The sequence below is a fragment of the Haemaphysalis longicornis genome, unplaced genomic scaffold (genome assembly GCF_048455015.1).
Source record: "Haemaphysalis longicornis isolate Haplotype H1 unplaced genomic scaffold, Haemaphysalis longicornis Haplotype H1 scaffold_15, whole genome shotgun sequence".
In the NCBI taxonomy this organism is placed as follows: domain Eukaryota; kingdom Metazoa; phylum Arthropoda; class Arachnida; order Ixodida; family Ixodidae; genus Haemaphysalis; species Haemaphysalis longicornis.
Genome location: NW_027526257.1, coordinates 11,089,150 through 11,161,238, shown reverse-complemented (window position 1 = coordinate 11,161,238; position 72,089 = coordinate 11,089,150). Strand labels below are relative to the sequence as shown.

The following is a 72,089-nucleotide window of genomic DNA, read 5'->3' as shown; positions in this document are numbered from 1 at the left end:
TGAAGAGAGCGCCAGTTGTTGGCACGACATTGCAGCAAAATAAGAGGGTTGAGGAAGACAAGGACGAAAAGAGGGGATCACACATGGGACGCAATGTCGGGGGACGCACACAGGGCCCCGCGTATGACACCCTCTGTCCGTTTTTGTCTTCCTCAGCACTATTATTTTGCTGTAATGCGGCTGTTCAAGCAGTTTCTTTCTTTTCTGCTTTTTTTTTCTGCTTTATACTTTCCGTACTGTTTTCCTTGTCACGAGGCGGCGCCACCGATGTGCGAATACTTAGGTACGGCGTACAGGAGGCAACCCCAGATATATCCAGTGTGTGTGCATGCTGCATGTATGCATGTATATTTGCACCCTTACAATTAGATTAATCCTTTGCAGGTATTCTTAAAATGCGCGGTGAACCACGTGCAGTATATTTTAGGGATCCTCTTTTATATTCACACCAAAACTATACCCGCTGCGAATGCTCAGTGGAAGGCGCTCCTGAGCTTGCGTGGTTGCGTTCTATTTCCTGCCGCAGCGGTTCTATTTCCCATACAGTTTCATACTAATATACAGGGTGTTGCGACGATAATTGGAACACTTTAAAAATTTTTCCTGAGCGAACCGCCGCTTTGTTCGCGCTCAAACATGCCACGAAGGTCGCAATTTGTGGTCTATTTTGTTTGATACCGGGAGTAACGATGGTACTTACCTGTATATTCTGAAAATAAATAAAAACGATTTTCGCCTATGGGAAAATGGAGGCTGATTTGGACGTGCGAGCCAGCGCAAGTTGATGTTGGAACGACGGAACCACCTGCAGAGTGAAACGCATGTTTGGGATTCACGTACGGAGACAAATGGTGCAGCAGACGATCAGAAAATGCACCTAGAAATGAGCTAACAGACGATCAGAAAACCCGGTTTTCAAGCTCGAACGTCCAAATCGCCGCCATTTTCCCATAGGCGAAATCGTTTTTATTTATTTTCAGGATAAACAGGTAAGTACCGTCGTTCTTCCCGGTGTCAAACAAAATAGACCACAAAATGCGACCTTCGTGTGAAGTTTGAGCGCGAACAGAGCTGCGGCTCCCTCAGGAAAAATTTTTAGTGTTCCAATTACCGTCGCAACACACTGTACACTAGAGGGAAATCTGGCGCCACTGTCTAGGGGAGCCGCGCTTCAGCGAGCATTCCGTCATGTACCGGGCAGGCACGCTCCACTTGTCCGTGGCATGGCTCATGAAAAGGCTGAAAATTTGGCCCTGGCTGCAAAAAAGCAACAATATTACTGTAGGAGGTTCATGACATTTGTTTAGTTAATATAAAATTGAATCTCCAAAAAGATTAATTTGTTAGTGATTACTTAGAAGCTTCATGTACGATGAACAAGAAAAAAATGTAACCCTCTTTTGTTGATTTTGGCTGCGAGACAAAACATTAGTAGTGGCTTAGCTCTGCTATGCAAGGATATACGTAGCGTGAGCTAAGGTTCAGCAATCCAGTCCAATCCATTCCAGTCCAGTCCAATTCAGTCTAATCCAGTCCAGTCCAGTCACTGCTCCTCGCGCATGCTCAGCACTGCTCTTCACGAGCCACGCGAAGCGGCTATCAAGCGGCTCCGCTGCAGCGTCAGACTTGGCTACTGCGCAATTGAGGCGCGCACCTGGGCACACGCCGGCGCCAGTGCGTCTGCCGCGGCTATGGCGCAACACAATCCAACACAATTCACTTTAATCCGATCTAATCTAATCCAATCCAAGCCAAGCCAAACCAAGCCAATCCAATACAATTCAACCCAATGTTCCTCGCGCTTGCGCAGAACGGCCCTTCATAGCACACGCGAAACTGCTCAACCTCGGCCAGTGTAACTTATGCTACAAAAAGAAGCCGTATGGCTAGCTTAGCCAAGTAGGCGAGGAACGTCGCTAGCGGCAATGGCCCCGCCCATGGCGGCCCGCGACTGCAGCGACAGATTTCCCTCTATGATATATTGGTATAAAACTCCATGCTATTTCCTGCCGCAGCCCCAAGCTATCACGTTAGGATGACTATAATACGTTCCGCTGTATTCGCCTCGAGCGCGAACACAGTCGGCCCCTGGCGGCGGCGGCACGAACCGCTCCTAGTGTGGATGGCGCTCTCGCGTCGTCTGCTTTTTCACGTTACGTGCGGCGCAAGACGCGTGCTGCACACGACAAAACAACCAATATGTGTGCTCGTTTTGCAGTAAGCAATGACATAGTTACCTCTGCTTGCGCATTTCCTCTAGAAACGCAATAATCAGCGGCCGTTGCGGATTAATGCGCTGGTTTAATTCCACAAAACATCTTCGTCCTGGTCACCGCTTGAGTGTGAAACGTGTTATAAACATTGCTTCCAAACATTGCACTTTTCTCATTGTTGAGTGCAGTCGTCTGCCGTTTCGGGAACGTCGAAGGGTGCTTTTTGAAGGTGGCGTGGTGATTATTTAAAGGATAAAAGTTTAGTACGCGAAACGGGTAAAAAGCGACAAGACCTGTGCATACGCGTGCAAATTCCACACCCTTGTAAAACTGCACTGTGTCCTTATAAAAAGAAGAAACAAACGAAAACATTTACACTGCACACGACCCCTGAGCTATCGCCCATACCTTACCGGACACGTATTTTACACCCGCAAGCGCCTGTGTGATCGTGTCCTTCCCGTACCTTTTCTCAAATAAATACCATTTTTGGACAGTCGTTGTTTATAATGAGGAGGAATAGACATTTATTCAACTGTATCGAGTTGCTAACTTTACGTATTATTTATAATACGTTTCTATGGATGCGCAAGAGTATTTTATTTTTTTTTATTTAAAATTCCTTACAGGCCCCTTTACAGGGCATTGAGTAAGGGGGGTAATTGGTGAAGTGTTACAGATTATACAAAATTGATTAACGCGTTACAAAGCATAGCAGCACAATGAATTGCGACGAGGTTTGCAATAAGTTGAAGTTAGCAGACGATAACAAGAAGAAAAAGAAAAGACGTTTTCATAGTGCACACGCGACAAAGTGAATCGATACAATCATTATGGTATATGAAGGCGACATCAACCGACCCAATGCGCACCAATGAGAGTTTATAATTTGCAGAACACACAATAGAAAAATCACCAGAAAAAAGGCATAACCTATGCCCATACGCCGAAAACATTTCCAGTATGCAACAATCATATTCGGGCACGAAATGCGACACTGAAAAAAGAAAACTATAAGAAAGCACTAGCTGTGCAACAGAGACGACAGGTTCTGTGGTCTTCAGGTACATTTTTGGGGGGGTACACAGGGGGGGATACAGGGCATGACAGGAAAAAAAAGAAAAAAAGAATGAGCAGAACAGTGGTAAGACCTTATTGCGAAAAGAGAGTAAGCAGCAACTGACGGAAATAATTATTGTCTGATACAGATGCGATGTTATCTGGAAGACCATTCCACAAACGTATGGCGCGAGGAAGGGCAGATGAGTTGAACGCATCAGTTGCCCCGTATAATCGCGTGAAACTGAAGTGATTATGCAACCTACGTGAAGTAATGGAAGGAACATCGAGGTGAAGTGGAAAGGGTCTGTTGGTGTACACGTATTTGTGAAAGAGGCAGAGAAGGGAAATGTCGCGACGAGTGCTCCGGGGTTGAAGAGAAAGGTTGATTTTAATTTGCGTTATGCTGCTGTGATAATCATGATTGCGTGAAATGAAACGGGCCGCCCTATTCTGAATCGCTTCAAGCATGTTAATTAAGTAGTTGTGATAAGGGGACCAGATAGGAGCGGAAAATTTAAGCTGTGGGCGGACAAAGGTTTGATAGGCTAGTTGACGGACGTGAGTGGGACAGCTATGTAAATTACGGCGTAGATATCCTAAAGACTTGGATGCTTTCGCGCAAATGGTGGTGATGTGGTGAGACCAGGAGAGATTGGGTGTGAAATGGACACCAAGGTACTTATAGGAAGATGCCTGTGACAGTGCGGAATTATTGATAGTGTAGCAGAAGGTGTAAACGTTTTGCTTGCGCGTAAAGGAGATTATTTTACATTTTTCCGTGTTCAGGGACATTAACCATTTGTTACACCAGTCATTAATGCGGTGAAGGTCGCTTTGTAGAGTTAATTGGTCGTCGGGGGATGATATAGGACGATATATTATGCAATCATCTGCGAAAATTCGCATGCAGGATGATATGTTATTTGGCAAATCATTGATATAGATTTAGAACAATAGGGGACCGAGGACGCACCCTTGTGGTACGCCAGAGGTTACATGGGAAAGAGGGTAAGGCGAATTGTTAATTACAGTAAACTGCTGACGAAGTGAAAGAAAGTTACGAAGCCAAGATAGGGTTAGAGAGCCTAATCGGAGGGCAGATAATTTAGAAATCAGACGGCAATGGGCTACACGATCGAAAGCTTTAGAAAAATCGAGAAAGATACAGTAAGTCTGAAGGTTACTGTTCATATTGGAATGCAGCTCAGTTGTTAGTTCTAGCAGCTGTGTTTCGCAAGAAAAACCCTTTCGGAATCCGTGTTGGTTCTGAAAGAAGAAATTATTTGATTCTAAGTGTCGGAAAACATGTGAAGCGATTATGTGTTCAAGAAGTTTGCAGCATATACATGTAAGAGAAATTGGACGGTAACTTTCGGGTGAATGCTTATTGCCGGCTTTAAACACAGGCACTATTTTACCAATTTTCCAGTCTGAAGGGAGTTGACCTGTCGCTAAAGATTGCCTGAAAAGGTGATACAAAATTTTAACAGAAAAGGAGGCGGTGTTTTTAAGAATTTTAGAATTGATGTTGTCGATGCCGGCTGAAGTGGATAGCTTGAGGTTATTAACTAGAAGAGCAATACCCTCGGCAGTTATTTCTATCGGTTCCATGTATGCAATGACAAGTTCGGGAACGTATGGTACGTCGGAATGGTCTTCCAGGGCGAAAACGGATGAAAAAAATGCGTTAAATGCTGATGTGCAATGACTATCTGAAAGGGGGACATGGTCGTCATCTAGCAACGATATTTGTTGGCCATTTTGTTCAGGAGAAACAAGGGTCCAGAACTTCTTAGAATTTGATATCAAGAGGGAAGGTAGATCGACAGAGTAATATTTATGTTTAGCAGATTGTACTGCCGAACAGTAGTTTTTCATAAAGATTTTGTATTCCTGCCACGCAGAGGGCGTGTCATGGCGTTTAGCTGTGCGGTATAAACGCTTCTTTTTATTTCTAAGTTGCCTGAGAGATTTCGTAAACCACGGGTTTGATTTATCGTTTTTCACTTTTACGAGAGGGACATACTGATTTGTTAGTGCACATAGTTTATCTCTGTACAGCACCCAGTTATCATCTACTGAACGACGGTCGAAAAGTGGTAGGAATGTGTCAGAGTAAAAAGTATCGAGTTCGGAGTTAATTTGGCTGTAGTTGGCCTTACTATAGTCGCGAATGTTTTTGTGGTCGGTGCCGGAGAAAGGTAGCGGAATGTTAAGAGTTACTTGGAGGAGGCTGTGATCGCTAAAACCATCTATGTTAAGAACGGTACCTACTGTTTCAGGAACTGTCGTAAGAATTAGGTCAAGGATGTTAGAACCGCGCGTGGGTTGGTTCACTATTTGAAATAGGTTAAAATCTAACGCAAGGTTTATAAATTCCCTGGAATTGCGGCAAGAAAGAAGGCAAGTGGATCTAATCTATTTTGGGAAAGTTAAAGTAGCCGAAAATGTAGATGGCGTCGGTGCGACATAACTTGGTGGCCTGGGTTATGCTACTGCGCAAGTCATCTACAAATGAATGGTAACAATCAGGGGGCCGGTGACAATTGCCGATAAGTAGTGTGGTGAACTTCGTAACACAGGCTACCCAGATCATTTCTAAATCAGAGTGAACATTGATAGCGTATGATTGCACAGACTTTCTTACTGCAAGAAGTACACCTCCGCCACGCCTATTTTTACGGTCATTTCGGTATATGTGGAAGTTGTTACGATCGGGAAAAATTTCATTATCGGTGATATCTTGGTTAAGCCACGTTTCAGTAAGGGCGAGTATGTCGCAGTTGCTGTCATCTAGAAATGAACAGACCAAATCCCGTTTCGGCATTAGGCTACGAATATTAGTAGATGATAGCGATAATGTTGGAATGGTATGAAGTGAAGTCACATTGTGATCATGCAAGGACTTGTTCGACTTTAGCTATCTGCTTGATAGCACAACTGCGTCCGTGTTGATGTCATAGACGTATGTTTTTTTTGTCAATGTGCAACCTGTCAACTGAAACTTTGAAGGCCTTGTTTTGGGTTTTGGCAAAGCCCGCCAATTTGCGCCTGGCCTGTCGCGTCGCCGGCGAAAAATCTTCGCCGATTGAATACGTCGTACCTTTTAGTTTCCGTGCAGAGGACAAAATCTGCTGTTTATCTTTGAAGAAGGTTAGTTTGGCAATTATTGGTCGGTTTTTTCCCTCGGTGAACTTGCCAAGCCTGTGAACCCGTTCAAACTGTGAACTAGTTGTTGTTATTTCGAGTCGTTCGGAGCAAAAGTTAATTATTTTTTCCTCGGCCTCGGCCCATTCCTCTGTTTCGCTATCTTCAATTCCAAAGAAGAGAAGATTAGACCGCCGCTGCCTATTTTCAGCATCGTCACATCTAGACGTGATTTCCGTCAACCGATCTGAAACTTGCAGCAGAGCATTGCCAGTGGATCCTTCGGCGTTATTTTGCAAAGCAAGTGTTGCCTCGAGGGCAGCGATTTTAGCATGGAGTAATTTAATCTCATTTTTAGTCGTTTCGTGCTCGCCACTTAGTCGTTTCAGGTCAGCTGACATCACGGCGTGATCAGCTTCAAGTTTTTTTACTGTTTCTAATGCAGAAGCAAACGAATCAGCTTCAGCCTTACTCATTGGTGCCGGATTCGACTCGACGTCCCCGGAAAGCATAAGCAATGTTTTCAAGGCGTCAGAACACAACTTCTTCGGCAAACACAACACTCGCTTCAGTACATCGCAAAACTCTGGTGGGCACGACACCGCAATGAGACAGGGATGGCTACACTTGGTACAGGAAGCACCCTTCATATAACTAACCTGTAACATCAGTGGTCGTGAGTCACCCATCCCAGATGCGGCGCCGTACCTAAAGTAGGCGGCTGAAGGATGGCGCTTAAATGCTCCGCAGTTGACGTCATGAGCCGATACGGAAGTTCCGCGTTGCCAGATTGAGGCGCCGATTTCATCCAAGTTTGGCCTCGGAAGGGTTTCGGTAGGCCAAGGAAGAGGCAGGCGGTCGGTGCCAGTCAGCTCGCAGGATCCGGGGACCCAAGAGCAAACAGCCCAGATGACCGCAACCTGTTACATCAGTGGTCGTGAGTCACCCATCCCAGATGCGGCGGATTTTTCGGTAAAGTTAAGCAGTTGTGAGTTTGCATCTGTCGTGTGGCATTTCGTGTGTCATTTTCAAATGTATATCATTTTTAAATCCGACATGAATGAATCACCTTGTCCAGAAACGTGTCTCACTCAGCATAACCAAATGCCTAATATGGTCATGTCTTTACCTCTTAAGGTGGACCTAAGTTTAAAGAAAGAGGAGAAAACGCGTAATATAATGCCCGTTGTTGCCCACATGTGTGAGGAGTGTATGCCATGACTCGCTGTTTTTTTTTAATTTTTTTCCACATTGCTTGCTTTCAATACAATTTTGAAAAAGGCGAGCCACAATTCCTGGACAATCCCGGACCAAAGGGGGGTTAATCAGTCTTGAAAATGCGTACTGCTTTTGCACCGCTACAGAACACGAAGCCTAGTAGTTTCGATTTTAAGTAATACTGATAACCATAGTTTGGCTTTTCGCGTTACATGCGTTCTCTTCTCGCTGCTCTTGCAACGTTAGCAGGATCCCCCCCTAACCCCCCCCCTCCCGAAAAAAAAAACTAAACGCACAGAATTTCATTTTTTAACCAATTCTCAAGAATTAAATGCCAATACAAAGGCGATATTCAGTTTACAAAACAAAGTAGTTACCGGGAACCCGTTGCGCTGATTCGCAACGAGAAATAAAAAGGAAATATTTTACTACATCTGCAACAGCGCAACTTCATTTATTGCCATCTTTAGGGTTCGTAAGCGACCTTATACGCAAGAATGCAAACACATCTCGCTGTTGCAGGCACCTGTTACATTTTAAAAGGAACGCAAATGGTCAACAGAGCAGCCGTAACAGAAAATTTGTGCTCACTGTGAGGTCCCAGAAACTTGGTTTGCACACTGTAAACCTGCTTGTCACTTTGTGAAAACCTAGCTAAACATGAGATGTTGATTGTACTGCGTACGTTGACAATTCAATTCGCAAGTTCACTTGCGACGAAAGCCGTAAATAAGTGATCCGAAACCGTTATTCATCAAACCTTCCTTCAGAGTCGTTAAAATTTCATTTAAAAGACCCGTTAGAGCGGTTACATTTATATCTCTGCGCTGATCAAAATTCAGTAATTTTATGTTGCCTTTTGAACACACAAAAATATCCTAAGCTCTTAGAAAGAATTTAGGGGCAGTTAAGTAGTTAGTGTTACCATTTCAGGGCATCCCACAAATGCAAGAATGTGTCATGCTACCAGTGAAAGCGATTGAGATTGCCGTTGTAAACTGAATTTCAGAGATCGATGCTTCCTTAATTGTTTATATTTATGCTTTTATTGAAGGCTCAAAGCCATAGTCTGGAAAGATAGAGCTTGCTGCGAGCCACAGCGCACAAGTTCATTGTCACAATTACGGCCATTCTGAGATTCCCGATGAGTCGTCGCTTTCTTTGCCGTAGTAATGAAAATTTACTGCCGCTTCCATGCTATACATTGAACGTTGAGGAACCGAACTACAGCATACCACTCTTGTTTGCACCTTTCGTGCGCACATACGGCGGGAAAAAGCCACGAAGCGCGCCCACAGTGTGCATTCTTACGAGCCGCTCAGCGGAGCATCCACACTAGCAGCGCGACGCTGTCGCCACCTACATGTCGAGCTCGCGGCGAATAGGCCTCCTGCGCTGGAGTTTTGGCGACATGCAGCGCCCCTCGTGGCCGACGCCTCTGGGTAGTACAAAGGCAGTCGACCCCATAGAGATAATGACGACCCTCGCCGCCCTCCATGTGTTTTCAATTACAAGCCAGAGTGAAAGTTGGTTGTATTTAGTTTAATCGCTTTGTGGCGCGTTAACATGACTGCATACTGAATGAAATAGCCATTAACGTACTTGCAGAGGCTAAACAAAATAATATCCGCTAAAACAAGCCGATTTATCGGCTTTCTTGTGAGCGAGTTGTCGCGGTTGTCGTGGCGTGGGACAGTATATCGCCAGGTCGGGTGTTCTAACTTCCTGACGACCATTATCGTTCTTTCTTCTTGCGTGTAGTCGACAAAGGAAAGTTCACGAGTAGCATAAACACGGAACGCTGCTGGTAACTGCAAAAGGTTGTTTCAGCGGGAGCATGCAAGCGAACGCAAGAATTGCGCAGCCGATTCAGCTGACACTGCGGGCCTGGCACCGCCTTGAAAACGAGTGGAAATTTTGTTTTGGATCTCCGCAAACTAAATGATCTTGCGTAACGTTTTACGCCGCACGATTTACGAACGGCAGGGTACATGTATACTAGCGAGTAGGTGAGGCAATAGCGTCAAATAAGCAAATTAAGCGGTATTAAAGGACGCAAAACAAGCACCAAATCGCACGCCCGCTGCATGCAAAGATGTGTACTTCTATATTTGCATAACATAACAGCCGCATACACAGTGCGCCGCCCCGCATATTTACATACGACCGTCACTGGCTCTGTTGGTTATCTTCTAGTGCAGGGGTCGTCGCTAACAATCTGAACGTCGACACGCCAGTTCTGTCCTCAAATGGAGTTAGGCAGTGAGACAAGAACAGAGAAGTGGTCGCTTCCAGTTGAATTGTCCCCCATCTTCACACTTCGCCAGATTATTGACAAATATTATTGGCAATTCACTATTTCTTTTTTTTTGCGTTCAAAGCCCCATTCCCCTCCCACCCGATTTGCCGTACGTCCAGCCCTCCGCCGTGTCGGCTGCATGCAACTCGGCCCTACAATTCAAAACGTTGCTGACCCTCATTCTAGCCTGTTAAGTGCGAACTGGGAATATATGATGCAAGAGCGTAATTAAGTAGAGTGAGAGCAAACAAGGAAAGCGAGCGGGCTCTCAGTTAGCCGGACCACCTTGTTTTACCGCCACTAATTTCGGAATCGCAAAACAGATTTCACGCTTCTGGCACTCGCTGCATTTTGTCACTGAGACACGCAACAAAACGGCAAGCTAACGCTGCACCATGTATTCGTAACGGCAACACAAAAGAGCACTAATTATTGAAAGTGCACGCATAGTGCGCAGGTACGCAAAAGAGCGGCGCACCGCAGCAGGCGAGCCAGCGGTCCGCCGGACTCGCTGGCATTTTAAAGCGCGATCATCGCCGACTGCGTCCCTCTTATTTTTCGATCGGCTGTTGTTGAAAAGTCCTTGTCACCTAGAGTATTAGTTTAAACTAGAAGTTTCACTTCAAATGGTCAGTGAACCTGCGAGTGGGAGAGCGCCGTCACCATCCCGGCACTTTCGTCAGCACTGTAAACGTATTTAGCGCTGCAAAGCTTTTTTCCCTAGGGTAAGTCTCGTGCCCCGCGCGGGGTACGAGATCAAGCCCCCTCGCGGTGGCTCCTGCCCCGCAGAAGTGACGTCAAACTAAACTAGTCACGTGACTTCCTGTGACGTCACTATTTTTTTTTGCACATTTGAACATTGTTTGACGGCGTGTGTGCGCCATGTGGGATTCCGGCCTTGGCTCCAACCGCAAGCCTGCGCCGCCTGCGCAACGTTACGTCCTTATCGCCTCGCACAGCGGCTGCCTCGTGGCGCTTTTTTCTTGTTGGGAGGATTGTTTGCAATTATTTATTGAGTATTTTTCGTGAACTTGCTGCTGCTAGTCTTGGTAAGCCTAACGCATCCTATTTTGGCAAGCTGCTTCGCCCCGCTTCTTTCCGTGCTCCTTTTGTTGCCGTTAAATATGTTGCTAGCTTCATATTGTCTTGCAGTTCGCGTGCCATCGGCTTTATGCTCTTACATTCGTTGTCTGTTTGTTCCGATCGCTACTTGCATTCCAAGCCTTGTATTTTGATTATGGCGTAAAACGTGCGGATCTGTTTTCCAGCGCTTTGCGCCGTGGCTAACGAGGTAGCTGACTTTGATGACGTGATAACGGAGCGACGCAGTGTCAGCGGCGTCAGTGTGCACGAATCAAGTATCGTCAGGTAGCGCAGGGCATCGTCGAACGCAATCCGTCCTCGCATGTAGCCTGTTCTGCAATTTTTCTTGCGGGGCACTGCAAGAAACGTTACTACCCCGCGAAACGATCCGTGCACGCTGCATGCAGGGAGCGCAGCCCCAATTTCGTGGGTGGCCTGGTGAGTGGGAGAGCCCAGCAGCCGCCCGTCCATGGGCAGCATAGGTACTCAGCTATCGCTGAAACCAGCCGCTCACTGGCTGGCTTCCTGTGCAAGGAGGCTCAAGCTCCACATGTGCAAGTTCGGGAGGAGTCAAGCCGATAAGATCGCCGTTTGGGCCAAGCTTGACACTTGTGTTAAATAGTGCTTTCAAGTTTGGCGTGCTCAAGGTAAACAAGTGACTCTTGTTGTTCATCTATGTTTTTCGAATTTGTTGCTTCAAATAATACTATTGTGCTTTCATGATATCCAAGACTTCAAATGAGCTGCGAATTCTAAGCAATCTGTAGGCAGCCATTATTGAATGCACCGGAAACGACGTTTTGTCTACCTTGAAATTTTCTACATAGGGTACGTGGAACTGCCAGCTAGCAAGTTTAATGAAAGGTTATCTGCTCAATTATACTAAAGAGGTAGCAAGGGATAGATAGGATAGCCCTCCCTCCTCACCAGCTGATCGTCTGGCAGCGTCTCATAACTTCGTTCACAATTACCGCATGGATTTTATTTGCCTAAACTTTGCCCCAGTGCCTTCTGCCTTCAACCCGGTTAGTCAACAAAACTTCATCCTGCATCTGTTCTGATTATGTATTTTGGTACGCTAGTTTTTTGTTTACTCGTGTTTGGCTTGGAAGTCAACATAACCAACAACACTACTTTCATGCCCACTCAGTTGGATGGCCAGTAATGGTGAGAGATTCTCTCGAAGGCTTACAGTGGATTCACGAATTCTGATTGACTGTGACATCAATGTACCCATCCGGAGCACCCTGTGGAATTCAACTTGACGTTAATACTTGTGTTCACAGCTGCTAATTGTCTGCTCTGTGTTTGGGGGAGGGATGTGAACAGTAAAAGTTTCTAATTGCAAGGAGATATTTCGTGTTCTTTTGCTTTTTAACTCTGTGCTGTGTAAAAAACTGTTTCCGCTAATTGCTTAAGTGGCTATGCTTAGTCGTAAGGGCCATAATACAGTGTCCCATATTTTGTTTGCAACGATGCATACCCAGCAGAGCCCAACTGCTAGAAAGCACATTCTCTGGTGGTGGTAATTAGCTTGAAAAAAATAAAGGGCACCGAAATTATTTTTTAAGCTAACAAGCCTAAAAAACAGTTTATGGAGCACATCTACGAGGGGATGGTTCTTGTACAGCTTGACATTACCCTCTCCCGAGAGTACTTCATACCTTGTGCAGGAACTGGAGCCAAGGACACCTATGTGGACGTGAATGTCTTTATTGGTGTTTGTGAATATTGCAGTACAGCTGAAAGCTGTATGTATCCTGGAAGGCTTCAACAATAAAATGACTCCAATGAGCGTACTTCTGCTTTGGTGTCAATGGACAGCATGTGAGCATTGATAAGTGCTTCGCTGTTGACATTTTTGTTACACAAAAACAGGCTTGATCAGGCACTGTAGCAAGTCTTCATGAAAAAACGCGAAAGAAACTGGACAAAAAAGCTGCGAACACATGGACACTTCATTACAGCACCTTTCCTTGTACTTCAGTACTGTTATTGTCGCTGTATTTTCCCCCAAAATATATACCAACTCTCCCAGATTCACACCTTCAGACAGAAAGCAAACATGGTGTTTGTCAATGACAAGTGATTCTACCAAACTTCCGTGGCTGTGAAAAAAGTGAGTGAGTAGCACTACTTTCTCTGCACAGTCTGTGGTGTGAAGTTCCTTTTCCAAACAAAACGCAAGGGTTTCTTGGCACAATACACAGAAAAAATGCCAAATAAGCAAGTGATGTCTTCTAGCACTACACTACAGTACTGCAGGAAAGCCAAACAACCAAGTGATCTTTTTGCTTGAGTTCAAAGCTCTGCAGAGAAGCCAGAAAGATTCCTTTTTTGTTGACACCAAAGCTCTGCTGGAAAGCCAAAACGTGTGGCTTCTGTCACTGCTGATTGCTGTAAGACGGGCATGTGAATGTATTGCAGTAAGGCATTTGTTGAGTACATGTCCGTCATACCTAGATAAATATGAACCAGGCTGGCTGTGTAACAAAAACGTCAAGTGAGGTAACAACCAAATGTTTTATGTAAGATGTTAGAATACTGTTTGTTATAAATAGCAATTATGTTTTAATATGGTTTTGACAGTAGTTAAGTGGCCTGTTGTAAATCATAGGCTAAAACTAAACAAAAGCAATGTTTCATACAGCTGCAATCGTGTAAAATAGCCAAAGAATGGTTTGGGCCCTAAATTCAGCAGGCATGTTCCAGCTGGGAATGTGTTTGTAGAGCACAAAAATAATAAAGGCATGGGAAAAAAGGGTGAGCTTAGTTGAGTTACCCCCAAAGTATTGGTAGACAGTTTGGATACCCTGAATATGATACCCTGCATAGTTTGGATACCCTGAAACAATAGGGGAAACTTCACTTGCCCTGGTTTTAAGTTTATTAGTACTGAGCTTAATGTACCCCACTCAACACCATTGAAGAATGTTACGCCTGCATGGACACAGCAGCGTTTAAGGTATAACACAGTTTTATTTGAGCAGAGGTAAATAAGAGAATATTCCATAATCAATCCATTTATATGTAAATTAGAAAAAGCAGGGTTTTTAAAGTGAAGCTCGGAAGCATGCTGAATGAAAGGAACGAATGGCGAGTTGATGTTGTTACTAATCACAAATTTCAACTCAACCACCTTGCCGTAAATAAACCCCTTCCATGGAGGGAGTGTGTTTAATCGCAAGATTTCTCAGAGAAAAGTTTGTGAATGCACTGTACATGTAAGCCAGAAGGTATTTTGACACCTCAGCCGAGGACTCAGAGTCGTCAGCGCTCTTTTCTGCTGTTTTGATGATCAAGGGCTGTTTGTTCAAGAACCAGCCTCTCTTCTCCCTTTGGCCACCATCTTTCTCAGTCACTGCATTCATGTGCTTGCTGTGGGAGCTAGCAAACATGAGGACCACCTATAGGCAGGGTTACCTCAGGCTCGCACAATTTCTGGAGAGGCTAAACAATGTTTTAAAGACCCCCACTGTGAGCTCGCACTTTTTTTTTGCGAAAAAAACAACGACATCTAAATAGGCCTTTGAGAGCTGTCTGAAATCACAAAAGTGAGTATTTTGTACCCAAACTGGCCAGCTAGACCTCACTAGTCGACCCACACGTTGAATGCCTCGCATAAAAATCAAGAGACTCGCTGCATTGGCTTATCGCATGGCATTATGTGGGTGGGCTTCTGGTTTCCACCTATGAAGCCTGTTGGTTGTGTTAGTGTCCAGTCCTGCTGTCAAGCTTCTTTTGAGACTTGCACTGCCCTGGAGTGTACCACCGTGGATTCCTTAGAATTTATGTTGGCCATGAAAAATCCTAGTAAATCGTTACAAGCCCCTGAAGCTGGCTGGCAAGTGGGCATTTGTTTAGCGACCACTGTTTAGGGGCACAGTAGGCAGGCTGCTACAGGGGCTACGAATAAAAAATACAAGGTTCGTTCATTAAAAAGACTTCTTTGCCCAAAAAACAAATGACATCAATGTTATTGTAAACTTCAAAGAAATAAGATAGTAAAGAAAATGTGCAGAACAGTGGAATTTCCATACACACTTTCCAGCTATTTCTCTATGACATCACAGAATCTTGTTTGTGCAATTGACAGCCACCGACCTAATCCACCGCAAAAAAAGCATAACTGGGCAATTTCAGTGGGGCCTCCATTCCGTTTGATCGTATCACTTGAGTGCTAACGTACATTTAACACACAGATAACTGCATTTACAGTACACGTCCATATAACGTCACTCGTGCCCATATTACATCAATGCAGTTTCAAATTGGGATGTTTTTCACCATTTCTTTTGGTTAAACTGGCACCATTACAGCCTTGATCATTGCCTATCAATTACATTAACAGTGTGCTCGCTGCTTATAGCCATGGACATAAACAATCCGCTGAGGCTTTGACGTTCCAGGCACATCTTAAGATTCTCTTTGACGTTGACTATTGAGCCTGCGTAGAACCCATGGGTTTTCATATGCTGGAGTGCATGTATGTGTATTAGACATGATGGTCGTCCAAGTGTATATTCTCCCTGTTACTGTGTGTACAGCTTCTTATCTGACCCTATCGGCTGGGTGTCCTGAATTGAGTCCCTTTGCATGAGAGGACTCGGTAAAATCTGGCCAACATAGCATATACCGCCAGATGTACAGCGAGACGTGAAGGTTATGCCAATGCAGCAGCTATGGCATGAAGCGCCTAGCTAGTGTACCTTTTGGAGGACCCAGGTCCTAATTTGTCGTGGCATCATGTGTGTGCCAACGTGAGGAGCTGAATGCATGACGGAAACTACCCAGCCACAATCTTGGCCACGGGATACGAGACTGCCAATGTTCTGACTCTTTCACATCCTTTGTATCGCAGATGTATTTCGGCCACATTTTACTGTAGTGAAATGGCTCACCACTACAGCTGCAATAATTTCTGAAAGATATTTTCAAGCGCTGAATACCACGCATTTATGATGCAAGAAGCGCATGCTCACCAGACTTTTATGCTCACCAGACTTTTCCGCGCACATAACATATTTCGGGTAAACAATTCTAAGCCAGTCCACTCGAAAATATATACAAAAATCGCGACAAACTGCCGATTTTCGTGCCTTTTCTGCTATTAAAGGGGAAACTACTGTGCTGGCTTGTACGCGGTACATGTGTGGGGACACCAATGATTACCTTTTCTAGCTATCCGTGGTTTTCACTTGTAATGCGCACATGCGACCAGTAAAATATCAGTGGCCGCGTCTAGCCATCGCCTGGCGATGGTCTAGCCTACGTCCTGAGCACTGTACGTTCCGCGCTGCTATCATTTTGAAAACACACCGCGATTTCAGGCCACCCATTTAAGCATTCCTCGAGAACCACCGCCTGCAAACTGTTGATAGCAGATGCCGCCGCGCGGACATGCCGCAGCAGGCTCACATAATCACGCTCGTACGGTGTCTTTTCTTGCGTGGGGCGTGGGTTGTTCGAACGGGACCACTCGGCTGCGCGATGTCGTCTAACGCAGGTACCATCGGCATACAGCAGGCGGTAACAGGTCAGCATTACTCGAGAGCGGATTTCGCTACGGTGTGGAAAGGCTGGCTTGGTCCCCGCATACGGCAACGTTCTCGCACATTCTGATACTGCTTCTAACTCTGTCAACTCTGCTTTATCTACGTTGTCGACCCAAGAAATTCAGGCATTCAGGACTTTCGGATACGCCACATACGCCATACCGCCAGCAGCGGCAGCTTCCGCAAGAACAAACAGAAGAATTCTCGTATAAAACTTCTAGCAAATGAGTGGCTTTCTAACTTTTTATTAAAATGTAAAAAAAATGTGCTTTTTGTATTCTACTACGCAATATAATAACAATTGCTGTTAATATGACGTCACTATGACGTATTTATGACGTCACGCGGGGCAGGAGCCGTTGCGAGGGGGCTCGATCTCGTGCCCCGCTCGGGGTTCCAGACGCTGCCTTTTCCCTAATGCCAAGTTGATCACCGGAAGACGCCGGACTCGTCGGGGATGGGCTGGTGGCCATGCCTCAAAACAATCGTGAACATCGAGCTCATTTTGCTTCTGCCAACACGGGATCCTATGGGACCCGCGTTCCTTTGTACTACATGGAAGTACTGCCTGGAAGCCGCTTGCGCAGCGCCCCCTAGGCAGCGCAGGAGGCCTGTTACCCTTCGAAAGACGCTCTTCGCCGTTTTCTTTCCGCCGACTCACGTCCGGGCTACAGCGGTGGCATCCGCCGCTCTAGCCCTGCTGTGGCCGACGCTGCTGCAGTCGTGATGCCGCCCCCGCGAATTTTAGGTAACGGCTCGCAGAATCTTTTGTTTCACTCTTTGTAGAGCCACGTTGTATGAATCCAAGAGACGTCGCATGGGCAATTGTTGTGGGTGTCGTTTAAAGCTTTGCTTTCCAACCACCTTCACAGCGTGGATTGGAGCCAATTTTTTAGATGTGGAGCATCTCTTGCTCGGGGGGATGTCACTTTCCCGTGCCCTGTCCGCAGCGCCTCTGATGATGATTGTGGCAGGATGCCCCTAGGGATTGGCCAACCAAAAAATCCATTACGAGATAGCTTCGCGTTCAACCACCGTCGTCATCTTCCCGTAGGGGAACCACTGAAGAAGAAGAAGGAAACAAAGGTGCGAAGAGGAGGGCGTGTACGTTGCTAGTCCATCACGACATAGCTTCGCTTTCAACCACCGTCGTCATCTTCCCGTAGGGGAACCGCTGAAGAAGAAGAAAGAGAAGAAGACAAAGCTGCGAAGAGGAGGTCGCGTACGTTGCTAATCCATCACGACATAGCTTCGCGTTCAACCACTGTCGTCATCTTCCCGTAGGGGAACCGCTGAAGAAGGAGAAGACAAAGCTGCGAAGTGGAGGGCGTGTACGTTGCTCTCAGCCGGTGCACCAACGTCAACAACCTTTACCTCCCCAACCCTGACGGAGACTACCGATTCTACCAGAGAGACAACAACATCGACAAGAACATGATGGACGAGTTTCGGCGCCTCGAGAACCACCGCCTATACTCACCGTCACACAACAGTACTTGAGTGCCTTTGCCACCGGTGTGTACCCGGACGGGGAATTCCCTCTGGCGCTACTAAACACCAGATCACTCAACATAACGGCAACACAATGGAACCACACGGAACCCCCATGATGCTTCGCATCCTCATCAACCCGCCGCGGTATCTCAGTGGCTAAGGCGATGCGCTGCTGAGCACGAGGTCGCGGGTTCGATTCCCGGCCGCGGCGGCTGCTTTTCTGATGGAGGCGAAAAGCAAAAATGCCCGTGTGTACGAGATTTCGGCGCACGTTAAAGATCCCCAGGTGGTCAAATTAATCCGGAGCCCTCCACTACGGCGCGCCTCATCGCCTGCGTTGCGTCGGCGCGTTAAACCCTACAATCGATCATCCTCATCAGGGTTCCCAACGGGAAGATGGTGTAAGTTTTTTTTTCTTGGCAACTTGCTGATGATGAGCATCAGCACTGGCGTCACAAATGGCAGTGATATGCGACGAGGAGACAACAGGCACTGCGCCGGGATGAGTTTTTTTTAACGCATCATTAGCATTAATAAAAATGTGGGCGTAGTATGCAGATATGAAGTTTGCAATAAATCATTTGAGCAATAGATTTCATGGTCCTATTTTATGTAAAGTGAGACGAGAACTGGTGACCGACAAGGTCCATTTCTTCTTTCACTTTTCTTTCGAGCCTTGTGCACTTCTGGCGTATGGTACGATGGATACATATGCTAAAACGGCTACAGTCCACTGTAGCGAACAATCAATCAAAAAATCACTCGTTCGCTTCCCTAAAACAACCAGGTGGCCTTTTTTCAACATAGTTGACGACGACGACGACGATGATGATGATGATGATAATAATAATAATAATCACTATCATTATTATCATGAGGGGCGCGAAAATATATTTGCCATGGGCGCCATCCTATCTAGTTACAGCACTGGTTGTCGTGCAGCAGAGACAATAGACTACTTTTAATGGGGCGTCTTAGCAACTTTATAGGTTTTTCTCTCCCTCTCTCCCCCATTCTGTCTCGCACAACCGAATTATTTTATATTGGCTAAAAGGAAAAACATTTGTGGGATTTAGTGGCCGCTGAATAAAAACGTGACTGTACACAAATATTTCGCACAGTTGACATACATTAAATGAATACTGAATTGAGTTGTAAACATAGCATTTATCTATTAAAAATGTACAATGCGTAAGCTATTTTTCAATGTCTCCGCAGCTGATTTACGAGCCCTTTTTCGGTAAGAACAGCTCCTCCGAGAAAGTTGCAAAGTTGCTTTTGTTACCCCTTCCTCTCCGCTTACTTGGCTGTCCCTAGACACTCGCAAACCCACAGAGCTAAATTTAACGGATTGGTAGGATGCTTAACCCCTACAATCCGCGCATGGACACACGAAAAGTCAATAGTAACCATGAAAGGTATGAGAATCAAAATATCGAATTCCCGCAAACACAAGAATGGCTCAGGTTTAACGCTTCCAAGCGTAATTACCGCGGGCGAACGCAAGAACTACGCACACAGTGTATCGTAAAAGTTTGCCCTTGCTTGAGATTTCGCAGCCTCCCGCCCAGCTATGCCTTCGCTTTGAACGGCACCAACACGTTGCCCAGCCGGCGCACCATCGATGCGAGACTGAGGAAACAAGCGCCGGCAAAGTAGCGGTTTCGTGTGCATGCTTCGTGTGTTTTGTGTGCAACCTCAGCCAGCCCGGTGTTTTCATATATCAGTCATTTAACGCTCTCATGTCGTACCGAAGCCGCACAGGTGGTAAAGCTCGGAGCAAGTGAGGCAATTAGTAAGGCGCAGCTTGCGCGCCGCCGGCTATAGATGTAGCGTAGTTGAGTTTCTGCTCTAAAAACACAATGCCAACCACTGCGACTATATTACAGTAGTTCCTTCAGCGACACTGAACGGCTCATGGTGCTTGCTCCACTAAGGGTATGGACTTACGCGAATACTTAAAGAATTGGTTACATGGGTTATACTATGCAACGCAGCCGCAATGTACTTTTCGATAAAGTATTTCATCGAACACTTATGGAACATTCAGGGTTACGGAGCGGCCAACAAGAGACGAAACTAGAAGTACGGGAGGCAATAAATCTATCTCAGGATAAGGCGAGGGCATTTTCTGGCGAAAAGAATGATTTGTTCAGCCAGAGCACACGCCTATTCGACGAACGCCTCTGCTTGACGTCAGGCGATTGCGCTTGTCGTGAGACGATTGCTCGAGGTCCTCCATCGAACTTCCACCGCGAAGGTTGCCCATGCGTCGGTGGGATAGTAACACGGCGTTTATCGGGAAGCTATCGCACCTATATCAGCCGTTTCCTTCCACATCCAATGTTCGCCGCAAACCGACTAAGCCGTTGCTGCAAGCTGACGGCGCATCGCTCTTGAGAGGTATGTTTTTGCTATGCGACGAAAAACTCCCTAGGGGCGGATGCAGCTGTTTACCGATGTGGGAAGTCTGAAACAGAACTGGCGTTCTATTTAATTTTGCTCAGTTTCTCGATTAGTATACATCTTTGAGACACAACGAGGCTTTTGTGCTTTCTGCGCCCACTTGCACGCAGGATCTTTCTAACCCGCACAGCGCCAGTGTGTGCCGTAAAATAGGACTACTGGAATTTCGATGTGTGCTGTCTATCACTGCGTTGCTTTTATGGCGAGCATCGTATTGTTGGATTGAGTCGTTCCAGTAATTTCCCCTCTTTGCACGTGGTCATTTGTGCCCTGCGGAAAGCTGCATTTTCTTAGTCGTATTTAAAATGACTGCCGTGTCCCGATAACGATAATGCAAATCCTATCGCTAACTTCAAACAAAATTTCCAGGTGTTATGGAAAACACATGGCGCAGTGGCTACTGCCCAGCCACTTTCTGGCAATTTTTATGACGTCACGGTCGCGCAAACCAGATTCTGTGACGGGGGCCACCGACCAAAGGAATGGCCAAGAGACAGGAACTAGGAGATTATAATGAAGCCCCTAGTTGCCGTTTGATAGCATCACTTGAATGCTAATGTGTATAGTTAACACGTTGATAATTATTCTTTTAGTGCTAACCCATAATGCGTCACTACTGCCAATACCACGTCACTGTACTGCGAATTTTCACATTTTTTTACCTTTCCTAAGTGTTTTTTCGTTAAAAATTGAAAGAACCTCACACTAAAGCGTAAGACCTGAAGGTAGCGAAGCTCTACGCAATCTTCACTACCATAACGAAGTTTCAAATCCGCGATTGCAGCCGACTTGAGTTTTCGCTTAAGCAGCGACACTTACTCCATCATTGTTGCTTTAAGTGTGAGCTACTTTCATTTTTTGAAGTGAGAGTCATTGGACATCACATTTGAGTCGCGTACACTTTGACGTGTATTTCTCGTTCCGAGCAAGTGTTGCCAAGATTACGGCGAACGCTGGAGTTTTTTTCTTTTTTTTTTTTGTCACTCTTGGTCAGTATCCGTATACGTGGGTATTCTTGGCTCGACAAACGCACGTACACACAAGCGCTGGGTTTTTTTTAGTTTTTTAACTGCCGGGCGGTTGTTGTTGTTGTTGTTAAATCTTTTATTCAAAAAGAGAAGGCCGGAGGCCTTGGGGGGGAGTTGGGAGGGGAGGATTCATGGTTGAAGGGTGCTCGTATGAGTTCGTGGTCTTCGGGAGGCGACATCAGTTTTTCACAGGACAATTGTTCAGCATTGAATGGTCCATTCATTGGTGTAGGCCATCACTATATAGCTCGCGCTAGACCGCTCTTAGTGGCGAACCGTATTACAAGGTTAAGGGTGTGTTCATCTAATGTGAGGGGATCGATACGGTTGAGGGATCTGGGTTTGGGGAAGTGAAATTCCGGTATCGAGAGAATTTGAGGCATATCCAGAGCAGGTGGTGCTAATGAGCCGTGACGGTTTGCTCACAGTATGGACATTTTGGGTTGATGGGGGGGTAGTACCATTTGCGAATTGTTTCCGGTGAAAAGGATGCATCTGTGTAGAATTTGTTAATAAATATTTCTTGGGTTCTTGTAAGGGAAGGTCTGTTGGAAACGTTATCCTTCGGCGTAAGTTGCTTGAGTCGGAGTTTCTTTTCGTGTTTGTACCGGTGTATGCGAATGGCGGGGGGTACGCTGATATCGGTCCCCGCAATCCTTGCCAATCTCCCTAAATGGGTATGCTTGGCTTGACAAACACGCGCCAGGGACGCTGGGCGGTCGCCGCGAGGCACGCACTCACGTGCGCGCGCTCGGCAATTACTTCGTAGTTTTAACTGCGGACACGAACAACGCCGATTTGCTGAACAGATTCGCTGTTAAAAAACGCCCTTCTGGGTTGGAATGGAGCTGCGTTAGTTATCAAAAACTACTTCCTTCAAACTGAACAAAGTTGCATTTTGTCTACATGGCCCCTTTAAAGGGGCGGGAAGGGAATTCTTCCAAGTATGAGTTCTAGCTGCATTGCACAGTTTCGCCCCTGAAATCCACTATTTGACTATTCACAAAGTCCTACATCCTTAGGCCATGTGCATGTCATCCAGATTAACCAGTGTTTTGTGCGCAGTACAACTGCAACTTGGCGTTTTCTTTTCGGCCCTCTGACTTAAATCATACCGTGAAAACAACGAACAAAAAGGCTACAGAATATCGTTCCTACTTTGCGGCCCTCACTGGCTGACGTCAGTGAAAAAAAATGATGCCGTGTGTGTCACACTGGGGTGGACCAACTACAATTATATGCAACACCATGTGTTTAACGTTCTCGCCCGCACGCCCGCCGCGTACTGCCGGCCGCGGTGTTTCAGTGGCCAAAAAGTTGCGTTGCTGCACCCAAGGACGCGGTTTAGATTCCTGCCCCTGGGGACGGTCTTCTGAGGGAGGCGACTAACGAAAACGGTCGCCTGTCCAAACTTAGCGCACGTGAAAGGTCGCCAAATGGTCTAAATTATTCTCTTCGCCTTTGGTATACAGCACGCCCCGTAACCCATCTATACCGAAAAAAATGAATTTGAAATGGACGTCGGTTATGATGTGCGCAAAATGAAGTCGTTTCCTCGTAACAGCTTGAAGAAACTACGGTCATTCTTACCTATGGGGACTTAATAAACGACCATTTGCCCTTTTAAAGGGGCCGTGAAGGCAAAAAGCAAATCTGCATCATTCAAAAGATTGCCCCGTTAGAATAACACTGACACCACTTTCAACGCAAACTTTATTGAAATAAGCTCTGTCATTAGGGAAAAAAAACGAATGACCATGCGATCCGCTCGCTCATTTCCCACACTTGATCCAATGACGTATTATGGGCAGCTCGTTGCAACAGGCTGAGGCCGACAAAATCCAACACAAATTTAAAAGGGTATATAAGTTTGCAGTGACAAGATATTTGCGCTTAAATTTCTACACATTTTTTTCATAGCAGTAAGAATGTAGGGGTAAACAATAAAAGTTACGATGGAACACGAAAACATGCAAGCACCCAGTAAATGTTGGTTCGTTGTTGATGATGATCTGCGTTGGTGCCTGATGGCTGCGGCACTGATGACAAGACGACGATGGTTGATGGAGGGTTTTTCAAAACTGTATATTTACACGGAAGACATCTATAGAATATTTACAGACTGAGGATAGACATAACAAAGTAAGAAGTAAAGTGAGAGTGTTAATCAGCTTCAACTTTGTACACGCGGCACCCCCGTCAGCGACGAACCCTGACCTAAGGCTACCCAAGTGGTGAGATCCTCCCTAGCCGAACCTGGCTAGCCCGGCCATACGCCGGCCGTGCGTAGCACATTAAACCTTGAGGATTCGACCCCGAGACCTCGTGTCGCGTGCTTTTGATGGGTTACTCAGGCTCCACCCCCTATACCCAGGCCAATCAGTATCTCCTGGCGACCTGATTGGATGTATCCGCAAATCCGGGCCTAAACCACTGTGGGCAACGCCCCCCGTAACCCTGAAAGGCTGGTCACTCTCTCCCACCAGAAAAAAAAGGAAGAGATCGAAGCAAACCAAAAAAATACAACAAACACTCAAGCACCCGAGGAAACACGTGCAAGCGCCCGGGGCCAGCTTTTACACACGCGGCCTGCGTTGCCCGTTCCCACACCCGCACTTTACGCGTATAACGCCTTGTCCAAAGTTGGACCGCCTCCACAAAGCCGGGGTGACCCGTATCCGTTCCTCTTAACGAACGCAGCGCGCCCTCGAGGCTCCCCGCCATTGACAGGCGATCCTCAGCAGAAACCATATGGGACGCGCGGACCCCGCGGCGTCGAATTCCCAACGAAACATCTTCGCATTTCCATATTGTGCGCGCGGGCCAACAAAGGCAGCACCACCGCGCCAAATCGGCCGCCGTCCAAGCACAGTTGACAGCCCCTTGCTACCCCGTTATCAGAAGCGCGTCGGGCCACTTGGTTTTACAACTATCCCTCTGGCTAAACGCGCGCGCAGGCGGCACCCGAAGCAACTGATACCACGTCCACGGAAAGCGCATCGAGCATCCGACCCACGCTTTCCCACGCTCGTACTGTGCTTTGCAACTGGCCCTTCAAAACAACGTCACAGCCCATCCGAGGCTCAAGACAATTCGTCTCCACGCAGGCGGCATGATCCAAAGGCCGCCTGCTCTTGACAGGCTGGCTGCCATAAAGCCCTTCATGCGCCCTTCAGAAAACCGCCGCTTCCCACGCGTTCGACTTTGCAGCGTCGTTGGCGCCTGCAACCCTTACACACCCGTGCATACTACGCTGGTTATAGCTGCATGCAGATCCGTCGGGTGCGTTGCTGTTGTCTGCTACGCTACTGGCCAACTGGGATAAGCAACAATGTGTTACGTGATCCTGTTTGTCAATCATGCCCAATGTTTCACAAAATGATTACTATCAACAGCAACAAAAATACGCCAGGCACAAATGTGGTCAAAAACAAAGCAAGTACCGACAGCGGTTTTGAGCGTATCGGTGCACCATCTAGGGACGCGGGTGCCGGGCGGTGAACAAGGCAACAAAGGACACGTTTTGCAGTCCGCAGTAGCCTTGGTCAGCATACAAACCTTCGTTTTATGTGCCTTCCCTGAATAAGTCATCGCTGAGACGTCAAGAAACCCATGAAGCAGCGGGAGAATTGATATTAAAGGGGCCCTGAAAGGCATTTTGAGCACACTAAATGAACTAGCGCAATCGCTAGATTGGGTCGCCAACGTCACCTGTGCCAAGTATTACTCTTTTACGCGCAGCGGAAAGCTCACACTTTTGTTGCAAAGTTTGTCGCTTTTTTCTCACCCTTTCCTTCGTGTTTTTGGACGCCGACATCTTCACATGTCTACATCATCGATTCCCAGATGTTCGTCATGAGCTAGACATCCTGCTATTGGGCGGCTTTTTCACGCACTTCCGGCAAAGAGATGAGTCGTCTGCTCAGCGTCGGCTCGCCGGCTGATCTGCCAGCGGAGTGCCGGAGTGCTTTGACATTTTACGACAAACGAAACAAGTGTAAACAAACGCTTAACCGTTTGTATTGAATGCAACACGGCCATAACACGACGTGGATTTTATCTTACGTGAGTACGTACCATAAAGAAAGTCCCGTGGCACTTCTTTGGTGCAATCGCAGAGAACGCCCTGACCCGAATGCCCGGGTTTGACGCGTACGTTTTATTCAACTTCAAAACAATCCAGAGATGCGTTTCGAACGAACGCAACGTCACAACATGCGTTGCAAGTCTGAACCGCGATTTACAGACGATGAGTTGCCTCCTCCTGCCCGTCGTAAATACGGCACTCACCTCACACCCGGTTTGCGGGGACGAGCAGCAAGTCACAACTCTGGCGCGCAAGCGAGAAGGCTTTTAGCCAGGCACACTGCACATACCAAATGCGAGGTTGAGTGGTACGTCGTTCGAGAAAGATAATCCAGACCATGGGAAGCACTATCCACCCGCAGAAGTACAATGTCGCATTTCATCGCGAAACGAACGCGTCCACAACACACAGGAGGCGATGCACACACACACACACAGCTTCGGTCGCTGCATTGGCTTAGCTGCAAGCTTCGTTCGGACAATCAGCGATGCTACGACGATACAGAGCTGCGTGAGGACGACGTGCTAACCACTTCACGTATTTAAAAACACTGGGGCAAAGAACTAGGTTCATCGGAAGCAAAAAATCTTTCCTCCATTATAGTGCCTGAAATATACTGGCTAGTGTGCCGAGGGCGGGCTCCAGGCGGGTGCCGGGAGCGATGTACGCGGCCGTCTGCCGCATGGGGCGCTGCCGTGCGGGAGTGTGCGCGTTCATCCGGCCCGAGCAGATCGCGCGGTTACCTCCGAGCTGCGTAGCAGACGGCAGCGGCAGAACTTTCCATTCCCGCTTGCGACGAAAGCGAGCGAAAGCGACGGGAATTCTGTCGCGCAACCAAAATTTGTCCCGACCATTCGACAAAAACGATCGTCGCGCGACAAAGCGACGGAATTCCTGCCGCTCTCACTCGCTTTCGTCGCAAGTGCGAACGGGCCTTTATGCGCAATCTCCGCCCCACATAAAACAAGCTCTTGCTTGTCGCCTGAGCATACGGTTGATATCTGACTACGTTACACTGTGCTTGCCAGTGTATTTAAACGATGTCACTAGGTTTGAAACGTACGCGCTCGGCGTGCAGCTTTGTAAACGCAAGCGGTTTCACATACGCACGCTATTTTGCTGCTAATAGAGTTTTAGTACAGCGTTTGTGGCCTTTGCATATGCTAAACGCTAAATTTTTGCGTCCCGCTACGTGACACCGCGATGGGAGTTTTAGTAGAGCGTCTCATCAGTTTTGCGTAGCGACACACTAATGCATACGGCGCCATCTGTCAAATGTTTTCCGAAATGTCTCGCCGGCTGATCTGCTAGCGGAGTGCCGGAGTGTTTGGACATTTTACCAATTTTACGACTATCCAAACAAGTGCAAACAAACGCTTTCCCGTCAGTGTTGAATGCAACACATGGGTGCAGCTTGTCAGAACACGGGTTCTCGCTGATCGAGTGCAGCGTTGGTTTGCTCTTCGCCTTCACGTTCATCGCCGCTGATAAAGCGATCCGATCCGGCGCGTTTTGTGCACGGGTTCTGTGTCGGTTGAAAATGTCTTTTTTCACATGCCGCCGGTAGTAGGAATTACAACCACCGCAAAATAACACCCGGCACCAGCGGGGCCACATCTGAGACCGCGCTTTTTGGATACACAGTGCGCGGTGCACCAAAGGGAACGAGCGCACGATTCTCCCCACGCGGCTGCGAGTTCGCCGCCGATACCAACTGCAGCCCTGCAGCTACGTACACCGCGAAAAGGCAAGGCCAGGCCGCACACATGCGGCCAGGTCATTCGTTCGCTTTTCCAGCCTGTGTCCATGGTGTCTACAGAGATGAAAAAGCCGAAAGAGCTGGCCCGTAGCAGACGGCAGTCTGTGGGAGCGCAATAGCGGAAGTACGTCACCGCTGAGGAGCGGAGCATCATGGGAGGGGAGGCCAACAGCGAAGAAACAGTTGAAAGGAGGAGGAAATAGGCGCGACGATAATTCGCGGTTTTTGATTTACGATTTCTCAGCTAATACTCATCGCTTTAACAAAATTCTTGCAGGAGGAGATTGCTAATACATTGCTTTATTTGGTTACATGCACATCCATGCATCGGCGGAAGGCATTTCAGGACCCCTTTAAAGCTTAAACTGCGTAATTTCTCAGCGTGTAAAGCATCGTTTTTTTATCTTGAACAAGCGCAGGGGCAGAGTAAAATACAAAATATTGGGTATAAAAAAAGCTTGTGTTTCGTCTTCATGGCCCTTTGAAGGGGCCATGAAGACAAAAAGCAGCCGCGTTGGCGGATTGCCTCGAAAGCGCGTCATCCCTATTTCATATTTGCCGCGCTTTCGAGGCGCTTTTTCAAAGGAAGTGCTACGAGTTGTGCCGCGCCTCCGCCAGATGGCGCCACGGGTGCCGCGACCGAGAGAAGACGCAGTGAAACATCCCCCCTCGCGAGGGGCACGATCAAATGTAGAGCATTTCCGGGGGCGCACGACGTTAAGTAGTTTGCGTTACGTTAATGTTGTTGCACTTGTGGCAACTGCTGACGAGAGAGCGCTCGTCAGCAGTAATTTGAATGAGTCAACGATATAAGGCGCGTTCGTAGCGTCCCATTCTGTGTCGGCTTTGTGGCGCAGTGGGTAGAGCACCATGTACATTGCGTTCCGCCCGCAGGGTCGAGGGATCGAAACCGGGCGCCGGATAGTATTTCTTTTTTATATATAGTAGGGAGGGGTGCGGTGCGGACTACGGACGTCAACGCGGGTGACATCGTGAGTTACTGAAATGCTCTGCATTTAAAGTGCTGCTTTGTTCACTTAGAAAGACCTAGTCTTTGGTCGCTCACTCGGATTCATTCCGGACACGAAAGACGTTTTTTTAATCTAAAAACGCCGGAAATGTTGTAAAACTTCCAAATTTCGTGCCACAATGTTGTAATATGGGCAAGGGTGACGGGATATTTGCCGACCCTAACAAGATGATTACCAGCATGTTAACTGCGCGTTAGCATTCAAGTGACACTATCAAAGGGAAATAGAGGCGCCGATACAATATCCCAGTCATGTTTCTATGAGTAACTTAGCTCGGCGGCCCCCAATTGCACGAATAGGATTCTGTGAGGTCATAGAAAAAAAGCCTAAAAATAACAGGTGGAATGTGTTTCCTCTTACATCTGATTGATTGATTGTAGGGTATAATTCGCCGACGCAACGCTGGCAATGAGGCGCGCCGTAGTAGAGGGCTCCGGGTTAATTTTGACCACCTGAGGGGGACCTTTAACATGCGCCGAAATCTCGTACACACGGGCGTTTTTGGTTTCCTTCTACATCTCGATTATTTGTTTCAGGTTAGCAATAACGTACGCATTGTTGTATTTGACACAACGCGGCCTCTTCAATGAACCGAACTTTTGTTTTGTCTTTATGGCCCATTTAAACAGTCCCTAAAAACACAATACAAGCTTGGTTCATTAAAATACTGCTGTGCCTTCATAACAATAATATCAGTTTCATCGCTACCTTCAAACTAACGCCACGGTATCCGTTTTGTGCGATTGGCGACCCCAGACCTAAGGCACGGCCAAGAGACAATACTGGACATTTCTACCCCTAGTTGCCGTTTCGTCGTACCACTTCAAAGCTATATAATTTGTCGGTACCACTTTAATAATTGTGTTTTTGCGCTGGTCCACAATACGTCAGTCCTCTCCATAATACTTTATTACAGCGCAAAATTTGAAAATTTCTTTACATTCCTGGCGTTTTTGTTTTGTTTTGTTTTGTTAAGAAATTCTTGTGTGACTGAAATGGAACTAAGTGAGTTACGGAGCTATAGTTATTTGAAGCTGACTAAAATTGTACTTGGTCTTCATCTTCCCTTTATATGTGTAATACAGTGAAATCAGCCGAGCATAAATTCTGAATGCATTGTGAAGTTTCACCCCTGAAATGCCCTATCTGACTGCTCACGATGTTATGGTGTATTAGTTAATCTGTAATAGTCGGTAGAAGACAACAGGGCATGCGCCGCTCGCGGCCACAGCATCTACTACCGTGACGGCGGCACACTGCTTTGCGAAGTGTCTGCATGGTATTTGATGCATCAAAACTGGCATTTGTTTCAATGCTCTGGTTAATATCTACTTTTTTGTATGTTTACGACACTTATAGAGGCTCAACTAGTTGTTTAACTACACTAAATATTTTTTATGTCCTTATGGGTGCTGAAACAGTGTACTCAATATTCAAGCACCCAAATTTACCCCCGCCACCCTAACATGAGGGCGCTACTCAATAATGGGTGTAAGCAAGTTTGTCAGGGTGCCGCAACAACAGCTATTAAAAGTCTGGTGCGGAATTTACAGCCAATTGGGGTTTTAACACAACACCCCATTGCTTGGGTATTAAAACAAACATGCTAGAATGTGTAAAATTGTGCACAAGCGTGTTGAATGTTCAGATTACACACCGTACTATGTTACTTCGGTGAGTGCATTCCAACGTTTTATTTCCATGTTTTTGTATACAAGAGGAGAAAAGGTCTCAAATGCCTCTTGTACCCCTATAACAGAAATTATGCAAGCCATATTGATGACTCAAACCGAAAATAAAATTTGCGTAACAATTTTTTCTTGTATTATATTATTCAGTGACAGTGTTGAAGCGAAGCTACGCAGTCTTTGAATGAGGGTTTCGCATTTTATTATAAACAAACAAGCACCGAATAGTTTTTAAAATTATTTATCCAAATATAGCTGCAGGAAGGAAAAAAGAAACACGAAGAAAAACTAAACAGTGCAATCGAAACTGAAGGCGTTTGCGATGAAATCCTTCTTTGCCAAACCCAAACTTAAGCGTCGGTGAAACCGACGAGGAAACAGAAAAAAAAATCATCCCTTGCCTATTACTAGAGTGTACTAGAAGTTTTAGAGTGGCCCGAGCGGCGGCCTCTCCCATTGCTCCGCCGGGTCGACTTTCGCGCAGAAAATAAAACCGGTATAGCGGCGGCGCTCCTGTCGTCAACAATTGAACAGCCGGCGCTCCCCGGCACTAGCTCCCAGCTTGCGCGCGGCAATATTTGCGTTGCTCGCTGTGGTGTTTAGCGCATGCGAAGCTGATTTATTTTGGATTATGAGGTTTAACGCGCCGGCGCTACACAGGCAAGCGGTACTGGAGGGCTCCGGATTAATTTTGACCACCTGGGGATCTTTAACGTGCGCGGAAATCTTGAAGACACGGGCATTTTTCGCTTTTATCCTCCATTACAAAAGCAGCTGCCGTGGCCGGGAATCGAACCTGCGCCTTTGTTCAGCTGATTTAGAAAGTAGACGCAGAAACGTGATGACTCCGCTTGAGCAAACTTTAAACTAGTACGACCCGCCATAAAATTACCGACCTCCTCCTCCCCCCCCCCCCCCCCCCCCCAACGATACTTTCTCATTTTTATGCGTTTTCTCAAAACGTTAATTGTTGATATACAGTAATCTCTCGTTAACTCAAAGTCGTAAAATTACCTGAAAATTTAAAGATGAGCGCGGAGTTTCGAGTAAAGTCAAATGCAGAAAATTTGTAGCCAGGCCCCTGAAATAACAGCTAGTATTGCTAACAATATTGCACAGGGGAGATTTCGTAATAAAGGCAAAATAATTTGCAGGAAAAAGAAACTTTTTTTTATTGCAGAAGAAAGAACTGTGTAGCGCTCGGCTATTCGCGTTCGCATCTGCATCCCAGAAAAGCGCACACGAGAATTATCAACGCATCGCATGAATTGGTTGTCGCCACCGCTACATTCAACCTTGTTACAAAGCAGACGCAGCATGTATGTTGTTTCTGCCGTTGTAGGCATTTCTGGAGGCTCCTCCTCGTCCGCATGATCAGCTGCGCCAGACAGCATTAATTCCGGTAACGGGGACGCGTAGTCCGCGTAAACTTGCACTTCACGATCGCGTTCGGTGAGTAGTGGTTGTAATCATTCGAACGGGGACCTTATCAGCTGCCTGCAGCGGACTTTGCCTTGTGTCCTCTCTACCAGTATTTCGAGACATCCGTGGTCCTCCGAAAAGAAATGTTTGGAGATAAAGAGGGCAAATGCGTAGCGCCTATGGGAGGTAAACACACGGTGAGAAAAAGTTTAGAGAAGATATTGTGAGATATAGCAGAGTTCGAGTTAAAGAGGGATTAATTTGACGGGCAGGCACCAGGAATGTTCTTCCCTTCCCCTTCTTGACTCTGCGCAGGAAGCAAAAGCGGCGGGGCGCACATTCTATGCTGCAAAAAGTTTACTGTGTTTTTGCGTTCCTATTTGGAACGAAAATACCAATATCCTTCTTCTGGAATACCCCTACCGTTGATGCTTGTATTGTTGTTAGTGGGCTTTGGGCTTCATCATTTTATTAACCTGCTATGTCGCATGCAGGCACTTGGTAAGGAAGTGTGCACTGAAAACGAAGTGCCAAGTCTGCAGGACCAATCCTACATGCCAGGGGACGATGCCGCTAATTACTACCTCTTGTAATTTGGGGGTACTTCTGAATCCTTCCGCGCATTTTTAAAAGTTTATTAGCGATCTCTAGGACGTTTTTACCAGTTGCTTCAGCGACAAGGAGCTCCACCATGACAGCGTTATGGATGTGCTGCAGCCCATATTCACAACAAAACACCTTAACGGCGTTGGTTGCGACCAGCACGTGAGACCTTGACAGCAAATTTGGTTTGGTTCTGTATACATTGTGACACGGATTCATTTCTATATAAAATGTTTAAACAAGTTCCGTCATTACATGAGAAGGTGGGAGCAACAACTTAAACGTAGCCGTTGCTAATGATCGAGGGCGAGTTAGGAAAATGCGTTGGCCAAAAATGTCAATTTAAATCTCCATGTTAGCGTTATTCATAAATATTTACATGTGTAGACTTTGTGCATGATTTCCCGCGTTACATTTCATTTGCTGGGCTATTGAAAATGAAAGCAAAATGTGCATTTGTTACCCGTTTATTTGAACCTCCATGTTAGCGTTCTTGAACCTTTACTTCTATAGTAGACGTGTTATATTTAATTTTTGTCGCAGTCAATATATTTTCTCATCTATGTTTTGCATTTTTTATGTGCGTGTAATTGTCCCCTCAGCATACTTGTGAATTAAATTTGTGTTAATTTGATTCAACTCCTTTCTTGATCGAATCAGGTGAAAGGTGGTGCGATTAATACAACTTTGCGGGAATAGTTCTATGAAAGACGGTCATTGGGACAACTGTGCTAACCACTGGGCTAAGCCCTTTTTAGTTAAAAAGATATCTCGCTTGCGCGCGTCAATTTCTGTCCGGCTACCACAGTGACCCGTAATTATCCCAAGCGGGCCACTGCTTAAATACTGCTATAATAACAACTCACGCAATAAAAAACAAACGTAACTTATGATATTAACCCACATAACTGCAGTCCGAGCGCAAATTGCAAGACAATAACTAAAAAATTCTTCTGAGAAGCTATCATCCCACTCCTTATATTTTTTCGTGTGATGTCCATCAAGCAGCACAATAAGGACACAATCATAAAGCAATCATGAACTGGTTCATATTACATACTGGTTCATATTACATACATTACAACTGGTTCATATTACTGGTTCATATGAACTGGTTCATATTACGCAATTCAACTAAAATACTTTATTATGGGAAATTGGAATAGCGAAAATGTCGCTGCAATTACTTTATTTACAATCCGTTACGAATGCTGCACCGAAGGAAAATCCGTAATTTTCCTTGTTGTCGAGCCTGAAAGGCAAAACTAACGCAAAATGAGCTGCAGCGTTTATTTTTCATTTCGTTACCCACAGTCCACTGTACCTACAGTACATTTCAGCAATTGGACGACCGGCAGAACAAATTTTCAGCGCTCCGCGCGTAAAGCGTTTCCTGGCCCGCCCGGCCACTCGGCCGTGCGCGCGGCCGGCCGCCGCTTTCGCTTTCAATGGTCGTTGACTACAGCGCCGCCGCTATTTTCTGCGCGAAACGAGCACCTCTCCGGGCGGCCGGTCGGGCCACTCTAAAACTTCTAGTACACTCTACTATTACTAGGGCTTCTGGTTTTCGGAGTAAATTCTTCGTAAAATCCGTAGGGTGTTTGGGGGCGTTTATTTTTTAGAGACATTTCCGTGTTTTTCGCAGTTTATACGTTGTAAATATCCCATTCTCCGAAATTTAGATATCACTACGCTTTATTTTAAATACTCCAAATCATAGGTGAAACAACATCTGAACACGAACACCTCTGAACGCTCGGAGCAAATTTTTATTGTCGCAACGTTTTGAATGGCCGACGCACATTAGTACAATCTTGACTGGTTGATTGATTGATTGTAGGGTTTAACGCACCGACGCAACGCAGGCGATGAGGCGACCACGGGGGCGGCGATGCCGATGATGGAAATATAAGCTATATAATGTGTAACCAGTTTACACTTTATTTAGTTTTAGTATTTCAAGCAGCTTAGGTGACTATTCGTTGTATTGCGCTCGTGCAGCAAGCGTCCCCCGAGTTTCCACAATAGCTCACGTCTAGCAATTGCATTTCGTAGACGGAAAAGCGTTCGCAGATGCGTAGTCGTGCTGCTGACCGCTGTGCTTGTTCGCCCAGCGCAAAAAAGTGCTTCCCGCACCCTAGTTTTACGCTGTACGATAAAAATATCAGTTGATTTTATTTCCTTAGTACCTATATTGACTTCGCTGACTCTTCTACCCCTTCAAGAGGCCTTATATTTTCCTACTGTCGTACCAGTCAGCGAAGCGTCGCATGTGCTCTTGGGCAGCGCTTGTGTGAAGCGACCTTGACTTGGAGCTAGATACAGTGTACAAACTAACGAAGTAAAGAAAGGCACATTCGTCCATTCCCAAACGTGTTGTGGCTTAGTTTCAACTGATCGAGCGAATTGCGACGACCCGTCGGCGGCCGGCGGACTAAACGCCTGGCCGACTGACTCGGTCGCGGAAGGTCGGCGAGCCATGCAGTAGCGCAGCCAATTGCCAGCTCCTCTCCTGCTGACGTGACACGAAAACGCCACAGAAAATGGGCGAGCGTAAAGAGAGGAGGACAGCATTTTCGAATTGATGTTTCTACTAAATAAATTCGCGTAAACGCGCTCAGAGTGGTCGAAACAGGGCCTAGGGACTCCGGACTATAATTTGCGCTCGTAATCCCGCATTGTTTACAAATCACTTCAGTGTCCCTTTAACTGGACTTATGATGGTTACTGACGAAACAAAATTGCATGGGCGGAAAAATAACGCGACCGCACAACCAGTCAAATTACTATTCGAAGGTTGAGTAGAAGGATCGACATTTGGGTGAGTTCATATTGTTTGATCATGATCGTGATCATGATTGTCCTAACTCTGCGCAGCGCATGTGGCCTGTCGCTCGGAGCCCACCTTTGTGAAACCGCTGCTTCACAAATGCTTTACGCGACCAGCAGTGACTGTTTTGTAATTGTAGTACTTCAGATTCCGTGACAACTCAAAAGAATTAGAAGCTTTTCCTTGGACCGCGTTGTGAACAGGTTGAGGTATTTTCGAAATGAAGCGTTCACGTATCTCGAGCTGCGTTTCCACATTGGGCTGCCTGCTTATCCTGCTATCGACCAGCAGTGTGCTTTCATATCGTTTGGCAGGGTAATGCGTTGGCCTGAAAAAAAGTAAACAATACACCGTGATTTTAAAGGTTTGATTAGATGAAAAGGGGATTGTTTAATGCCAATCGAATATAATGACCAAACGATATATGGTATTTTTAATGGACTACAAAGAACCAGAAGTTATTGTAATGCATTGTATCGGCGCTCGTGAAAGATCCCCAGGCGCCTCATCACCTATGAAGCGTCGGCGCGATAAATCAATCAATTAATTTATCAACCAATCAATCAATGTTGTATTGTAAATTATAAAGTTACTTCTAACATTTCAGGGGGTTCCGTTCCCTGTCGCAGCAAGTGCGTGTGATTAATGGATTTTGCTCCGTCTACTTTCCGTCCAAGTGCACCCAACAAACTCTAGAGTTGCTCGTTGGTACAAAGTCGTTGCGATTTATCAACGGCGTCCACCGATATCTCAACTCGGTGTCCGTTGGGAAGCGATGCAGCAAAAACACGCCGCAACCGCATTGCATTTTCTCCAGGTAGTGTCAGGCAGATACGCGCTGTCGGCGACTTTTTCTCGCTTTCTCTGGTTGTTCGATAACCCAGCACCCCACAGTGCTGACCAAGCGACGTTTGCGCCTTGAACGGCATCGCAGCATTGGCTAAAAGAGTTAAAAATTCCGCAAAAACTAAGCACACGGTGCGAAACACTCCTGAATTACGCAGCGGGGACACCGCGCCGAGCAATGTTAGCAGCTCAGCGCGCACAGGCAACGCTGGTCGACCGCCGAGAGAACTGGTTTCCGAGTACATTTTCCTCCTTTCCCGGCTGCTTATGGAAAATGGTGTATACGAAGCGTGAGCAAAGGTTCAGCAATCCAATCCAATACAATTCAATCCAGTTCAGTCTAATCCAATCCAGTCCGGTCCAGTCCAGTCGAGTCACTGCTCCTCGCGCATGCGCAGCACGGCTCTCCAGGAGCCACGCGAAACGGCTACCAAGCGGCTCCGGCACAGAGTCAGACTTGGCTACTGCGCAACGGAGACGCACAGCTGGGCACGCACCGTCTGCCGCGATTGTGACGTCACTCCTCTGGAATGCGCAGACTGGCGAATGTGCAGACTACAGTGATTCTAGTTCACTATAGTGCAGACCCAATTCTCTGCACATCCGTACTCTAATCGGATTGGATTGGATACAATCCAATTTAATCCAATCCAATTTAATGCAATCCAAATCCGATCAAATCAAATCCAAGCCAATCCAATGCTCCCCGGGCTTGCGCAGCACGGTCCTTCAGGGTCCACGCGAAACTGCTCAACCTCGGCCAATGTAGCTTACGCTACAGTACACGCTAGCATACTTCACGAAATTTTTGTCGCTGGTGGAAGCCTGCTCCTTTCGATTTGTCATTCTCAGCATATAAAGAGGAGGAGGAGGAAAAAAGCGAAATGCGCTTTCAACCTTTGCTCTAGAAATACGTAGAGCAAGAAGCCTCAGCGTGCGGCGAGAAAGCACTGGCCGCTGCTCAGTGTGGACTCTCCAAAACCAAGGGGGGTTAACAATGCTACCAACTTCATTGCGCTGGCAGTTTGCAAAATCTTACATGAGCTGGCGAGATACTGTTGGCCCTTGGTGAAGTTTATACCGGTTAAACGGACCGATGTTTAAATGACCCCTTTCTTGAATATGCCGTTCTGATAACGAGCGCAAAACTGTCGCATTTTTCGTTTTAAAGGAAACATTGTGAGTGTGAACCGCACTTGAGAAACCCAAAAATAATTAAAAAGCAGGTATACGGCACGTGATGTCGTAGAAGCTTTTTTATCCAATCAAATCAGGGTAGATAATTCCCTTATTTAGATAAGTGTACTGGTCTTGAAAGAGGATAAAGGAGCCTCCTTAACCAGTGGCCCTTCGTACTTGTAACTGAAAAGTGCGAACGGCTAGGGGTGGTGATACAGTGAAACCTCGATATATCGAACAGCGCGGTGCCCGCGAAATAGTTCGATATAACCAGAATTCGATATATAAAATAACGTAAAAAATGCGTCATAAACTGGTACAAATCAATAAATTAACGAATTGTGCAGTAAATACTCACTTGGTGCTTCAAAGTATTTATTCTTTTGGCTTAAAGTACTGCAGCAAGGTATCCTGGCGTGTTATACACGACTTCCTCAACGTAGTCCAAACGTTCCACAAGCGACAGGCCGGTGCCTTCTATAGCGCTGCAGTAGCGGTGCGGTAGGGCCAAAACCGCTGAAGCCTCGTTCGAAGTCGGGAGCGGGGCACTATCAGCGCTTGCGGGTTCAACCTCGGCAGCGTCTTCGTTTGTGCGCTCAGTAGTAACCCCCGCCAGGATCTCCACATCCGTCAGCTCCGCCGTCATTCCGGTGCTGTCGTCACCGCCAACAAAGTCATCAATGCACATGCTTCGTGGCTCAGCACCAACAAAGCGCTCCAGCTGGCCCCAGGTTTCTTCAAGCTCGCATTCTTCTTTTGCACCGTCCAATTCTGCTTCCGTGCAACCGATGCGCAGCAGTCGGAAACGCCCATCGCGCCACCGCTATCCTCGAGGGTACTGCGGGATAGCTTGCCGCCTGTCAACAGAGCGCGAGCGGTCTGGGCAGTCTGGGGTGGCGGAGTTCGATATACCCATTTCATGTCCGTCCCAGTTCGAAATAAAAAATTAAAAATGCATGTAATTTTCCGCGTGGTATAGAAAGTGTTCGATATAGACAATAATTCGATATGCCCGTGTTCGATATATCGAGGTTTGACTGTATCTTGCCGGACATCCCGAAGGCCGAACTTCGATCGTCATTTTTTGCCATTGTTTGCTCTGAGTTCGGTGTTCATAGGATAAACCCGAATTGTTTAAAATTTCACCGGCAAGCGTTTTTCGGATATTTCGGGATTCATCCGAAAACCAGGGGCTCTACTCAGTACGTACATCGCGACAAAAATACTCCCCCCTAACCCTTTTTCTTATACAGCCTCACAAGGACCACAACATAACCTTTAACTGTGACATCTCTATCACCATTCCCTCGTTTTCTGTTCCACCCCTGCCCCACCAGCGCAGTCATGCCCCCTTATCACAGTAGTCATTCTCTCCACGCAGTTAAGCAACCACATAGCAACCATCATCATCATCATCATCATCATCACCAGCCTATCTATGCCCACTGCAGGGCAAAGGCCTCTCCCATTATTCTCCAATTACCTCGGTCCTGTGGCAACTGTGACCAATTTATCCCCGCAAACTTCTTATTCTCATCTGCCCATCTAACTTTCTGCCGCCCCCTGCTACGCTTGCCTTCTCTAGGGATCAACTCTGTTACCCTTAATGACCAACGGTTATCTTGCCTGCGCATCCCATGCCCTGCCCACGTTCATTTCTTCTTAATTTCTACTAGTATGTCCTTAGCACGCGTTTGTTCCCTGACCCAGTCCGCTCTCTTCTTGTCCCTTAATGTTACACCTATCATTTTCCGCTCCATTGCCCGCTGAGTCGTTCTCAATTTAAGTTGAACCCTCTTAGTGAGCCTCCAAGTTTCTGCCCCGCAGGTGAGTACCGGTAAGATGCAGCTGTCATACACTTTCTTCTTCAGCGACAATGAAGGGCTGCTATTCATTATCTGAGAATGTCTGCCATATGCACCCCACCCCATTCTGATCCTTCTAATTATCTTTGCCTCATGGTTGGGATCCGGGGTCACAACTTGGCCTGAGTAGACATATTCGCTTACCACTTCCACTACCTCGCCCCCTACCCCAAACTGCTGTGCTGTCCTGATGTTATTCATCATTACTTTAGTTTTCTGCATATTAATTTTCAGGCCCACGGTTCTACTCCGTTCGTCTAGTGCGGAAAGTATGCTTTGCAATTCGTCCCCCGAGTTACTTAGCAAGGCAACGTCATCAGCAAATCTGTGGTTACTGAGGTATTCTCCATTAACCCTTACTCCCACCTGTTCCCAATCCAATGTTCTAAATACTTCTTATAAACATGATGTGAATAACATTGGAGAGATTGTGTCTCCTTGTCTGACGCCCTTCCTTATAGGTATTTTACTGCGCTCCTTATGGAGGATGATGGTAGCTGTGGACCCATTGTAGATATTCTCTAGTATTTTTACATAATGCTCATCTACCGCCTGGTTCCGTAATGCCGGAATAACTGCTAGGGTTTCGACCGAGTCAAATGCTTTCTCAGAATCTATGAAGGCTATATATAGGGGTTCAGAATACTCAGAGCACTTCTCTATCACCTGATTGATCGTGTGAATATGGTCCATTGTTAATAACTTTTACGGAACCCTGCTTGTTCTTTAGGTTGTCTGAAATCTAAGGTTGCAGAAATTTTGTTAGCGATTACCTTGGTAAGTACCTTGTAGACGACTGACAGTAAGGTGATCGGCCTGTAATTTTTCAGGTCCTTCATGTCACCTTTCTTATGGATTAGGATGATGTTCGCGTTCTTCCAAGATTCCGGTACACTTGCGGTAATTAGGCATTGTGTATACAGGTTTGCAAGTTTTTCTAGTACAAGTTCTCCGCCATCCTTCAAGAGGTCTGCTGTTATCTGATCCTCACCAGGTGCTTTGCCCCCTTTCATTTCTTTCAAAGCCTTCCTTACTTCATCGGTCGTTACTGGTGGGATGTCTATCTCCTCTGAACTACTGCCTCGTTCGGCATTATCCTGTATGTCCCGGCTACTGTACAGATCCCTATAGAACTCCTCGGCCACTGTGACTATTTTATCCCTATTTGTGATGACATTGCCTTACTTATCCTTAAGTGCATACATCTGATTTTTCCCCACGCCCAGACGCCTCTTTACTGCTTTCAGGCTACCTCCGTTCTTTACAGCGTATTCGAACCTCTCAATATTATACTTCCGTATTTCAGCTGTCTTACACTCATTGATTAACTTCGAAAGCTCCGCTAGTTCTATTCTGTCAGCTGGGGTGGAGATTGTCATGGTTTGCCGTCTCCTAATTAGATCTTTCGCCTCCTGGGAAAGTTTACCAGTATCCTGTCCAGCCATCGTGCCCCCGACTACTACTGCACACTCCGTGATCTTGAGTGTAAGGTTGTCGCTGGCTTCCTGTGTCGTAAGCTCGGCTTCCTCGGCAAGAGCTGAGTATCGGTTCTGCAGCGCGATCCTGAATTCTTCTACTTTACGCCTTACTGTTAGCTCATTAATCGGCTTCTTTCGTACTAGCTTGTTATGGTCCCTACTGAAATCTAGCTTAATTCGAGATATTACCGTACGATGATCACTACACCTTGCCCTTCCAAGCAATTCCACATCCTTCACAAGGTCAGGATTATCGCATAATATGAAGTCTATTTCATTTTTATGGTCCCCATTCGGGCTCCTCCACGTCCACGTCCACTTCCGGCTCTCCCGTTTACAGACGACGGTATTCATTATGCGTAGGTTATTCCGTTCTGCAAACTCAACTAGTAGGTCCCCCCTGCTATTTCTACACCCCAGACCATAGTTGCAAACTGCCTTGTATCAAGCCTGATGCTTGTCTACTTTAGCATTGAAATCTCCCATAACTACGGTATACTGTGTTTTTACTTCAGCCATTGCTGATTCCACATCTTCATAGAAGCGTTCGACTACCTGGTCGTCATGTCTGGATGTGGGGGCATAGCCCTGTACCACCTTGAGCTTGTACCCTTAATGAGCCCAATTACAAGACCTGCTGCCCTTTAGTTAATGCTATAGTATTTTTCTATGTTTCCAGCTATGCTTTTATTGACTAGAAATCCCACGCTCAGTTCTCTTCTGTCCTCTAGACCACGGTAACATAGAACGTGTCCATTTTTCAGCACCGTAAAGGCTTCACCTGTTCTCCTAACCTCACTAAGCCCTATGACATTCCATTTGATGCCCTTTAGTTCCTCGAACAACACCTCTAGACTCGCTTCACTAGATAAGGTTCTCGTGTTAAACGTTGCCAGGTTCAGATTCCAATGGGGGCCTGTCCGGGTCCAGGTATTCTTAGCAACCCCTGCTGCGTCACAGGTCTGACCGCCGCCGTGGTCAGTTGTTTCGCAGCCACTGGAGACTGAGGGCTGTGGGTTAATTGGCGTATTCATGGGAGGTATCAACCACAATTTTATTACATTATTATTGTTAGAGATCATGTGCGATTTGTACAAATCCAATAAACAGTAAACGGTCTCTGCTGCGCAAAAAACACTAGAGAACAAGGCAGTTATGAAAAAAAAGGGGGGGGGGATAGAAACAAGACATCGGACGCCAAATAAACAGAGTTCTGCTGCAATTACTTACACTAAAACACAAAGGAGTACTGGTAAACATTATAATTGAGCCATCTGCAGCTTTTTTCTCGTTCAAATCGAGCGCTAAAAATGTTTTTTTTTTTGTGAAGTTTGCTTTTGTGCTTCTGAACTTAAACCTTTTGACATTCCTTGTTGTAATACCCACAGTAAATAAGAAAATTGACCGATGTTTTATTTTTTAGTAAAAGCTGCATTTATTTCTACAGTTACTATTTTAATTTGTTTACGAAAACCAGTTTCAACGGCCGAAACCCTGATTATTGCGGCGATTACGGACGGCTTGGGGCGGCGCGGCGGCGATAACGAGCATGATCAGCATGATTACATTCGAGTGAATGGAGTCGGGTGCAGTTGGTGCAGTGCGGTTTCTGTGGTTGCTGTTAAACATGCCTAGTTCTTATGATTAATTGTGCTTCTCGTCGTCTTCCGTTATGTCAGTCGTGTTTGACTTCGCGGTGAAGTATTTGAGAGCAACTTAGGCGCTTGCCCCTGAATGCCGCTGACTCTTCTGCCTCGTTTCCTCTCAGGTAAGCAAGCGGTTTCGTCACGTTTGCCGCCTTTCGTGTCACTTTGGGTGTGGTTTCTAAACTGTCATCGCCTCTTTAAGAGTTATTTAACACGTGCCTGCGTGTTTGAAGTTTTAAACTGCACTGCTTAGGTTGAGCCTGAAGAGTTCGTCTCTAGAAAGGCGATGTGCTGCTTGCATTGAGCGCTAAACACAGTGGTGCTAGATCTCGTAATGTTTCCGCGTTACGCTGCGCTATACTGAGCTGCTTCATTAAAGAGGTCCACGCGGTACTGTACTTTATTAGAATACCGGCGGCTACTCTGCGCTGCGCCGCATGCACTCCAAGTCGCGGCAGCGTTTACAGCTTCGGTAATCGCCGCTGTCATTTGTGCCGTGTTGAAAATGGCGAGGGAGAATCGCTTGCGAGTGAACGTGCGCGCCTCGCAAGCTTCGTTGCTGCTGCGGCGGGCCACCTCACTGTGTGGACGATTGCCGCTGTATGCGGGCATTTATTTTAGCTTAATTTTGCGTTGCCCGAGTTTGTTACATTTGTGTACCTAATCATCTCAATATCTTCATAGTGTGGAGATCGTGTGTAATCCTGTTTTAGTCCTCTGGACGGTCGGAGCACATCACGACCCCCCATTCGACCAGAGAAGAGCCACAAGCATTGTCAACAGTGTTTGCCCGACAGAATGGAAGTGTTCAGACAGTTTTGATATCACAGTTGGCTATCATAGCTGAAGAGTGTTCGAACACTTAAATGCACAAGTACTCTCCCCATACTAATGATTATCATACTAATCAATAACATACTAATTACATCCTAACATACCATACTAATTAACAATCACTCTCAATGATTACAGATGATCGGCTGTCGAACGAACCGCCAAGCTCGACCATGCCCGCCTCGCAACAAGCAGCGAGAGCAGTCTTTCGTGCTATTTACCAAGCCAAACGAACCGCTTCCTCCCATTGACTAGCCAGAATAACCGTTAATTAGTAATCACCATTACAAACTACAGATGATCGGAACTCTGGCAGTGGATACGTCGACCTTGGCTCTAGTGAGCATCAGTGGAGCGGCCGGTTGAGTGCAAAATCAAGACTGACTGCTCTCACCGCGTCAATTGTAAAGTTTGCACGAAGTTAGCTGTTACGAAACGCTGGCACAACCACGCAAAAAAAAAAAAAAAAAAAGCATGTCCGGGGGGAATCGAATGTGGTACAATAGTGCCATTATCCAAGGCGCAATTTCTTCGCCAATTCTGAAGAGTGAGCATGGCGTTTAATCAGCCGGTTTTGCTTTCGTCCGGACGGAACTGTACAAATTTCACGCCGGCTCCGTCTGTACGGAACGCTAAGCTGTAAGTTGTCTTCTGTCTGGGTGGAAGGATAACCCGCAGCGCTCCGTTCTGTCCGGATGGAACTTAAGCGCTTGTATATCGTTCTGTCTGGACGGAATGGTAGCCACAGCCTTTTGGAAAAATGAGAATTTCGCCCAAAATCACTAATGTGGACTGATCAGTTAATCACCATGCATCTGAGTTTCCTGGTGTTAGTAATGCGCATGGTACAGCCATATTTTTCACGTACTAACACGTCATTTCCTACATGGCTTAGTCGGATAAATCCTCACCAGTCATTCTGTTTTGTTTTATGCAGGCTGTGTTCCTACAACAACCTTGCAAAAAAACTTGTCAGCCAGTTTTGCGTGTTTATCATGAGAATTTACAATCCTTACAGTCCACGTTCCCAGCTAGTTACATAACTGATTGTGCAGTCTAAAGAGGCCATATTAGGGTTCGGAAGGCTGCAATTTTACGCGCGCTATTGCTTTAATATTGCTGTATTAAAGGAATATTCTTCGGCAAAAAATGTTTAAAAGTGTGATGTATTAGCTCCGTTATCCTTAACTAAACGTGCTAATTACAAGGCATGAGGCTGTGGATTCTATGAGCTGACCAGCTCAGAGCAAGACCACCCAAAGACACCTGTAGAGGCCCTTGTTGCTCCAAGGTACGGTCAGTTATTCACTGACCGTATCCACTTAGCAATACATCACAACTTTTTTTTCAAGGAGCCAACATGCATGCCTTGCCTACTGCTAATGGGGCGTGTTCTTATTCCTTCTTGCATCCACCATATTCAAGTGGTGCCGTTAATTTTGGAATGGCAGAACCCAGCATTCGCGGGCAAGATAAGGGAGCTTGAACACAACCCACTCGCCCACGATGAGTTTTAAAAGATCTCCACCAGCGACTGCAAGCACGCTTGCATTTTCTGCGTGCTTCCAGCATGTACCTCTGTGGGTGGTTTGATAGAACTATATGCATGCCTGCCAGGTTTCCCGAATTTTCCGGGAGACTCCCGAATTTGCATCGTTTTGTATGATTGTACGACCAAAACCAACATCTCCCGAAAACGCACCTCTCTTTGGCCAAATCTCTTCCCCAGTCTGGCCACAATGCTCCGGAGGTATACCTGACAATCCAGCCCTACACCAATTGGCATCGTTATCAGTGAAGTGCTTAAAAATTGTAGTCGGCCATGTAGTCGGCCCAAAACAAAAGCACCGCCGTCGCTTTCATTTACGCACGAGCACGGCCGTTCTGGACGGTCGTTTAGACAAAACAACAAAACAGTTCAGTTCCTGCTGTTTTGTATTGCGCTTGGCAGTACTATTTCCAGGACTTTCTGAAAAGGGCGGCGTCAGCCACGTCGAACATTTAAGTGATGCAGCTTGTTGGTAGTTTGGACGAAGAAACAGTCTATTCCCTGCTAAGTTGCAATTAAATAAAAAAATGTGTGTAAAGTTACGTATTCTGTTGTTGCTACAACACCCCTCCCCCAGTCAGATCTCCCTAATGCCATCCCAACAAACCTTAGAGGTATGTATGTGCTTAGCAAAGATAGTTTAACATCTGCAAGTATTTGGCTACCGCTTTCACTAGACGGTCCCCAGCGCAATTTTTCACCACACTGTCTTCCTCTTTCATATACCTTTGGTTTTGCCGTGACTTGTATTCTGGGAAGTGACAAGCTATTGCGGCGTGCATTAGGTCATGCTTGTCATATGAAATGGTGCTTACGGCTATTACGCGTGAAAGACTTGATGTACCTATCAACTCAGCCGAGCTTTTGCGACGAATGGGGGAGGTCGGCATTGCTCTCTACAATGACACGGCTCGTCGGAGAGTCACTCACAAAAATGAGGAATGGCAACGAGAGTCGACTGGAAGCCACTCTACGCACTAGCATCTGTCCCACCTAGCCGGAGGCACTGATTGGTTGCAGCATTTGATGAAACTGACTAATGCCAGCACACTGTACTTTAGGGATTCCGTGCCTGATATTGCAACTTTTGAAGCCGTGTTCAAAGGACGTTTTTCAGATAGTGCTCCACGGATTGTGTATGTAAAATCACCGCCTTTTTAACCGTATTTAGGGCTCCTTTAAAGTGACTGAAGGCGACTTGTAAGCAATGCCTGAAACCATAGCAGATGAGGTATATGTAAAGCATAGCTCACGTTACGAGTTTTTCTGTCCCAAGAACGTGCGTTGTAATGAGGAAAATGCCGTTTAATCATGTACCTTCTGTTCTACCGATTTCTGCTGAAAGTTGTCTAAGGAGCACAGTTCGTGTTACACGAGTCTTTCTGTCCCACTTACATGTGTTTTAAACAAAAGAAGTGCAATTCATTTAAAGGTGGCACCTCCTTTTCTGCCGATTTCTGATGCCTGATTGTTAAGTTTGCGGGGATAAATTTAGCAGTTTGCACACATCTCTAACCTATTTGTGTGCTTGAGCAGTCAAGAGGTGATGTTAGCGGTGAAGAACTCGTAATGTAGTAGTTTCAAGGATGAGATGCATATCATGAAACACATTGCCTACAGTATAGTTGTGTGCTCATTAGGTGCAATCATTGTTCTCATTCTTAGAGTAGCAAAATTCAGGTAACTCTACCATTTCTTCTGCATTGCTGCATTTTATTATGCTTGTACAAACAGTACAACTTAAGGGGTTCAGCTGGTTGCAAACGGGGAAATAAAAAGTTCTCGGTGGCTAAGGCGTTCTGCTGCTGAGCACGAGGTTGCGGGTTCAATTCCCAGCCGCGGTGGCCGCTTTTCTGATGGAGGCGAAAAGCAAAAACGCCCGTGTGTACGTTAGATTTCGGCGCATGTTCAAGATCCCCAGGTGGTCAAAGTTAATGCGGAGCCCTCCACTACGGCGCGCCTCATCGCCTGCGTTGCGTCGGCGCGTTAAACCCTACAATCAATCAATAAAATAAACAATAGTACAAAATCATCTACTAAATAAAAATATCGTCACAATCGCAGGATGCCAACGGTCCACCTACCAACTTGGGTCCTGCGTTGTTCCTGCTGGCTGGAGCGGCACATGAACCATTTTCAAGCTGCTCAAAGTTGATCAAGTGCTGCTCCAAGTGCTGGATGCGACAGAGGGACCTTCTCTTTCGAGGCCACGATTTCGCATCATCAGCAATTGATTTACTCGTAAGGAATTTTAAATATTCATCACCCTAGAGGGCACGTTATTTTCCTCTTGGGTGGAATGTGGCTGCAAGCAGGTTATTTGTGACGAAAAGTAGTGAAACATGTTATGAGAGTCGTTTAGGCCTTGATAAAGTTGCCTGCTTCTTAATTGGCATGGTTTTATGCAGCTGACTATTTCCCAAATATGCAACATTTCCTAAAATCTGTGAAAAAAAAAGTAGTATAAAAGTTGTGATTAGTACTACAGCACAGGAAAGCTACGCCAATGTTAGTTTTCAGGGCTCCTTATTTTGAGATCTTTGTTTGGCTGGTGGGCAATCAAAGAAAGCTAACTGAAAATTTTTCTAAGTGAAACGAAATACTTGTCACCAGTACACCACCTCAGTAAACGCTATCTGGTCTGCAAATTTAAAACGAGTCAAAGAAATGCCATGAAAGAGTCGGGAAATAAACAACGTGTAACTTGCTACAGTAAGCCAAATAAGTGATTCTTCAATGACTAGAAAGTGATGCCTCAGGCTGGTTAGTTGGGGGTGAGTGGGCTTACACACCCATCTTGCGGGGAAACACATGAGCTCTTAACACATGAATTATTGGGGGTACATAGTGGCTATGCATTAGTCATGTTTTTCATTAGGTTGCCTTGATGAACACAATCTTCTATAGCAGTGTGTTAGGTTCCACTACCACATGGTTCCTTTGTTTTTCTGGACATTGTGAAGTTTCCAAGGATTTCTTGTTCTATTTCTTTGATGGAAACAAATACAATACTCCAATCAAGGTTTTACCCTAAGCATTCTAATTTTTTGGAACCTACTTGGCTCCTTCATCAGGGGTGTCTAGGTTGGACCAACAGCCGCAGTTATGTAAGCAAGGGTTTTTTTTTTGCTGCCACAGCGGGTGGGAGGCTGTGGACACAAATAGGGGGTAGGGAACCTGCATATCTGTTCAGCTTTTCCCTGCTCGCTTGGGCTTGCGCTGATTCAAGCAGGACCCTTTTGAGTAATCCGTTTCTCGGTGTCAGTCACCTTCATCTACCCAAGGTCAATGTGTTGGTCTGCTTTCTCTCAGTGTTAATCTAATGCACTTGTATTTCTGACTTAATGCGTCGTTTTGGCGCTGGGAAAGTTTTTTTGCAAAGTTTGGGGTTTTGCCGACGCAATGGGTGGGTTATTACGCATGAGGAATTTTGTAAATGACCCTTTGCACTTTTTTCTTTAATTAGAGCGAGTCATTTTGGCCATGGCATCAGTCATGCAAGAGTTGACGTGTGTGTGGGTGAAGAGAATGCCTTCCTTTTTGAAAGTACCTGATATTGTCTGGCTTGCACTTTTGCCCTACAGTAGACAGGTGCAGATGGGTAAAGGAGGTTGGAGGGGAGATGGTGGAGGCTGGGGGAAAGGTTTTTGACCAGCAGGGTTGAAGGAGTTACATTTTCTGTTTGTAGCTAGATCGGTGGAGACAGCTTCTGACGCAGCGGATAAAATGGGTGGTGTAGCTGTTTGGGGGGGGGGATATTGGCAATAGGTTTTCCTTCATTCTTTTTTCTATCTTTTTCTGTTGGGCATACAGTTCTTGCCCTACATCGGAAAACCAAAGCTACAGAATCGTAGCGGGAAACTGGGTGGTAGCAATTAAATTGATACGACAGTCCTCTCTTCCTTTGGTTTCTGCACGCAATAGGCTCAGTTAACTTCCTGGTGCACCTCAAGTCGGCTGAGCCAGCAATTTAAACTGCGTTAGAACGGTGGTTTAGGCTAGTTGGGGCATACTGAAATTCAAAACAGCGCAAAAATGACGGGACAAGGAAAGTGCCTCGTGTCATCGTTTCCTTGTCCCGTCTTTTTGCGCTGTTTTGAATTTCAGCAATTTAATCCACCGTGATAAGAATGACTGGCAATGTCTTGCTGCTTCTAGTCTTCACAAAAAGACATCCTAATCAACTGAGCTCACCATGTATAGAAAAATAACCGACATCGGATGCTGCATCCAATTTAAGTCATGCCACTCAATTTCGCACAAGGCTTGTATAGTTTTGGCTCTTCTATGCTTGGCAAGCACTGTATGCTCGACAAAATACATGACAGGAAAAAGACTTGTACCGCAGACCTAAGGGAAAATGGCTACACCAGCTGCTTTATTCACCACATCAAGCGCCGTATTCACTGATTGGGTGACAACCAAGGAATTTTCGCTGCTTCAGCGCCGCCAGTCAACAACCCTTCCTTTACCCCTATCGACTCTCCCCTCACCTCCCTCGCCTAATGACCCACCTGAATCGGCCTACACATTGAAGGGGCAAGTGAAATGATATGAATTCTCATATGAAGGTCTCCCCATTGACCACATGCCTGTGTAGTCATGGTATCAGACTCCTAATGTCTGATGCGATGACCAAAAGAGCACTCGCCAAAGGAATAAGCAGAAGAGAACATCTACAAAATTTCTCATGCACAATGCCCACTAATAACATTGGCAAAACCTGGAACTTGCCAGACTCCAACAGCACCTACACAATGTATGCAAAGCCTGACAGAGCTTAGCAACGTGTGATCTTTCCGTTAAAACAAACAGTTAATCAGCCTTTAGTGTCTCTTTAAGTCAGTAGTAGGCTTTCTTTTTGTCTGTGTAGCTTTTGTGCGCATTTGTTGGGCTGTGCAATAGAGCCAGGTTGTTATTGCTTTGGAACGCGGGGAAAAGTTCGGACACGTGTATCTTTAGCTTCTGATTGTACGTATGCATTCTGTTTCGTGTAACACAGGCATTGTAAAATTAATTGAAGTTTCTGGATGTAATTTTGTCCCAGTCTAAACTGTTGTTTAGATGCTGCTAACCATGGTATTGCAGAGCTTTTCACCATGAAGGATTGTAATAAAGGGGACATAATCATTCCATCTGTGTTAAAGCATAACTTGTGGCTATTAAGTTCACGCTTGAAAAAAGACACGGGTTTTTTATGGTTCCGCTTTTCAAGCCTGAAATTTCAATAGCCATTGCTTCTCCTCGAGAACAGAATGATGGTGCTAGTCTTACTGCAATCCTTTACTTGTGCACAGTTCAGCATTACCATCTTTAATTGCCAATTTTTTCTATGAAGTTTGAATGAATTTAAGATACGAGGTATACAGAAAAACAGATGTCATAGGTACTGTCCTAACCAGATCATACACACGCACCGAAGTTTTTGTCATAACAATAATAAAGTTTTTTAGTGAGGGCTGTCTACCTTCATTGAGCTGCTTTGCGCATTGATGCCTGACTTATGTATGTAGTCCTCAATTTCTGTTATCAACGGTCTTTGCACACTGAACCATATATTTTTATATGATGTCACTGAGTATTTCTGCAACCATTTTCTAGTTATCAATTGAAATTTATTGTGGTCAGTTTTTCCCAACCAAATCATAGCTTCTTTAATGGTCACGGTATTTTTGTGTGTGCCTAAAGGGTTGCCTCATTCAGTGTTTGAACTATGTAGTTTCTAAAGGCGCTACTTTGCTTCAAAGTTGAATGTCGGCCTAGTACGGTGATTCTTTGGTTTTACACCAGCCGCGGTGGCTCAGTGGCTAAGGCGTTGCGCTGCTGAGCACCTGCGTTGCGTCGGTGCGTTAAACTCTACAATCAACATCAACAATTCTTTGGTTTGCTGCTTACTTTCATTCATGCCCTTATTTTTATATTACCATTTAAAATTAAAAACCAACCAATTTGATGTCGTTTCAATCTTCTCACATGGTTTATACTTCCCATTTTTCAACTTTCTGGGAGGATTAACTAACCACAGTTTTAGAAGTGGTTAAGCACAAAAACGATTTTTTGGCCATGAAGGTTCCCTGTAGCATTGATATAAGTGCTTTCTGCTCTGTTTGAAGCCAAGACTACATTACCAGCTTTAACCCTTTGAGTGTCAAAATTTTTTTGCGAAATGTGACCCCCAGGGTCGATTTTTTTTTACTGCTGGCTGTAATTCTTCGGACGAATCTAATCCGAGAAAAAATTGTCATTTTTTTTAGGGTGACCATAAAGTGACAAAAAAATCATTTGTGTTGTTGCATACGGGTGGTTCATTCATGAGTAACACACGAAAATTTTTTAAAAAGTTTCGCTGGCACAAGTGGGACTAGCGGCCGGAGGACGAAACTGAAACTAGCCGGATGCGCAAGCGATACCTGGAACGCGTGAGTTGTAAAGCATAAAAAAAGAAAAGAAGAGCCACCGGCGCAAGAAAGAAATTTTACATATTTCTGCAGTGTGGCAGCACATGCCAAGTGAGATAAATGAACAGAAAGGGCGCACTTTTTAAACATACAAGCGATTACGTACATGTACTTCATTGTCTCTAAAAGGGTTAATGAGGTCGTCTTTTGTAGATGTGAAGTTTGAATAAATATTTGTTTGCATTGCTTGACTATTTTGAAGGAATTGTTTTTTTCATTTTATTTCAACCCTGTTTCAGAATCCCACTTAATTAAGGCACTTTCCTCTGTTTTATTTTTTTGCAGGGCCAGGACGGGTGCTCACCCTTGGTTCTTGCTGAAGCAGCAGTATTGGTACTTCACATGCGAGCTCTGAACACACACTAATTATGGTATGAATCATTCTACCGGTATAAGCTTGATTTGTAGAGGTCATTGCAGATGTCAAAGCTCTCGATAGGGTAGCACAAAGTGTGGTGTAGTGCTCTTGTACACAATAGTTTTGTGGGTTTAACGGTTCAGAATATTTTAACTTGCAGGTCAGATACTAAAAGAATAGCTGTTTAAATCAGCGGCCATTTTCCTGGTAGAAGCAGAAAGTGAAAATGCCCATGTGTCGAGATATCAGCGCACATTAAAAGCACAGGGTAAAACGAAATTTTAAAAAATGACTTTTTCTTCGCAATTAGGGAAGTTCATTTCCTTATGCACAATTTCCTTACATATACTTTTCATAGAAAGTCGTTTTTCGGGCTCCAAAACAGTTTTTCTCTAAGTAGAATTTGCTTCATGTTTGTTGTCATTTTTTCCATCAAGAAAGTTCCAGGTCATGATTGAAACGCTTTTCTGGAACCGGCTGTATTAAAAAATTGCTTGGTAACCACTGCATAGCTGATTTTTCAGCCAAGGCAATGCAAAGACGCTGTGCATGTTTTTTCCTCATTTAAGCTTCGGAGCCACGCACCAAAAAATGTCTTTGTTAAGCTTCACACTGTCAAGATTGCAACATTTGACGCTGTTCTTTCATTCAGTGATAACGACAATGCACAAGCGAGCATTTTGAAATCATTCGGATCGAACCGTGGGCGCAACATCACCATCTTCAAGCAAAGCAAAGGTTTACCTCAAGCAAAGATACTTTGCGAACAGAGCTGCACAACAGTTCTCAAAATGGGCAATGAAGGACAGACGACAGGCTGGAAAGCAACAAAATGGCTTTGACCGTGATTATGAAGCTCGTGCTTACCAAATAAATGACAAGTGGTATTTGTGGCAAAGAAGTTTGTTTTTCACCCCTTTTTTTTACTTTTAAACTCAATTATCTCAAAACAATGTTTTTTAATACGTATTATTTCCTGTATCATCCAGGATAACCAGCTGATTTTTTTACCTGTCATCTACATAAATTGTTGCATCTACTGTACCAGAATTGAAAATATGCACGCAGTAGTTTTTTTGTTTCAGAATTTTGAATATGCAAGTAAAGCCGAAATTTGTAAAGGCAGAAAAAAAAAAACTCTCAAAAGATTTAATTTAGTCTGATTTTAATAATTCTGGTACAGTTACTAGAGCCTCAAATTTTAAAGATAATTATTCAATTCAATTCAATTGTATTTCTAGGTGGTTGCCTGGACATTATGTATGCATTATGTAGATGCATTTATTAAATGCCTAGAAAAATGTACCTCAAAATGACCAAAAATGCATGAGAAGTATAGGGCTTACCCTATGCCCTTAAATGTCCCCAAGTTAAAGATAATCCATATCCCTCCCCTGCGGGGCACTTCATATCCCACATCTGGCTTTGTTGTGTAAAAACAGCTAAGAATTTGTGAGCAGTTTAAATTGACTATAATATTTCTAAATGAAGGTGTGTTGATTTTAAGCTGTCGTATTTATACTAAAATATTGTTAACAGTTATATAGCTACCGAAGGTTTGACAGATAATTTTTTTCTCTTGGCTATGCGCCTTCTTAACCATAAGAAAACTGTCATTAAGAAGAGCTGGGGAAACCCAAATAGTATGAAAAATAGCAAATAATAAAGCTGCTGATAACAGAAAAAATGCTGAATGTTTTACAGAGACTCTTTAGCTTACTGCAGTTCTTGTAAGCTGTAAAAAGACGAAATGTCCATGAAGCACATCCTAATACTAGCTGAAGCTAATAGACACTGACTGTTGGCTTGTCATTTGCAACACTGACAGATGACCCCACGTCCACTGGCACGGACATGATGGAAGGCACCATGTACAAGCTAGGCTCATGATAAAATAATGCTTTAAAAACAGTGGCATCAAATTTCGAACGCGAGCTTCCCCACGGAGCTCACATGCATTGCTAGGCGATGTTTACAGTTCTCGCTATTGCTATGTGGAGTCATTTAGTCTAAGTGTTTCTTCATAACCTTTGTTGTACCACCAAACCTTGCAAGTCCTGTACCTCATCAATATTTTTTCATGAAGCAAAAAAAGAAAGCGATGCTTGGACAAAAATTGGAAAAATAAATGGCAGTGAGGTGCCAACCTTTATGAGCAGATTAAAGCCGCAGCATGAAGGGAAATATTTTTTTGCGCTTGGTCCATCCTTCGTGTTGAGCTTTCTTGCTCAGCTCAAGAGTAAGGCACTAAACGTTGCGGGATTTGAAATTTGATGCAATACTGAGAGCCAACGGTTTCAAGGCTCAAAGAACTTTCGTGCGGCTTATGTGTTGCACACCATCTTGCTTTCACTGTGTAACATAAAATTTTGTAGCAGCCATGCGCATGGGTGGCTGCTACAAAGATTTTGGTGTGGTCACCTTGGCAAAATTGATGTCATGGCCAGTGGCGTTGCTGGGTGAACTTGCACCCGGGGCCGAGAAAATTTGTCACCCCCTCACATATACGAAACAATTAATAATAATAATATAGGTATTTTTGTTATTATTAATAATATTAATGTCTTCCACCGTTAAAATATTAAAGCTCATTTACACTTGCGACTGGAGATATACCAAAAGCGATTTCTGTTGCTCTTGTTGCTCGGCATCGCTCTCGTCGCGCGACGAGCGATCTGTCTCGACCAATTTCGTACGTTTTCTTTAAATACCAATCTAAAAAAAAAATTTTCACGGATACTGAATGCGTGGTCTACAAAATGTCAATGCAAGCATGCATAATATACAACACGCGATGCAAAATGATCGAAGTCACAGGATAATCGATGATGTGTTGTTATTTATAAACAACAGGAAATATATCTGGAAACTAAGCCGCAAAATAAGAAGCCGTGTGTTATTTCTGCAAACTAAACCATAATAGCTACACGAGCTTGGTTTAGAGAACCCCACCCGCCGACTGAGGTGCAAAGGACGAATACACGAACACAGACTTTTTCAGCGAATTAGGCATCGATAAAAATATGAACAGTAAAGAGCATCGTGGCATGTCACTCATGAGCACGAAGACACCGTTAGCAGCCAAGAAGTGGCCAAGAGGTACTTGCGGAAGCACAGGGTGTAATGCGCCAAACCAAAGTGGGGTAGGGGAAAGTGAAGGCTGATACATGGCAGCATGAGAGCACCACATCGTGCAGTCGATACCAAGCGAATCGGGACTTGCAAGAGCACTGGAGGTGTGAGAGGAAGTCTCAGGCCTCGTCAGGCAACGACACTAAGGTGGTCGCCAGAGACATTCGGAGGAGGAGGAGGAAATACTTTTATTCGAATTTCTGAACGGCCCAGGGGAGTGGTTCCTAAGGGGCCTTAGTGGTTCCTCCTTCACTGGAGCCCATTCGCGCCGCCTGTGCTCTGTCCACCAGCTGACGCTGGGTAGGCAGAGAGGGGCTGGACAGCAGCATCTCCCATTGCTCTTGTTGGGTATTTGACGGAAAGAGAGGAGGGTACTCAGGGCTAAAGTCGCACACCCCGATTATGTGGCGGAGTGTTCCGACTTCTGAGCAAAATTTAAAGCTTTGCAGCCCGCTGTGCTGACTAAATCATGCAGACGTCACGCTGGCTTGGAGGAGGCTGGCCAGCAACGATAGGGCTGTTTAGTTAAAGGCAGCACGTGCAAGGCAACTCGTCCTTTCATTCAGATCAATTCTCGCGTGTCTAGGAACACACCTTAAAACAAATGAAGCTTGAAGGACCACAGGCGGAGCCCGGTGAAGGAAGGCTGGGGGAGAAGTAGAAGTTGTCCCAGCAATTAAACAAAAGTTGGACTGGCTTGTAAAAAGCCATTTCCAAATATTGTGCAGAAAAAGTGGTTCACAATGTGAAAGCAAATGATCCCCCCAGAAATTCAGAAAGGACGCCTGCACCTACCGGTTTGTCACTAAAGGCAGCCTCTGTGGCAGCAACTGCATGCTGGAAATGTATTCTAAATGAGCATTTCAGTACCTATGAAATAGTTACATTGTCAACTCTGTTTATCAATTCTTATCTGGTTACTGAGAATGGGAGGAGATAGAAAGAGAATGTTTAATGGGGAAAGAGACGACTGGTCGTATATGAGTCGTCTACGGCCAGTGCACGGCTGATCGCGTGGATGTTTGTCGGTGACGATGTCGTCGTTTCCTTTCGTAAGTTATAACAAGTATTCCATTGCACAATTGCAACTAAGTGAATTGACATTTGGTTCTGTGGAAATGAACCTAGTATAAAATGTGGGGTTCGGGTTTACCAGTGAAGCAGCCACTAGCCAATGGAGGAAATCCGAATCAAAGGAGGTTGCAAATAAAAAAAAAAAGAGCTCGTGAGTATAATATCAGATTCGTATGGGCCCGACTGTATCAGCGCCACACGCTGGCTCACAGCCGTTCGGCCGTGGCCATTACGATATGTTGGTGGCAACGATTTCATTCACGTCGTTGTGCTGTCGACTAGCTCAAGACGGATCCTGGATGAATCAACCTTTTCCCAGCAGCTGAGGAAATATTATCGCCCTCTCCAACCAAAAGTACTAACCAAAAACCACATGTTTTTGGAACCAGCTCGGTTCCCGCCTCAGGGGTGACTGGGGTCACATTGTAGCACCGGTCACTCACAAAGCGCCTCGCTGTGCCCGTGTGTACACAAGTGGTAGGGTTGGGAGGGAAGGATTTATCTTTTTCTCCAGTTGGTCACGCTTTCGGAACATTTTACCGAAGTCTCTTCTGTGGTGTGATGTTTCGCAGTACTGGGCGATGGTTTTGCAGCCGGACGTCGCTGTTACGCTGCCAGACTCATTCCAGTAGATTTTTCCTCTCCTTTTCCTCTCTCATATTTCTTTTTTTCCTTTTCCTCTCTCAAGAGGAGGGGCACTCAGTGCAAAAATCTTGTATACGGCACCGGGCGTCCGGTCCTTTGTCGCACAGTCTTTGACATTGTCTTTCTAGTAACGTTCAAAAAGCACTCGGCAGAACACTTCGCCTGGCACACAAACTGCCCCTCTCGCCCACCACAGTTATCGTATGACCCCAGGCACTTTCGTACATCTCGTAAGAATGCATCTATTGTTACCGACCCAGTACGCAGCCGAATGCAAATTCTGTTATCGATTAGGCACGCTCTGCCATATCATTGTGGACTGCAAGAAAAACCCCGACCTGCCACCCCTTCCGAACGCCCTTTCCCCTCAGTAGGGTGGGGGGGGGTACTGCTGACTAGCGGTCACGTGGAGGACCAAGCACTCTGTAACCCGAGCTTCGACACCACGGTCAACACATGGCTTCCTGAACTAAGGATCCACCCCTACATTCGCAGCACAATAAATGTTTCGTCTCTCAGTCCCGACCATCTTCGGAGATGGGCAACACTCAGCGGATCAAATGGCTAATGTTTGAAGGGGGGGGGGGGGGGGGGGGGGGTGCGTACCAGGTGTTTGTTTTTGTTTTGCAGTTAATTTTGTTGCCCTGTCCCTTTTTTTTTAACTAGGCCACTACCTTTAAAAATGCACCTACCAAAGTAAAATATTTAGGTCATCTGCTTGAAATATTGGTTCACTTAAAACTCCATGCTCCCCCCGCCTGGAAACCACGAACCACGATAAAATAGAAAAGACTGAGCGCAAGGCTATCCGCTTCATTTATGTGCGCAACACAGAAAACACGTAAATACTTGTTTGTTTTGCTTTTAACTTACAGGAGAATGAAATAAAAAAACGTAGAATTACCTGATTAACAGTTAGGCAAATACAATAAATGCCTACATAACTGTTCTATTTCTTGCATAATTTGTTTGACAAGCTACTCGTTCGTTTTCTTTTTCTTTTTTTCTTTCTTTTTTTTCCCCCTTAAAGGAGTACTGACACCAAATTTTGATACCTAAAAAATGATATAATTGGCTTCAGTAGTTTGTACAGATGCCTCACAGAAATTTTTGCAGCGATCCGAGGCCGGAATCACATCTAAAATCGATTTTGATTGTCCAGACCGCGAGCTTCCACAAATTGGCAGCACTAGCGCAATCGCTTTCGGCGTGACGAAACATTGGCCTACGTGTCTGGCCGGTTCAGGGTGACGTCATATAGTCGTTTTCAGAACCGGAAACGATATCCTGCGCTGCTGTTGTCGGTGGTATTCGTTTGGGCAGGAGACGTGGGCGTAGCTGTGTGAGCAATGCTTGTAAACGTTGCGTGTTCGACGTCTTTGCTCTTCAGTTCGTTGCCGGCGCATGGTGTTCGGCACTGGTGCCGAAAACGGCGTGGTGCGCGATGTCGACGGGCACCGCGGCGACGCGGCGGTGCGCGTCGCCGAGCTCGCCGAAGTTGTGCTATGGCAAGCTCGCGGTATGCGAAGTACTGCTCGTGGAAGCCTGCTCGAGCAAATCGACGACGACGCCAAGATGCATTATTTTCCACGCGACGACATGCAGCGCTAAATGTGGACTTCGTGGAGTTCGTGCACGCCGGCGGCCGCAAGAACTGTCGCCCAAGCCAGCGGGCTCGGGGTTGCACGGGTCACCTTGGGTGTTGGGAACTTAGTATCGTGGCGACTATTTGATTGCTGGTATCTGTACAACTGCGAATGACCATCCCTTACACAACTTTTCACCACACTATCATCCCCTTTTTCGCATACGAAGCTTTATTTTGGCAATAATTTCCGTTTCTGCGATCGGTGACCAAGACATCTGCCGCGGCCTGTTTTGATTCTAGCGCGCAGGTGGCGCCATCTTTCGGCCATTCGCCGCACCGTGGTGCCGACAGTGCTGGTAGAGTGAACTAGAATAAGGGAGTGTCCCGAGCGGCGGCGCTGAGCCACTCCGGTTGGCGTCGACACCGCGAGGTGGCGCGAGTGCGCCCTTTCGCAGCTGGACTGGCGCAGTGAGACTACGCGTCTGGCCTTGCTCTGTCCTGTTCTCGCGTTCTCTTTCGGCTTTCAAAGGCATTCAGAAGCTAAGCAAGATTCTAAACGGCCAAACGTGATTTTTGCTTTACTTACTGCTGCTCTAGGTCGAGCACAAGAACTGTGGCCTCGATGTGGTCAGCCTTTTTGGTTGCAGGCACCTTTGTTCCGCTATCCGCGATTTTGATTCACCCCGAGCTTTATATCTGGCGCGGGCGCTTCTGAATGTCAATGAACTGTCACTTGTGTTCTCCGCTACACGCCGAATATTGCCTGACGAACGATAATTACTTTCGCGAACTGGCAGGTGTTCAGCATGGAGTCCCTGCACAGGGCAGAGCATCGTGGTTCTAAAAACGCGTCATTGCTCGTATAGCAGCATTTAAAAGCGACAATTTTTTAGCCGGGGTGTTGCAGTCAACTCTGATGTATTATTCAGTGCATGTGCGCAAATTAGCGCGTTGACTCCCCCCCCCCCTCAATCTTCTAAAAGGAAGTTTAGACCCACCGCATAGCACAAAAACGAAACTAACTCCGCATAGCACAAAAACGAAACTAACTGCTGCTTGCTTGCCAATATGGTATGGAGTCTTTACTATTTTTCAGAGATCAGAGGTGCTATCATGGCGAAATAAAAATTATTTTGTAGTTATTTCTTGTTATAATTACTATATAAAAGAACAGTAACTAATGTTAACTCTTACATACAATGCTTCATGTTAAGCAAAGTTGTGTAGAGCTAATGGCCCAGCTTCACCTTTTTCAAACCCGATTGCAATTTTTATATTATACATACAGTAAACGAGATAGAACAGATTACCTTTCAGTCAGCCGTCACAGTTTATTTCGCAATTTGGTCCAGTACTACGGGCATTGACCTAGTTTAGGATACTTTGCAGATTGCCGTCTTTTTGCGTTGCTTCTGGTGATGCTTTTGATGTAGAAGTGAATGCGGGTCGTGAGGTAAAACGCACCTCTGCCGCAACAGCCTTACAGATCGATCACTGCACCCAAGTTCACACCGCTGCTTAGCCTTTACCACACTCAAAATGTCAAGGATGCTATCAAAATAAAGCTCAAGAAGACTGAAGCATTCAGTGAACGCGTTCTCCATGCTTAGCACAAACCTGTGCAGTACGGTCTGTGCACAAAGTGAAGCTCGCACACTGCAGCCGACGATTCTGTGAGGGGCTTGTCCTAATAGTGACAAATACGTTTCCCCATCCAGTCAGAATGCATCTGTTATTTCCCACACAATTCGACGCACAATGAAATTCTGTACTCAACCAGGCACTCTATGGCACATAATATGGGAGTGCGTCAAGAACCCAGACCTCCCACCTCCTTTTCCTTCCCCTACTCCTGAGCAGTGGGAGATGCTGCTGTCCAGCTCCCTCCCTCAAGATCAACTTCTGCTGGTTGAGAGGGCCAGTCGAGCCGGGACGGCACATGGTTACCTGAAATGAGGAACCACCCCACCTAAAACCTCAATAAAAAAAGTTTTGTCTCTCTCCTGCCGGCGCAAATTGCGCTTCCACTTTTTTCGAACCTTTTCGTCTCTTGAGGCGGCGAACAAAGACGCCTTTGGAGAGCCCTGAGAGCCGGTGTGACAGCCTGGGCAAAACAGTGCGCATCAGTCCTTCTTTTCGCCATCTTCCTCACATGCTGGTCCTTGACGAAATGCACTCTCTCACTGTTTTGAAAAACACGTCAGAACCTCCGCACCGATTCCACCGAACGCACGTGCACCCACCGCCTTCCAAGTTCTACGTTTCGTCCGGTCTGAGGGCTGCGGCGACAGCGCGGGCGCGGCTGACCGGCTGCGAGATCGTGCAACAGCGCCCCTAGCCACCCTAGCGGCGGTCGACGGCGCGCGGCACGCCGAAAGCAACGCCATCTCCGCCCGCTCGGGCCACTCCCCTATTCTAGTTCACTCTAGTGCTGGGTCGAAGCGCCGAACCCCCGCTGCCGGTCAGCTTAGGCTTACCATTGCGGCAAATATCTGAACGCCACTTTTATATTCAGCGCTGATAACAACTCCTAGCACAATTTTCAACACACTAACATCTAGTTTCTCGCATGTAGAGCTTCTTTTTCGTGATCAGATTGATTAGAAGAGTGGCGACAAGCTGTTGCTATCACGGTCTGCGCCGGTTCGAGCCGCAGTGATATTAAAAAACGGACGACGGCAAAGACATCGCCGGCCTAATCGCCTGGCCAAATAAAGTTGTGTCTGTCGGGTGGCAGTGACTCATCCGAGTCTGAAGATTCAGACGACATGTCGACTGCGCGGGCGAGTCGCGGACCACGTGCAATCGTAGCAGACGATGCGGCGAATGCATGGAGGAAAGAAAAACGTCCCTGACGTCACGGGTGAGACCGTGACGTAAGGCTTCCCCCTTGCAGGCTGGTCTTCGAACGGCCATTTTGCCGCGCGGCGACCAAATTTGAAATTGGTTGCAATAAACGTGCTATAATTAATTCTGTGTTGGCGGCTGATGGCTTTCGGTTCGATTTTTGTAATTACTAGGTAAATAGGTATTCTTTGCAGCATAAAAACTGAAAGCGAGAAATTTCGTGTCAGTACTCCTTTAAATGCATGGGGCTGCATGGGATATGCCCCTTCCATATATTGCCATCTATGTGCAATTGCCATTTACTGACTTCGTGAATGGGCACAATGAACGAAAGAAAACGACTTAAAAAATATGAGCTATCAACACCTCATTTCAGATCCTTTGCAATTGCTTCAATTGCAAATTAGTTGGTTAGGGCAACCGTTCAAGGTCTCTGGTGCAACGAAGGGAAATCGCGACGGCTTAACTGTCTGCCCCATTCTTGGACACCTTAGCTGCTCCCCGTTCCCCGCCAACACAGACTTAATCTGTACAGTCAGCCTCTCCGCACCAACCTTCATTTAATGTCACTTACTTTCATTTCGTTTTAATTCTTTGTCCCCACTTCCTCAAGATACAATCTCCTTCAAATTTTGTTTTTCAAGTCATTTTCACCTTGGTTTCCTTCTGGATATATGATAAGCGGACTGAGGTACACGGTCTCCGACACGTTACCGCAAAGTCGCCAGAAAAGGCTAAACATTTAACATGAAGTAACAAAAAAAAAATGGGCGAGTTGGTAAGGGTTTATAGTGAAATGCAGTGCAAAGAACAACCAGGAGGAACAATTGCCAATACAGTGGAACGAATCAGTGCTCCGTCCCGTTGCATTTGTTCCTCCTTGTGTTGTCGTCATTTCTTTGCACTTCGTTTCACCATTTACCATGCGCCCATACACATCATCTCATGTGCGCAAAAAACAAAAACAGAACAAAACAAAGCCACGTGGAAAGCCGCCGAAGACACACGACCAGAGTCTTGTTGGCCCTGATGCCTCCCTCCATACTCTTCTCGTTTGCTGCCCTAAGAGTGGCCCTGGACGTGATGAAGGGGCTCTGTTAGCCCCACTGTCGCCCCATTGAAAAACAGGCTCGCTCGCTACACCCCTCCGAGCGTCGCAGGCATACCAATTGCACCCCCTCTGGAGGAGTCGTTCCTTGTTCGCCTCCGCTCACATCCTCGACTCCCGCGACATTCCTGGATGCCAAAATTCTCCTCACTTTCTTCCATTGTACCAGGAAGTGAATCTGAATAGGCTGATGGGGACGTAAATTGAACAGTCGTGTTCCAGTTTTCGACATACGCATTACACATTGGAGGGGCACAAGTGGCACCCCCTCTCTGTACCGAAGGACTGGTACCCAGGGCCCTGTCTAAGCTGTCTTCACAAATGTCGTAACTGAAAGGGACAACACCGATTGTTGTGATGCCCCTGGCGGTTCCCTGTTTTGTGTCCGATGCCAATACAGGTGGTGACGCAGCCATTGGTGCGGAATCAGTGCATCTTTAAGCCGATCACTCGCTGGACGCACTAACTTTGCGCAAACGTTTATTAAGCGGTTTCATCTATAGCTTCGCTAAACTCAACGGGCTAGGCAACCTTTGTCGGTTGCATTTTTTCTTTCTGCAATGTACTTACGAAATTTCGCGGCTTATTTAAAGCCGAAATGATGTAACCTATTCCTTCATATTTATTGGCTTGTCTTAAAAATTTTGTCTCTCTTGCAGGCGCAGCACACCGCCATGGACGACGGGGCCAGTCCCTTCCACGTGGGATACTTGGCGGGGGCGTTCGAACCATCGAGGCTCCAGGAGCTATCATCAAGGTTGAGTGACGTTCTCAGAAATGCCAAAGTGGACGTGGCAGCGTCGGGAGCCATGCTGCCTGCGCGGGGGAGCAACCGCGACGACATGATTGAAGCTTGCAACGCAGTGCTCGACCCAATCGGCATCGAGCTACGAGAGCTCGAACCTAGGCGCTTCGGCCTCAGAACACCACAAATTGAAGGTGATGATGATGGTGAACGTCAAGAGCGCAACGACCCCGCATCACTGGACGCAGCCCTCCTGGCATCCTGGTTACTGCGGTTCGGGCACGTGGAGTCACTCCACATCCAAACCCCGAACAACCTGCCTCCATTCTTCGCAGGTGTCCTCAGGGCCACTCTGCCATTTTGCTCCAAGAAACTACGGGCCCTGAAGTTGAGAGGGTACGGCTTCTTTTCCGAGGGCTTTGTTGAGGACGTCCTGCATGGCGCCGCCTCTATGGAGGCATTGCAGAGCCTGCAGCTGATGTATGTGCAATTGACAGACAAGGCCGCAAAGTCACTGGCCTCTTTACTGCAGGCGAGCTCTCAGACAATTACGCATCTCTCTTTTGGGCCTGACAGCATCAGTGGAGCCGGCGCAATTACCGCGTGTATCAAGCAGTGCTCCAAGTTGAAGGATTTGGACCTGTGGTGTTTTCCGCCCAACGACGAGGAAGGGCTGGAGTTCTTTGAAGAGTACATCACCGTGACGGACACTCTGGAACGACTCTTCATGATGAACGTTGCCCAGAACGTATTGGCACGTCTGCTAAGAGCTCTGTCTGCAAACAAGACGGTGAAGACAGCCAAGTTCATTGTCGGAGGTGAAAAGCGCTCTGATGTGTTCGACGAGGTGGTAAGCGTGCTCAGAAATAACGCAGTTCTCAGAAAGCTAAAACTAAACGGCCTCGAGGCAGAATCGTCCGAATGCATGGCTCGCGTGTTCGAAGCCGTCAAGGTGAATGTGACAATTGAAAGCTTCGCGATAGGAATCGTCGATCCCGTTTCTGAAGAGAATGGGGGAGAAGTAGCCTTATCTAGCCTCTTGGAAGCCATTGAAGCCAACAAAGCACTGCGCAGTTTGTGCTTGCAGGGAGGGATTATGTCGAACAAGACACTGAGAAGAATAGCAAAATCTCTGACGGCCAACCCTACGCTGAAGATCCTGCGCATCTTTCCACCCAGTCTAGAAGACGAAGAGGACACCGAAGGCTTCTGGGAGGATGTACGGGATAGCTGCGACCGACTGGACGTTCAGTGGTGGAACAGTGCTGGTCTAAGCCAGTTAACCCTCGCTCTTCCGCAGAGCAAGGTGGACAAGCTGTTCTTGAACTGGACCTTCGGAATGTGGAACCCTCCTCTGGTAGAGGTCATGCGGGGGCTTCAGGCCAACCAAACCATTACACGCCTACACCTGCACAACATTGACTGTTACGACGATGCCGATATGGAAGCCCTTGCCGAGTATGTAAGCAAAACAAAGGTCCTCAAGAAACTGACCATGATCTACGAGATCTTGTACCCAGAGGCCGGCATACCACTCATTGACGCACTCGCTGAGAACACGAGCATAAACTGCGTAGACTTTGGAAGGTTTGACATGGACCTCGAAGCATGCAAGCACTTTGGCGCCATGCTCGCGAAGAACCGCACACTCCACTGGCTACGACAGAGTGAAGAATACGCCAGTCCAGACGCACTAGCACTTGTTGCGGAAGGCATGGAGCAGAACTGCACCTTGCTGCAGCTCGACCTTGCTTTCAAGCCTCCAAGTCCCGCACTGTCCCGAATTGCACGTGCGCTGGCGGCTAACGAGCGTCGGCTTAACCGGGCCGTGGATTTTGTGCTGGACACTGTGGAGCAAGGAGAAATTAGTGTGTGCGAGGAAGCGTTCCGCCTCCTTTGTCAAAAAGACTCTCTCGTGGACCAGCTGGTTAAGGTGACAGGCCAGCCAGCGGCCAATGTTCTAAGTCTCATTGAGTCTGCTAAAGGTAAACTTATGCGGTCAGTCAGTGGCAGATAAAGTTGTTGGAGTAAACTGGGAGCCAGTTGCTGGTTGTTGTCAAGTAACTTGCTGCAAAGGTGGTTTTCTAACATGTGAAGCATGTCTCGGTGAACTGTATTTTGGTGTTCTTGTGAGAAGTTGCGTCATTTCTCAAATACCTGGCCTACTTGTTTTTGTTTGCCGCCTTGGAGAAAATTGACGAAGGGTGCAGAAACTTTTAAGCTGGATAGAGCGGAATAAGGATGGAGTTCAGTAGAGTGAGGTGACTTGGTGGTGCTGTGGTGACACAAAACAGCATCATGAACATGACAATGTCGCATAACAGGAACTGCGTGACTGGTGCAGTCAGCACTAAGCCAACAAGAATGGTGGCGCAATAAATTTAAACCAATTTAAGCTCCCAGGAAACATACTGTTGCAAATTATGTTTCCAACGAAGGGTCTGGGAACATATCCTGCCGGGTACCTTTAGCGACCGTCGGTGAACTGTGAAATCATGGGCTGTAAGCCGCCTACTGTGACATGCCACAGCAAGAAGTGTGAATAAAAAATTGGCTGGCGATTACGGTACTCCCTAATGCCATATTTGGGCGCAGCTGTTTAGCTGTTTTGGCAGTGCAAAGTATGTTGAGGCAAAGAATTAGACGGACATAGTTGTATGGTTACAGAAAAGTTGTATTTGCAGTGGCTGACGAAGCACATGCACTGGTTGCCTCGCTCATTGTTCATACCTCATTCGAGGTTCTGGCATCGGCAGTGCTGAGCGTCTGCTCGGGCAGCTCGTTTAGCTGCAGCGGCAGATGATGCAGTTCCGCCAGTTTCGTCGCTCATTGCTCAGTAAGAACTGGCTGAGAGCGCATGTGCGCGTTCCAGAACAGCCGCTGAAGATACGCTCGGCCGGCTGCCCAATTTGCAGTTCAGTACTCGCTCCTAATGGCCGCAGTGCGCTGAGGTAGCACTCGCTCGTGGGTTCTCTCGACGGCAGCTATGGTGAGCCTCGGCATCGGTGGCGTGAAGTGCGTCTCAAGAAGTAAACACACATCGTCACAAGTAATCACACATCGACACACTTATAAGCATCGCTGTTAAATGCCCCAGGGCAGTTTCGCAATAACTTCACCTGTGGAGACAAGCAGAAAATTTAAATGAAAACTGAATTGCTTTTGAATAACGTTTAGTAGAAGTGCATGATGTGTCAGTTGTAAGATGTACAAACAAATGCGTAAGCCTAGCAGCCCCGACACTAATAGAAGCAACAAATTAGCCTTGCGCGTAGGTTCCCGTTGAGACCCCCCACACAAATATTTGCAAAAAGAAGCTTCGCGTAGAGCTTGAGCTTGACGATGCGCAGACTGAAGTACCTGCAGCACACAAACAAGTTTTGCGACATGGAAGACATTACAAACCTGCGCTCGGGCAAACACAAAGTTCTCTCCCCATCTATGCCTCCGAGGCTTGCTTGCCTTTTTTGAGTGTCGGTGACCAATGCGGCCCAGTGTTTTGTATTTGGTGCAAAGGCACACCTTGGTATTTAGGTGCGCCACCAGCGCAGGACAAAAGAGGTTGTTCCTTTATTCTTGGCAGGTACTATCGGCGTCAAATGAAACGTGAACACAAAAATATGAACCAGAACGTGCAAAACTGAAAGATACTGTTCGTAGAGTTCATATATTGGCTTGCTATTGGTATGTTTGGAGATCTACTTTTCCCAACTTTGTTTTTGTAACAAGCCACGCGCCATTTTGGCTTGCGTGGAAAGAAATCGTGCTATTTGTGTGTTCAGGTTCGTATTTTCGTATTCGCATTTCATTTGACGCCGATAGTACACGCTTGAGGGATTGGCCAGGAATCCGGAGCTTCGAGGGGCAGTGCGGCCTCTACAGAAACCTCACAAAACTATTAAATGGAAGCACAGAATTTGTAGAATAGTGCGTGTTGCGTGAAACCTGAAGGTGGCAGCACATGAGTAAGACGGGTGCACACCAGTAGCGTAGCTGAGGCGTTTGCCAATCTGCTTGCTGCCTCAACTCCCGCCGTAAGACGCAGAAACGAGAGCAACAAAAAGAACATACCATGCAGAAGAAAACAAGGCCGTCAAAGTAATTTGTACCAAAGAAACGGAATCGAAGAAACCGATGAAAAGATGTTTCAGCACAGAAGTTGTGAATAACATTTGCCAGGCTTTCACCTTTCAAAGGAGCCATGAAGACGAAATGCAAATTCAATTCATTCGAATGATTGCCTCGCTAAAATAGCATTGACCACAAACTCCACTCAAAGGAGCTATATAAGGGGAAAAACAATGGCCATGCCATGTCCAAGCTGCTTTCTCGCAATGAACATGTGACGTATTGTGGACAGCCCGTCATGATTGACTGAGGCCGAGAAAATTCAACGCAGAATAAGCAAAGATTACAGTTGAACCTCGATATAACGAACCTCGATTTAACGAAATTCGCGATATAACGAATTTTTTCAAGTTTTCTAACAAAATTTTGCTAAATGCATGTATTTTTGTCTCGATTTTACGAAGTAATTTTGTGCGGCGCTTTCGATTTAACGAAGTCACGGCAAGAAAGGAAGAACGAAATTCTGGTCGAGGCACGTTTTATTTTGCCTCTCAGGCCCTACATTGAAAAAATTCAGTACTCAAATTGACTCTTGAAGGCTAAAATGAAAGAAAAGCGGTGAAATCTACGGTTAAAAACAATTAAAAGCGAAGAACGAAGCTGCACAAACCGCTAGCGGTCATAGACGATTTAATAGTGCACCCACTATTTTGACGTCTCCATCGTTGCCTACGCCAGCGCCCTCTATGCTTAGGCTACCGAAACCTACGTCAAGCTTTTTTTTTTTTTTTTTTTTTCGGGAGAGTCGTTTCGAACGCCGTCGAGGTAGGTCGCATCTTCGACCCGCTCCTGCCTTTACGTCCGCGCGTGAAGCACTGATCTCCACTTAGTTGCTGGATGGCGCTTCGCCGCTGTCGCGGCCGGGCGCGCGCACGGCCACCGGAAGTTCAACGGCTCGTCCCGGAAGTCGGGCGTCTGCTATGCTTTTCAACCGCTGATAAACGTCCCCATTGGCGGATTTTGGCATTTTGTTCTCACTTTATTGCATTTTGGCTATACACATTGCGTTCAGATCGCAACATATGCTTACCGAAATATGCGTGCGACGTTAATATGAAGCAGAATTTAATTGCAAAGGAGAACGAAAATGTCACTTGGGTCTTGGTTTGAGAGACGACGCAGCTCTAACGAGATTTATGCTGGAAATTTATGCTAGGGATTTATGCTAGAAAGAAAACAACGTGGGCGCGGCGACAGGCTGTAGCCGAGTTCGTGCGCCCGTTCTGTCAAAACAGTTGTCAGTAAAGTGGTCACTGCAGAGCCTGCTGCCTGGGGATGGAGAGCTAGTTACACGGGCACAGTTAACCACGGTTAAGCAAACCGCGGTTAGACAAAACCGCAGTTTGCTGCGTTACACGACAGACGAAACTGCGGTTACGTCGCTAACCATGGTTAGCGCAAACTGAGCTTGGCACCTCAGTTCGGTCACGCTAACCGCACTTTCTGCAGCCGCAGTGCTCAAAATCGCACAATTCAGTTCGGACGCAAGTGGCGGCGCATCAGCGGAGGCGAAAAAAAAATCACCTGGCGTTTGGAAGAGACAAAGGTTCTCAAATAGCGGGCGCCCAAAAGCTGTCCCCAAGACGCGCTTACGTTCTTTGCATCGCTCTCGCAAATTCGCAATCAGCGCGACAGCCCGTCAGCAGCGGCTCGTTTCCCGATCCGCCCGATCAACTACGACAAACGCCGTGCTAAATTTGTAAATTCCGCGCGTCGTCCGCCAAAAATGGATATAGTAGCAGGTAATCTTGAAGCGTTTTCAGCACACGGAAACGATCGGCGCGCGCGTCGGCCGTGCCTGTAAACACGCCGGCGCGCCTGCTCGCACGGCACTGCTTGCGGCCCGAACCGTCACAGACCACGGCAGCAACAGCTTATCGCACGCCGCTCTTCGAAATCAATTTGATCGCGGAAAAGAACTTCCGCATTCGAGAAAATGGATGTTAGTGCGGTGAAAAATTGTGCTATGGATTGTAATTCGCAGTTGTAGAGATAGCGGTGGTCAAATATCTACCGCGATGCTATGATGAAAGTTACTAACACCGAACAGACCTAAGCAAACCAAGCCGGTTGCGAGCTGTTGGGGAAGCCCCTCTTCTCGCCGCGCACGAGTGCGTTGCGTTTGTGTCAGAAGCGAATGCTTTAACGATATTTCTTTTTGTCTACACTGCTTCTCTTTTTTTATATCGTGAAGTTAAAAGTGTGGTAGTTTATTTTTGTTGCGCTCATAATTAAGTGACTGCGGTTACCAAACTTGCAATTTCGCGTGCAACATCCAAAACCGCAGTTGGCGATAGCCACGGTTAAAGTTTAGTAACCACGGTTACTTTCGCCGTGTAACTAGGGTATAAGTATGCCACCCAACGCCGGTATAAATCCGGCTTAGAGCGAGGGAATCTGTAACAAGAGCCCCAGCTTAAAAACGACACTGATATGACATTTGCGTTTCGCTGCGTATCACGCACGTCGTTCAGAATATTGTAATACTTCCAAGTAGAACGTCTTCCCAGACGACTTCTCTGATCTGCTTGTGCAGTTGACGGCGCAACAAGCAGGCATTTTTGGCCGATAGCGTGCGAAACCAGCCCATGCGTAGCATGCGCTATGCTGGAACGGCCCGACTTCCGGGACGAGCGCTCCAACTTCCGGCGGCCGTGCGTCGGAGAGCTCGAAGCGCCATCCAGCAACTCTGGTGGAGATCAGTGGCGTGAAGTCTCGCTTTTCGCTCGCGTCTCTGGGTGCGTTCCAATTTACCGTTTAGACAGCTTCGTTGCCGTCTTCGCGGACAGTACGCCATGTTAAGCCCCGTTCCAATTCGAACGAAGCAGTCAACGAAGACTGCTTCGAGGAGACAGCATCGAAGTCAGCAACGATGCAGGCTACCTTCCTGTCTAAACTAATAAGTGACGCCAGCGCCACCTTTTTGCGTCTTAATGTTGAAACAAAATCACTTGTTCCTTTATTTAAATATTTAGTATAAGTTACTAGTGATAAAAATGACTTTGTTTATTTTTTAATTTTGTAATGTTTGTAATAACAACGGTAATAATAATTACGAAACTTGCGGCTTGCGCAACTGAACATGTCTGCTATGACGCTGTTGTCTGCGCGGGTGTTGCGCTTGCGACCGCGGCGCCGTTCCAATTTTATTCCTTTAGACGTCTAGTTAGACTGCTTCGTAGGCTGTTTACGAAGCTGTCTGCGAATTGGAACGCAGCCTCTGGCTACGGTAGCACGTCGCTATGCGACAGTTCTTTTAAGAACTCGATAGCCAGAGCGCGCGACATGGCTACGAGCGGCAGCCTGCCGCCACCCTCGACCAGCGCGCCTGCGGCACGCGCGCACCTTCTCCACCGCCGCACGAACAGCTACAGCTGTCCCCGCAGCCTGGACAGACTCATGGCCTCCTGCGGGACCATCCTCCAGCAGCAGGAGCGCGCACAGCAGATCGTGGGGATGCTGCAGGGCAAGCCAGTTTTCCTACGCCTCCCGGAGCGCGCGCCTGCTGCGCGAAACGCCGAGCCGACCCAGGATGCGGCCGGCGTAACGCCACGTGCTCCTGACGGGCCCCGCGAGTGCGCCGGCGTGTTGGACTCCGCGCGGGCGGCGCTGACGGCCAACAGCGAGGGCGATGCCGCCGCTGCGTCCTGTACCACCACCCGGCCCACACAGGAGGAACCGATGGATGAGACAGCGCTCCTGAAGCGCCCCCGAGAAGCGTCCGACGGCTCGGACGACGAGCGTCCCGCCAACGGCGGAGCAGACGACACGGAGGAGGCAGCCATTCCCCGCACCCTCAAGCGACGAGCCGGGGAGGCCGGGGCGACGTCACGAGCCCACGTGACCCCTGTCGCGCCGCCCGCCCTCGCCCTCCTAGGCCCTGCCTCCGTTGCGGCCGAGGCTCGCCGCTCCGACAAGCTCCGCGCAAGATGGCGGCGCCCATGATACAAACGGACGGGCGGGCGGCGCGCTCGCCGTGAACGTCGCGGCCGGCGGCGGCTCCGCGGGTGACCCCACGCCTCCCGCACCTGCCGCCGAGTGGACTCTGCAGCAGAGCAAGGCAGGGCGGCGGAAAGCCAGGAAACTGGCTGCGCGGCGCCCGTTCACGCAGCCGGCCGCCGGCACCTGCCTGTTCCGCCCTGCGGACCGCACCGCCTCCTTCCTCACCATATCGAGGGAGACCATCGCCCGGCATCTCGCCGCCACCCCAGGAGTGTCCCAAGTGAGGGTCAACACCCGTCTGAACGTGGTCGCGGCCGACGCCGAAACGGACGAGTGCCTGGCTGCACTCCTGGCCACTCAGAGTGTGGCTGGCATTGCCGTCCGCGCCGGCCGCCCCGCGAGTCGAGGCACGAGCCGCGGCCTCGTGTTCGGGGTGGACCCTCACCTAACCACCGAGGAGATCCTGGCAAACCTGGACTGCGAGGCGCCGGTAAGCAGCGCGGTGCGGAAACCGGACGGAGCAGTGCTGCTGGAATTTGCTGCCCCCTCCCCCCCTTCCTTCCTGGCGGTCTTCAAGCTGCTGCTGCCCGTGCGAGGCTGCAGACCGCGGCCAGTGCAGTGTGCTCGCTGCGGCCGCCTCGACCACGTGACAGTCTGCTGCCGGGCCGGTGAAAGGTGTGCACGCTGCGGCGGAGGCCACACCGCCCAGCAGTGCACTGCCTCAGCCCCTCACTGCACCAACTGCGGCGGCCCGCACGCTGTCACCAACCCTCGCTGCCCCCGGTGGCAGCACGAACGCAAGGTGGCCACGGCCATGGCACGAGCACCGCAGCCTGTGCCCCGAGCTGAGGCCGTGGCAACAGTGCGCACTGGGCAGCCACTGAGCTATGCGGACATGGCCAGGCGGCGCGCAGGCCAGCAGCAGCGGCCCACCACCAGCCAGGGATACCAGCAGCAGCAGCAGAGGAAGCCCACCAGGCGCCCACCTGCCCAGCAGCTCCCAGCCGCACAGCCCGGGGTGCAGCAGTTGCCATCAAGCCCAGTTGCCCCCGGCCCGGATCAGATAGCGCCCATTCTCCTGGCCCTGGTCCACAGCCTGATGGGCCGCCTGCCTGCTGAGGACCCTGCACGCCTGGCCGCCACTGCCGCCCTGGCCCAGCTGAACCCCTCGACCGCCCCCCAGCATGGCTAGCAGACACTGCAGGACAGGCCAGCGGCCACGCATCCTGCAGTGGAACTGCAACCACCTGGGGCCACGTCAGGCGGAGCTGGCGGAGCACCTGCTGCGGGAGCCCTTTGATGTCCTGGCACTGCAGGAGGCTGACGTCTACGCACACTCAGTGCGCCTGCCGGGGTTCCTGTGCCACCCTAGCGACACCAGCTGCCGCTTGGACTCCTGCAGCAGCAGGCCGTGCCGGAACACCAGCCACCCACAACGCAAGTCCCAGGCTGTGGTCTATGTACGGGCAGCACTCAACAGCGTCCCGGTTGATCTGGCTGCGGTGGCAGAGGGCCCTATGGAATGTGCCGCCGTCACGGTGCGTATGGGGAACACAGACACCACCGTGGCCAGCGTCTACGTGCGACCACAGCAGCCCTGGGACGCCACAGCGGTGGGCAGGCTGCGGGCCATGCTGGGCCCTGACGCCGTGGTGTGTGGGGACTTCAACGCCCACCACCCG

The 72,089-nt window shown here is 47.1% G+C and overlaps 1 protein-coding gene across 3 annotated transcripts; it reads left to right on the top strand.

The window, feature by feature from the left end:
• The first annotated feature begins 20,330 nt into the window (after positions 1-20,330).
• On the top strand, positions 20,331-64,375 carry LOC144165797 (uncharacterized). Of its 3 annotated transcripts, XM_077695575.1 has the most exons (5): positions 20,421-20,474; positions 42,033-42,121; positions 46,447-46,623; positions 51,126-51,211; positions 62,252-64,375. In XM_077695575.1, the coding sequence occupies exons 4-5, from the start codon at positions 51,209-51,211 to the stop codon at positions 64,352-64,354; spliced, it is 2,106 nt and encodes a 701-aa protein (XP_077551701.1). In that variant the 5' UTR covers positions 20,421-20,474; positions 42,033-42,121; positions 46,447-46,623; positions 51,126-51,208; the 3' UTR covers positions 64,355-64,375. The 3 variants fall into 3 exon arrangements, with proteins under 3 accessions (XP_077551702.1, XP_077551701.1, XP_077551700.1); XM_077695576.1 differs by lacking the exon at positions 42,033-42,121 and having other exon boundaries at positions 20,331-20,474; XM_077695574.1 differs by lacking the exon at positions 20,421-20,474 and having other exon boundaries at positions 41,954-42,121.
• The last annotated feature ends 7,714 nt before the right edge of the window (positions 64,376-72,089 follow it).